The 57160-nt window shown below is 37.0% G+C and overlaps 1 protein-coding gene across 1 annotated transcript; it reads right to left on the bottom strand.

The window, feature by feature from the left end:
* Nucleotides 1-3613: 3613 nt before the first annotated feature.
* CYSLTR1 (cysteinyl leukotriene receptor 1) lies at nucleotides 3614-27470 on the bottom strand. The gene is made up of 3 exons (XM_080909728.1): nucleotides 27364-27470; nucleotides 7681-7767; nucleotides 3614-4860 (listed from the first exon to the last, which is right to left on the bottom strand). Exon 3 carries the CDS (start codon nucleotides 4832-4834, stop codon nucleotides 3815-3817), a length of 1020 nt encoding a protein of 339 aa, XP_080765854.1. The 5' UTR covers nucleotides 4835-4860; nucleotides 7681-7767; nucleotides 27364-27470; the 3' UTR covers nucleotides 3614-3814.
* Between the last annotated feature and the right edge of the window lie 29690 nt (nucleotides 27471-57160).

A 57160-nucleotide genomic window follows, 5' to 3' on the forward strand; every position in this document is an offset into this window, starting at 1 on the left:
GTGTTTACACTTGATCTTAGATAGAAGGCCAAGAAATGATTTGTATTTTCTTTTAGTTTAACTTTGGGATGAATCAAAGGGCAACATTCTATCTTTGTATTGTGCAAAGATAATCTAACCCAGGTTATTCGCATGAAGCAGAACAGAGTAAATCATATTCCAACCTTCTAGTGTGATGGTCCCTACTAAAATGTATCCCTTGAGTTTATATCACTATAACACTAATCTCACTTTTCAATGTTGTATATTTTCCATAGTTGGAATCACTAATGTTTTAGTAAAAGGAAGCTCTTGAAAGATATATTTGATTATCTTAAAAGGCCAATTAAAATTGTATTTGCATATTTACTTTCTTACAAACTGAGGAGACTATATAATCAAAAAGCCTGTTTACAGTCTAAGAAGAACATACAAATTCAATTATGTTTATTTTCAAACTTAACATATAGAACATTTGCTTAAGATGAGAAATGCATTGTGAGGATACCCAGGCAAGACTTGCTGAATGAAATAAAGAGTTAAGTGTATAACGGGAAATAGTCTGGCTACCTAATGAGATTTGAAAAGCCTGCTAGTGACCAAAGGGATATAAGTAATGACCATGAAATGTTAATGTTATAGATTATTAGTATTTTGGTATTAGGAATGGCAAATATGAAGCTCCTTCTAATTTCAGCATTCGATGTGACTTTTATAGCATTCTTTGGACTAACTCATGGGTGTGTTTAATTCCCATCATGTAATTTACACATTTAAGCATTCAAGGACAGGATCAACTAAGCAGGGTCCATAGGAGCACACAAAGACTGAAATGGCAACTAGAGAGCCTGAAGCAGCATTGGGGAGTCTGCATGGGTCTAAGCTAGGTCCTCTGCATATTACATTATGGTTGTGTAGCTTGGTCCTTTTGTGGGACTCCTGGCAGTGTGAGTGGGGTTTCTGACTCATTTGCCTGTTCTTGCTATCCCTTTTTATCTTACTGGGTTGATATGAGGGTTTGTGTCAAGTCTTATTGTTAACGTGTCATGGTAGGTTCAGTTGAGATTCCTGGGAGATCTGCTCTTTTCAGAAGAGAAGTGAAAGCAATGTGGATCTAGGGTAGAAGGGAGATGGGAGGGGGAGAACTGGGAGAGGAGAGGGAGGGGAAACTGGAGTTGGGATGTAATATATGAGAGAATAAGTAAAATCTACGAACTCATAAAGACACATATGTATAAATAAAAGATAAAATAAATCTATAAAAAGCATACACTTTAAAGTATCATCAATTCATCCAATCTCTCTCTCTGTGTCTCTCTTTTGTCTCTGTCTGTCTGACTCTATCTGTGTGTGTGTGGGTGTGTGTCTGTCTCTTTGTCTCTCTGTCTCTCATTTGTAAATTATGTATCTCTGTTTGTAGTAAGAGCATAACATAACTTTCCTATTAAAAAATAAAGACATACTGATAATGGATGGCATAATTTTGTATAGTAAATCTCTAGGATCTATTTATCATGTATACCTGAAATGTTTTACTTGAAAATGATGGCACAGATACCTAGCAAATTAAGAATATAGGTTTTGGCAACACAATGCCTAGAGTTCAATCTTGGTATTGAAGCTTGATGGAAAAATGAGGCTGTTGTGCTTTTGTATTTATGAATTGACACAGGCAAAACATTTAAAACATTTAAAAGTGTGTGTGTGTGTGTGTGTGTGTGTGTGTGTGTGTGTGTGTGTGTGTGTGTTAGTAACCTCAAGGAACTGGTACTTCTACACAGAACACTTCCCTTTAGAAGAAAATACTAATGCATATTTATAAACTAGAAAAAGTCGTAAGAAGTAAGTTGTGTGGTATAGGCTACAAAGACATAATTCAAGAAAACAATACATTCATTGTGAGTTTGCAGGTGGCTGAAGTTTTGTTGCATATCCCTATAGTACACATAGGTACATATGTGAGTGGAACAGGCAAATACAGACAAAAGCTTGGACATAGAAATAAATGAACAATATGATTATATGCACTAGAATTTAACTGTGGCAATATTTTGTTCCAATTCTTTCAAAATTAAAAATGGATACAATAAATATTAATTAGCGTATTTAACAACTCTCCTATAAATACTTTAAAATAACATTTACTGGATTTTTTAGAATACAATTTAGGCATATCTAAGCCACATTTGAATCCTGCAAATGTTCATTAAGAAAGCAAAACAAGTATCATTCTCATCTTACAGCTGAGAAAGTTAAGGTTTTAGCTTACAGGATTAGCTCAAAGGTACGTTGTTAACTTTGTTAAAAGTTAGAAGAGACCAGGTGAAAAGAGATCAGGCTAGCAGGCAGGCATCTTGGCTTCCAGTGGCGTGCCCTTCTACCACAAAGCAGAAATGTAGAAAATGAGACGACCTGATGTCTTATGACAAATAATGTTTCATATTTGTCTCAAGCAAGAGGAAACAGGAGTAATATAGGCACTGCCAATTTTTAGGCATGTTCAACAGAAATCAGTGAGTTCCAGTTAGATTTGATCTGAGTCTTCTCTTCATTACGCTTTAAAAAAATTTTCCCAAGGGGTCCAGCAGCAGTGGAAAAGAAAATGTTTACATGTGGCTGATGCTGACAGAACTCTATTCATGGTTTTTCTTTGTTCCATTTCTCCTATCGTTTAGTTCTTCTGAGGTCATGTGACTTTTGAAACTCCCAGTTAGGAACTGTGGTCTTCAGCAAAACTTTGCCAATGAATATCATATTTTAGCCATATCCAAGCTGTTTCCAATGGTTTGTTTTAAGAACAAAGCTTCTGCTATAATATAAAAATCACTGTAAGCAAATATTACTTTCAATGTGCTAATAAAAAATCAAGAAGTATAAAACAATAAATTTCATAATTAACTAACTATAAATGCATATTATAGAACAAGATAGATTACATATATTTATATACATAAATGCATATACTTATTAAAGAATTAATAACATGGATATTCAAATTTTCTTTTGGCATTTCACATACTATACTGGATTCCAACAAAACTCATGTAAAAAAGTAGATCTATTTCCTTTACTTCAGATAAAATTTGATTGCTTCTGCTTATTTATGGGAATGCCAGTTGCCTTACTCATTAAGGAAAAATTATATGGAGAATTGGGATTGAAATGCAGTGAGCAAGAACACCATTCTTGGCGGCAGGTGGTGGGGGTGTTGAGGAAAGGGCAGAAGAGAATTAGAGACAAACTGGCCTTTGATCAGATTTATCTTCCTTACTATCCAGACTGTAAATTTCATGCACCCTGTGGCGCTATTTGGCTGAATATTGGTCTGTTCTAGTACTTGAACATTCTCTTCTAGAAGACAAGGCACTACTTTACCTAGCTAGTCAGTACTACAAAGGAAACGGCTGACCGTACATTTCTGTAGGTCCTAGGTCATCTCCAGGTCTCATCTGATGGCATGCCTGCAAAGGGATATGTTAGGGTGACTGATGACTATTTGCTAATTTTAAAGCTATTTTTAAAAGCTGGACTCTAAACTCTAGTACATAGCTTTTGTGACCCTTTTTATATTCTTGATTTCATATTCATTTTTTTTATAGTTCAGAACCACAAACATCTCCACGTTCTCGTGAGTTGTTAAAAAAATCTGTGGGTTAGTTCACAGTTATAAACTGAATTTTGAACACTTAAAAAAATCAAACAATAGTATTTATAAATGATATATATATATAATTATTTGTAAACTATTAATGGGAAACTTTTAAAAAAATGTGATTTAGAAAGGCAATTGATAGGGAATTCCTTTTCATTGTTCTGCACTGGAGATGGGTTTGAATTATTCTTTACATATTTCTTCTCCTTTTTCTGGCAAGGAAGCTTTCTTCTTGGGTATGTAAGTCATACTGGACAAAGAATGCTTTCTAAATGTAGACAGCCTTCTCCTAAAGTTTCCACCTGAAAAGAAATATAGCAGAGGGTCAAAGCAACAATTTGATGCAGCTAGAGATAAGGTTATGACCACTGACTTCTGCATCCTAAGGACAGAATCACAGGATTTAGTTTTACTCTGTAAAAAGTGAAGGTGAATAGTTCGTTGAATATGATATGGCATGAAGCTGACTAAAAAAGCAGCTGTCACAACTATGATCATTCCTATAGCCTTCCTACGACTTGGTAAGTTTTTCTTCATTGTATTTTTTAGTAGGGTCAGAATGATCATTGTGTAACAGACAATTATGGTGACAAAAGGGATGATGAAACCAAAGCATAATGACACATAATGCAAGACCAAAATGTACTTTTTATCTTGATCATCCCGCGGAGGCTCAAAGCATTTAGTATTGTTTTTTTCATTTTGGGAAGATGTATATATTAAAAATGGAGAACTTGTCAAAATCACAAAAATCCAAATTCCAATACACACAAACCTGGCTTTTTTGTGTGTAACCAAATTAATGTTCTGGACTGGAAAGACAATTGCAACACACCGGAAAAAGCTCATGGCTGTCATAAAGAAGATGCTACAATAGAGGTTAACATACAAGGCATAGGTGCTGAGGCGGCACAAAAAGTCACCAAAGAACCACTTGCCATTGTGAACATAATAGACCACACGGAGAGGCAATGTACACACACAGAGTAGATCTGCTATGGCTAGATTAATCATGTATACTTGGAAGGCTGATTTCTCATGGTATGTTTTTATGAGGACATAGAGCACAAAGCTATTACCAAAGAAACCTACAACAGAGATCATAGAGTACATAGTGGAATACACTTGATTTCGGAATTCATCTATTGTGCCATGACATGTGTTATTACTGACAGATTCTGTCAGATTTTCAGCTCCATCCATGTTCTCCAGGAATGTCTGCTTGGTGCCTAGAACATATAAAAATGATCTTGTTAATTAAACTAGATCTTTGTAGTGCTTGTCAATGTTTCATTTCATAGTGTTACTATAATTTTCTGTGCAACTAAAAATTAATAGATTTTTATTATTCTTCAAAAATTTCATACTCATATACAATGTGTTTTGATCATGTCCAGCATCCACTTTGCCCTCCAAGCCTCCCCCCCAGCATAGCTCCCTCCCAACTTCATGCACCCCCCTCCATTTAAGAAATAATCCACTGAGTCCAATTAGTGCTGCTCACATGCAATCCACGGCAGCTGGAAGCAATTGCTGTCAGGTTATAAGGAGAGAGTCAGTTGAACTTTGCCCGCAGGAGGAAAGTTTGGGTCCTCAAAACATTCAAAAAATGCTTTCTTGCCTTTTGTCCTCTGTTTGCCTGGTAGTCTTTTAGTTAACCCCCAAACCTATGTAAAATGTTCCCCTCATATTGTAAATTGGACTGCTCTAAAATTTCACTTCAAATGAATTATGATTTTCCATTTACAGAAAAAAAGGTTTAAATATATAAGTTTTACATATATGACTGTGTATGTATGTATCTATCACCATCATCCTCATATTCATCATCTTTATCACATCAGCATCTAATTATCAATGTATAATAGCTTTAAGTTCAGTTAGAGACTAAAATCTGCAGAAAATACTTGCTTTACCATAAAAGAGAACTTCTAGGTAACATCTTCTGGATGGAGGTCATACCCAGAAAAAAAAAAAAAGATCAATTTTTGTTGGTAAAACCCAGTCCTGTGGGAGAGATTCTTAATTTGGGATCAAACTCTTATTTCGATCCATAGAATGCCACAGCAGGAGAAACCTAGTGGCCACATAGTTATTTAAAATAATGATGAGAGAAAAGGTTCCAAAGAGGTTAAATTTACAGTTTAAAAATCTGTACCATAATTTAAGGCTCTGAGGAAAGATGTGGCATAGTTAGTTAGAATATATTTGTTAGATGAAGAAATTGCTGGGTGTTTATTTCTATTCTTCTCTCAGCTTTGTACTCAAAGCTTTGCATTTAGGCATATACAATTAGTTCTTTTATAGCAAAATATTGTTACTTGGTCTGTCCAAGTTCTTCTGGGCAGTTAATAACCTCTGATTAGAAACAGCCAGAGATAAGGTAGCAGAGATAGTTATTTCTGCGGTGCTCTTCAGATCCATTTAGTTACTTATTAAAGTGGAAGCAATTCCATACTGAGTCTTGTATTGATTTGTTGACTTTTATTTGGCTCTTGATTTATGACAAAAAAATAAAAAAGGTGTGTGGAAGAATGCCAGCATGTTAAAGAGCTACTAGTGTGAAATAGGATGAATCTCGTCCACATAGTGGGTATATGGAAATAGACAGCTCTGGTAGTTGTTGTCAGGATTTTAACCAAGAACACTTTCAGCCACTCGACATGGTGTATCTTCCATCCATCTTTCCATTCCACCTATTTATAGTTTTTTAGCATTTAAAATTCCATTTTCCCAAGAACTTTAAATATAAGATTTTTAAAAATGGTGAGCAATAATTCTAAGGCCATAGAGAAAACACAGCCCACCATTCCTAATATCTGCATTCATTTTCTATTTGTGTCCAGGGTTTCTTTTTCTATTGTTCTATGAATTCAGGTAAAGGAAGGGAAACATTCCCAAATTAAACTATTCTTTTTGTTAATATTGTTTTAGGTATTTTCCTCAAACTGAGCCATTTTATGTTATGAGGCACTAGATGGTGCTATTGAGATTTTTGATATAGTTTTACTCACGATATTTGAGAAATAAATGTAGCATATTTTAAATCTGTGTCTATAATATGATATACAACATAATCTTACATGGTTGCCATGAAATGATTACTAATCACATCGGAAAATGATGATTTGATATCGACATATACTGTGGAATGCCTGCCACTACAAAGCTAGTTAGCATCTTCATCACAAGCCCACCTTGGAGGTTCATTTCTGCAACTGAAGCCCTGAGAAGCAAAAGCAGGAAGAAGGCCAATTTGATATTACCCCTGGGCTATACAGAGAGACCTTGGCTCAAAAATAATACATAGACAACTCAAGGCCACATCCATCACCTCTTCTTATTCAGACTAGATAGCATCTTTTTTTTTCTTTTACTATGCCTTCTCTCATTTTACGTTCAAAGAAATTTCTATCCTTGTAGAACTCCTAGAGAGTTTTCAATCTGTCTTGTACATAAGTGATGTTCAGTGTTAATTGGAGTGATAGAAAGCATTCATCATTTGAAAGTATAATTATCCATTTGAAACCACTTAGACTGACCTTCTTATTGCACTATATTTTAAAGTTTTTTTTTTTAACCGTAGAGACTAAAGATGTTGATGTAGACAGAATTGCTTCTTAAAATACTAAGGTACTAAATTATAAAGCATAATCGCAAGGCTTAAAAATACCCATTCCACTTATCCACAAATTATTTGTTTGTCCATTACATTTTACAAATAATTTGCAACTCTTAGCTTCTTGAACAAAAGCTGCCAAATAGAGCCTTTGGAAACCAATGATTTCTTAACAACCCAGTCCTTCAAACAGCTCACAGTTGGGGAAGGAAGTGGCTACTGAGGAGTAATAACTCAAATGTTTGGGGAGGTTGTGATAAGTCTAGTAAAAGCCACCTTAGCACAAAGCAAACGAATCACAAACTGATTAATGAAAGGAAGCAGTAAACACAAACGGTGGCGATTTTATTTCAGTACAAATGATGAGGAACGTTACTTCATTAAGAGAAGTGCAAATTGAAAAAAACTTGTTCTGAAATGGGAGTCATACCTCTTTTTGGCTCCACAGCAACTTTCACAAACTTTGCTTCTTACTGTGGCCACTGTTCATAGGTTGTAGTGTCAGAGTACGCTGAAGCTGGAATCATAAGATTAAAACAAAGGAGTTAGTGACCCTCAGAAGCAACCTGGAAGGGTCATGGGAATTTAGCAGCCTTAAATACAGATCCAGAGTGTGATGGGACATCAAAGCTATACTGACAGATTTAGGGCTGGCCATTGGCTTCCATGGCTCCTTGTTTTTCCTTTATTCTTTTTCACATTCCCAAGAGGAGGGAGACTTGGAATACGGACCATGAGTGGTCACAGATGTTTGCTGCAGCCATTTAGCCTTTACACCTAAAGATAAGCATAACATTATAAAACTTTTAACATGGAATCATATTTTCTCTCATAAAGATTTAACTATAAAGTTCAAAAAGGGAATGATTTGTAACTTTTCATCCAAGGATTTAGTTTGCTAGGAATAGGAATTAGAATATTAAACAAACTTTTCTGAAATGGCTTAGGGCACAGTGTTCTTTGAAAGAAGAACGGCTTAACTAAGCTTCAACTAGAACCTCATACTCATAAATAGTATTTGTTGGTTTTGGTCACTAGTTTCAAATATATACTTCAGGAGAGCAATAATTTAGAGTCTTGGATACTTAAACTTTAAGGGGTGTGTATCCTTTCAAACAGATAAAACAAATATGTCAGAAATAATTTTTTAAAAGGATTTCCTGAGGCAGTAGCAACCCGACACCTCTCAATTTTTGTTGTGTTATGGCGACCCTCATTCTTGTCTGCCAGCAAGATTCCCCAGGGGCTGTCCACTTTTTCTTTATGTGTGGTCCCAGTGCTTATAAAATAAACACCTCCTTCCAGTTTGTTTTTATAAAGTGGAAACTGGCTGAAACTTTCTAAAGGAAGTCTACTAACAAAAGGGAGAAATCCAAAAAAAAAAAAAAAAAAAAAAAAAAAAAAAAAAAAAAAACTAAAGGAAATTCAAAGATATAAAATGTGTTCACTCCATACTTAGATAACCATTTTTCAGAGCATCTCCAGGTTCTTCTCCCTCTTCCATTGTCCTTCTTTCTTCAGGTAAGTAGTGGATGCTCAGAACCTGCTCTTGTCTGTGTCAAGTGTTGATGGGTGGTCGAGAATTACTCAGAGTTTTCTCTTAAATTTTGTTATTCAAGAAGTAACATTTTTTTTCTTATTTGTTTTTCCCATGTCAAAACACATGACAAATGATATACTCAATGAATATTAAATGTATTTGTGGTCATAAAATTATGAGATCTAACTTATCTAATAGAGAAAGAAAATTAACTTCAACACTGCCTTAGATTTTTGTTCAAACGAAGTGGGCATTTCTCCCTAGACAGCTGTAAGAAAGGAAGCTTACAAATTTCTAAAATTCATATATGAGAAATATGATCTTACAAATTTAGCATTCTAAGAAGTTATTGATTTCCATGGTTGTTGTGCAATTATAATCTAGACTAACATTTACAGGCACATTGTCGGGGAAATAGTGTAATTTTTTTTTATTGTTCTTCAAGTTAGCAATTGTAGGGCAACCCCAGTTCCTTTTGAATTCTTTGTTTACATATAGCAGGCATTCAGTGCTCTGTGATTCCCTATCTTGCTTCTCTTTCTCTTTCAGTTTACTTGCAAACTATTGTTTCTGAAAGTAGGCTTCTGCCAGTATTAGATATTGTCATTTTGAAGTGTGTGCAGAAGAAGTGATGAAGTAAAAGCATAATTATGTGATTTTTATGTGTATGTATGTGTACTGGATGCCAGCAACTTTATCAGCAGCCCCCCCCCCCCCGTGTGTGTGTGTGTGTGTGTGTGTGTGTGTGTGTGTGTGTGTGTGTGTTTGTATGTATATATGTATGTGTGTTTGTGTGCATGTGTGTGTTTTCTCTATACATATGCTGTGTGATGATGCATGGGGCCAGAGGAAGATACCAGGTTTCTTCATCACTCTTCTTTATTCCCTTAAGATAGAGTCTCTTACTTAACCCGGAGATGTCCTTTTTCTACTGATTTGACCAGCCAGCAAGCATAGCCCCAATGCTGGGGTTATAGATGTTTGTGGCTATGCCTGGGTTTTTACATAGGTGAAGAGGATTTCACCAACGGTTTCTATGCTTGTATCTTACCCACAGAGCCATAATTCCTAGCCCTAGATATGGGATTCTGATTCAAATCACTTAATTCTTTTACTTGGTACAAATTCGGTTAATAAAATTTATAGAGCCCTTATTCTGTTTTTAAAATTATCTTTAATACTTTTCTTTTTTTACAGTCCAGTTGTTATCCCCCTCCTGGTCTGCCCTCCTACAGTTCCTCATCCCATTCCTCCTCCACCTTTCCCCATCTCCAAGAGAATGTCACACACCCCACCCTACCCCACCAGGCCTCCCCACTCCCTGGGGCCTCAAGTCTCTCAAGGGTTAGGTGCATCTTATTTCACTGAGGCCAGACCAGGCAGTCCTCTGCTGTATATGTGAGAGCCCTTATTCTTATAAAGAATATTTTCTTATAAGGGAAAGGGTATTTGCTTGTTAGATGTTGACTACATTAAAAGCAAGTAAGAGAATGAATTAGCAAAATAAATAAGAGAGCTCCAAAATATTATAAAAACACATGGCCCAACTTATGTACCTACAGCTTTGTGGATGTGATGTATGTATGCAAGTATGTATGTATGTATGTATGTATGTATGTATGTATGCATGTATGTATTATTTTGGACTAAGTAGTTCCCAGGCTGGTATCTTCTAAACAAAATGGTACTGATGATATTTTGTCTTGAGTAAAACAAAAGTCATGCTTGACCATCTTAATCCAATTTAATGTTTTTCTCGTTTGATGTGGGTGTTTAAAGGTACAAACAACATTGATTTTTGTTGCTTTATCATAGTCATCTGTAATCACTCAATATAATGCTCCTTGTTAATCTTGCTTGAATTTCATTAGCAAAACCAGAGCATTTTCTTAATTTTATATTTCTTGTTGGACATAGTATAGTATATGTGAACTTTACATATTGGTTGACTTGAGTGTACCTTTTTGAATCATTTTATTGTGTGTTTTCAAAATGAGAGAGAATTCTTGTATGGAGAAAGACCATGATTGGAAATTTAAAAGACTAGGTGCCAGCAGACCTGTTTCATACTTCAGGCTGTGGTAGGTGATTAATTAAGTGATTTTTGGAAAAATCACTTCCTTTCTGTCAAACCTTCACTTATTTGTAATACAATAGGGTTAGATTTTATGACTTTTAATGTCCTTTCTAATTTATCATTCAATAAATCTGTAATGATCAGGGCTATATTTTTCTCTAGAACATGGTATATAAGTGCTTTATAGCTTCAGTGATGAACACAGACATAAATTGTGTGCAATCTTGGCTATATGTAGAGTCTAAGAGGCTTGCTAAGGCCTTATAAAGGCAGCACTTGTAGGTCTAATTCTGTTTTCTACACTAAGTGATAATTATGATGATTACATGTTCCTTTACGTGGCAGGGCTCACAGAGCCTTCTCTATACTCTTACCCCTGTTAAAGTTACATTTCTTCTTCTGATAGTACATATTTTATGTGAAAATAGCTTTAATAGCTTATGCTCATATATAGGTTATGTATCTTTATCCAGTGAACTCACTGTATAAACTTGAAGATAATGCGGTAAATGTTGTTCTCCCAGTCTTACACTGGAGAATATTGAGGCAAGGAGAAATGTCTAGCTTTGGTGCTCATTAAACTTTAAAGTCATTTTCATTTGCTTTATCATTCCTGTGTCAGGTGCTTGACTCCAGGGTTCCATAACCAATCATTTAGCCACCTAGATCTTAGTGGATGCCTGAAATCTGCTTTGCAAAGGTTCGAAGAAAGAGTCTTGGATTACTGGCAAAGAGTGTCTTCTCCTTAATGTGGACAATAGTTGTTTCCGTGCCTTTGTTAATCTAAATAAATAAGTCCTTTCCTTCCCAAGTAGAAAGGTTTTTTTTTTCCCTTTTAAAATTTTGTCTTATTTAAACTAAGTGGAGTCAGTGATATAAAGATACCAAATTTCACTTAAGAAAACTGTTATTTCCTGTGTGTTTCTGGAAAATTTCTTAGTCTTCTGGGATCCAAAGTGAAAAACTAGGTCATTTGTTTTAGATAACTTTTGAGTTCAAATGCCTCGAAGCAAACAAATATCCTTTCTTCTCCCTAGTGATCAAAATTGCCCCTTCATCTCTGCTGGTTGCCAGTTGTATCTGACTACCTTTGAATAAACTTCCTGTAATAAATCAAAAGTATTTTAATGAAATTAATACCATCAAAGTAAATGTTTTTGTGTTAAAAAAAAAAAAAAAAAAACTGACCATGTAGTGTATTCATCTTGCTTGATTAAATTGTTTGTTGACAGTAGATTCTGGTATTCTATTCTCTGATTCCCTGACGTTTAACTCCGTTATTCTGATAATGTGATCGTTTGAGGTAATTCTTGTAAATGGAATGGTGCAGTATTTGTCTTTCTGTGATTAGCTTATTTCACTTAGCATAATGTTTTCAGTATACATCCATGCCATTAAAAGTTTCTTCTCTTCTAAGGATGAATTTTATGAATATACTGTCTTTTGTCAGTGGAGGCTTATAGTTATATTCTGTATTATTATTTATAAATATATTTATATTATTTACCTTTTTTGAAACTGAGAAAAGTGCCAACCCCAGTCCCCCACTACCACAAATTATGCAGTCAAGTTCCCCACATGGAGAAATCATAGGGGTCAGCACATCTGCATGGTAATGGGTGAGTCTAGCCCTCGGAAGACCACCTTCTTGATCATTTTATCTTCCTTGTCAGGTAAGTATAAAGACTAGTTCTTACAGTTAAAGCAAATGACTTCTTTTTTTTTTTTTTTTCAAGAAAATAGAAAACAAAACTTAATTTTCTAAGTAGGTAAGAAAAACCTAGGCACAAAGGCAAAACTGCAGTAGTCTTTGAATAAAAAAAGAATTTCGATCATAGTTGCATCTATACTGAACTGTGTGATCGTGGGCAAGTTGTTTAATCTTTCTGATAACCAATATCCTGCTGTTGCTTATGCAAAAATAAGGTAGGAAAACTAAAGGCAAGTGTGCGTGTGTGTGTGTGTGTGTGTGTGTGTTTCTCTCTCTGTGTGTGTGTTTCTGTGTGTGTGTGTGTGTTTATGTGCCTGTGTCTGTGTAAATGAGTCTATGTTGGGTAAAATCTAAGAAACTAGGAAGAAGATCAAGAAAGGACAAAAATGATGATGAGAAGGAATCCATGAAGGGACACATGGGATATCAAAAAAGAAAAGAGAGCCTAATATCCAAGGTGTAAAAGGAACTCAAAAAGCTAGACACCAGAGAATCAAATAACCCTATTAAAAATGGGGTACAGAGCTAAACAAAACCTTCTCAGTTGAGGAACACCGAATGGCGGAGAAACATCTGAGGAAGTGCTCCACATCCTTAGCCATCAGGGAAATGCAAATCAAAACAACCCTGAGATTCCACCTCACACCAGTCAGATTGGCCAAGATCCAAAACTCAGATGACAGCAGATGCTGGAGAGGCTGCGGAGAAAGAGGAACACTTCTCCACTGTTGGTGGGGTTGTAAACTGATACAACCACTCTGGAAATCAGTCTGGCGATACCTCAGAAAATTGGGTATAGTACTACCTGAAGACCTAGCTATTCCACTTCTGGGCATATACCCCAGAGACACTTTAATATACAACAAAGATATATGCACCACAATGTTCATAGCGGCTCTATTTATAATAGCCAGAAGCTGGAAGGAACCCAGATGTCCTTCAGAAGATGAATGGATACAAAAATTGTGGTACATTTAAACAATGGAATAGTACTCAGCCACCAAAAACAATGACTTAACCAAATTTTTAAGAAAATGGCTGCATCTAGAGAATATCATCCTGAGTGAGATAACCCAGTCACAAAAGAACAGACATAATATGCAGTCACTGATAGTGGGATGCTAACCTCAGAGCCTTGCACTCCCCCAGAAACAACTCACAGACTGTAGGAAGTCCAAGAAATAAAGAAAACAAAAAATATACATATATTTACAAAACAAGAAGACTTTGACTATTTCCATGTTGCGTTTTGTTTTACATGTACTTTAGCTCATTGTAACTATTAAGTTTTCAAGGCATACTATCAAACCTTGAAAAAAATCAAGTACTGACTAAAAAATATATTCATATAGTTTTATGTAAAAATTATGCTAAAATCTAAAAAAAAAGTACTGACAAAAATGTATAATTTTAAGCAAAAAATGTTTAAAATCTGTACATTTATCTTTGTTTTGTAAAATAAAGTTGTTTAAAAAAAAGAAAAGAGACTTGGGAGAAGATAAAAGAGGGTTCAGATTAGAGATGAGGGGGAGAGGACTCACTAAAATGTCCTGATGAGATCTGATATCTTGTATAGTAATTAAAAATAAACATTTAAAAAGATGTCAAAGGAGCCAACATGATAGCAAAACCTGAGAACATAGTTGAAGGTTCCAAGGTGAAGTCAGGTTTGGGTAGTGTTGAAAGGTGTTACTGCAATTTGATATGCCATGTTTGTCTGGCATCCATGGCAGGCCTGCCCTTTTTTGAAGAGAAACTAAGGAAGAGTGGACCGGGGTGGGAAGCACAGAACGGAGGTCGACAGAGGGTCTGGGAGGGTAGGAGAGAGGAGAACCTGCAACTATGTTGGGATATTAAAAAACAATTTTTAAAAAAGGAAAGAAAAAGTCACATTAAGTGAATTTTTTGCAAAATAATCCAGAAGAGGGGAAGGAAGGGATACAGGAGCCAGAGGGATTGAGGACACTACAAAAAACCCACAGAATCAACTAATCTGGGTCCCATATAAAGTCCCAGAGACTGAACCTCCAACTAGGGAGCATACATGGAACTGACCTAGGCCCTCTGTACATATATAACAGTGTAGCTTGGTCTTCTTGTGGGACTCCTAACAGTGAGCTCAGGGACTGTCACTGACTCTGTTCCATGCGTTTGGTACCCTTTACCTCTACTGGGTTGTCTTGGCTAGCCTCAGTAGGAGAAGATGTACCTTGTCCTACAGCAACAGCAATGTAATAAGCCAAGGAGGGTTGATAACCATGGGGAACTCTTCCCTTTTCTGAGTAGAAAGGGATGAGTAGAGGTTGGGGGTCAGAAGGGAGGTAATGAGAAAGAACTGGAAGAAGAGGAGAGAGGGGAAACTGTATAATGATGATGATAATGTTGATGATGACAAGATGCCACTGAAGAACCCAAGAGGAAAGCTGATCAAAGTTGGGCACTGTTGATCTGAAGAAACAAACTGTACCATATGTCCTCAAGTTTTGGAAAAACAGTAAGATAGATAACATGTTTCTCAGGCACACGTAACCAGTTAAGCTCTTAGTGGATAGGGTGGATTAGAAGTTAGCATTGTGTCTATGGCACATAAAGGTTATAAATTGATTTAACATGCATTTGGACTAACTTGGCCTTGCATATACAATTAAAAGCTTATAGTCTAATCATAAACAGAATAAAATTTAATGCCTATCGAAGCTTATCTAAATTACTCCAAACTGGTAGCTTAATTAATTTTACTTTTTAGCTCCAACTAAAAATTTAAAGTCTAGAGTTTGACATTGAATCTCTAAATTTAGCTTTATTCCAGAAAGATGTTTATACATAGTCTCAAGGTAAGTTTATACTAAATGCTAAAAGGATATTAACAGTAAGTTAAGCAATTTTTATACTGACAAACCAATTAGCTTGGTCTGAAATGCCTGACCTGATTTAAAAATGTTTTCTAAATGCCTATGTGCCTATCTATACATTTTGTCCAGTTTAACTGAATCTTTTTAGGAGAGTATGTCATATCCAACTTAAAGTTTTTAACAAGTAAAACCGAGGGAAACAGTACACCTTTAGTAGATGTTTCTGTCTGGCACTGACTTGGTAGCAGGAATCACAATTGAGGATGATAACTGGTTCTTTTTTTGGGGGGGTGTATTTTCCTTACTTACATTTCAAAACAGTTCTTATTGGTTCAGGAATATTATGCAGCAGTTGGGTAAGCCTCAGCTATCTGTGTTATTTATATCTTTGATAAAGGAAAAAAATGAAAATTACGAAGATGTTATCAGCTTGTGGGTGGGGTTAGAATTCTAAACAACTTTGAAAAACTTAATTGAGATGGGTAATGTTAGTAAAGTTGCTAGAAATTATATTTATGTAATTTGTTAAATACCAGTCAAGAATGTGCTGATTAGAAGAAGGAGAATTGGAAGGGGAAGGAAGAAGAACAGAAGGGAAACAGAAAGAAGAGGAGACAACAAGAAAAGAGGAGAAAAGAATAGGAGAGAGGGGGAAGGGAGAAGGGGAAAAAGGGAAGGGAGGGAGGTGGGTAGATATGGAACGCAAACTCCAACTTGTTCATCAATCAGAAATGCAAAGTTAGTTGTGATTATAATACAATATTTATTATGCTTTCTTTTACTGAAGAATCTTCAGATTGCCTATAGCAAGAGTGTAAATCTCACTCAGTGGCCAATAAAAGTGAAATACATATTAGAATATTGAAAAGAATCTCAGAGCTACTTAGTAAAAAGGAAGCTACTGGAAGGGGCTATAAAATGGTTTGATATCTAGAAAGGAGGAAAAAAGACCAGAGTGGAGAAGCCAAGAGTGGGGGTATCAGAGTAGTAGCACGTTAGGGAGATGAATGGGAAAAAGGATCATGACACTTTGTTCCAAAATTTCATAAGAATGCCTAACACATTATATGGCAATATAAATACTTGACAATTAAAAATGTTGGTTTTGAATTATGTGGAGAAAGAATCTAAACTGGAGGTCTCCATTGGGTCCCTTCCCTCAGAGATTGGTGACCCTTGCCAAAGAAGGGGAAGGAAGATGGTAGGACTCAGAGGGAATGGATATAGGGCACCAGAAAAAGAAGACCCTCCGAATCAACTAAGCAAGGCTCCAAAGGGCGCACAGAGACTTAAGAAGCAAGCAGGGAGTCTGCATGAGTCTGTCTACATCAGGTCCTTTGTGTATATGTTGTTCTTTTTTTTTTTTTTTTGTAGGACTTCTGACAGTGGGAGCATGTGTATCTCTGATTCTTTGCCTATTCTTGGGACTCCTTTCCTCCTATTGGGTTGCCTTATTCATCCTTGATATGAGGACTTTGCTTTGTCTTATCGTATCTTGCTTTGTCATATTTTGTTGTTGTCTCTTGAAGGCCTGCGTTTTTCTGAACAAGAGAGAGGCAGTGGATCTTGGGGAGAAAGGAGGTGAGAGGAGGCGAGAGGAATGGAGGAAGGTAAAACCATGGTCAGGATGTGTTTTATAAGAGAAGAGTCTATTTTCAAAGGAAATGTGTGAAATGAAATTATTTATAATCATGATTAGAGACAGAAGAGCATCCAGAGAACATCTAATGAAACCCCATTTTCTTTATGACTCAAAAAGACAGAAGCATTGTTGGAAGTAGCAGAATGAATTGGTGGCCAAGCCTGGACACCTTTAGCATAGCACACAGTTAGGTTTTAGCAGCCTCAAAATGTTTTACTAAACACTCATGCACACATTAATGCCAGGTAATATGTAAGCCACAGCAATTGAACACACTATTGCACATAAATGCCAAGGATTCAACTATGCCTTTTGCTTTTGTTGCTTCATGCTATGATAGTATCATTCACTGGCTATCAGAAATTTAAAGGATTTTTTTTTTTAAAAAGAATTCTTTCTTCTCTTTGGTTTAGCCTGTCTTAAAGCACAGTCAATTCTTATTTATTATTTATCCCTCTTAAGGGTGTCCAATGAAATCTTGATTCAATTTGGAGAAGTATTCAGCAATACAGAAAGCATTGCATTTCAGTCTTGTAGTCACTTTCCCATGATGGTTTTTAAAAATATGGACATCTTATAAACATGATCCTCTGAGTAGCTTTATTTGATTTCCTTTGCTTGGGTCACATTACCATGTGAAATATTCTTTGTTCTTATTGATACCAGATATAATTCAAATCATCTTTAAGCCAATCTCTTACATCATAGTCTCTATACAATAGTTTTCCACACCCTGTGGTGATATGCTAGCTATATTAAAAGATACTTTATTAGCCATTTATTATATCTATGTTTTCTGTTATTTCTTTGAAGTATGTACACCTTCCCCATGATTTTTCTGCCTTCTAGAAAGAGGACACAGATATACTAACAAATTAATATACTGCATCATTACAGATGCTGCAATGGAAATATATAAATACACAAGTAAACTAGGCATGGTGGTTAATTCCTAAAAGCCTAGAACTTGAAGAAGTGGGAGGATTGTGTGTTCAACTCCAACCTAGGCTACATAGTAACTGTCTAGCTAACTTGGGCTATGTAATAGAACCCTATCTTAGAAAAGCAAAACCCAAACAAATCAAAATGAAGCATAATAAAATATGTTATGAATAATTAGTATATGTTAGAAAAGTCCTTCTAAAACAGAACAGGGTTGGAGTAGGCAGTGAGGAAAATGTGTAATGAATGAGAGACAGTGGTGTGAAACAGCCTGGTACATTCAGGGGTTATGTAAATTTGATTAAGCTGCTACATAAGATGGCAGGTTATTTGTATATATATATATACACACACACAAACATATATACAAATATATATATATGTATATATATATATATATATACATATATATATATATATGTATATATATATATATATATATATATATATATATATATATATATATATTTGGATATGTGAGTGTCTGTGCTTGAGTGGCCTATGGAATTAGAATTAAAATTAAGAAACCAATTTGAGAAAGAATGCTGGAACTAGATGATAGAAAATTGCTAAAGGGATTGTATACCATTTTAGAAAAAGTTCAGTTCACCTAGGTAATGGTAAGCTTATAACAGGATACAGACTAAGAAAGGAATATTGACAAAGACAAAAGAAAATGTCTGTGTGACCCCTGAGTTATGGTTCACTATAGCTAAAAGTGAGGCCAGTAAGTTCAAATGTCTTGCAAACTCCATGGAGATGCGTACTACACCTTCACATTTCCTCTTCCAACCATTTAATTTATTGTTCTCCTTCAGTAGGTCTTTCTTGAGTGGTTAGCATAATCCTTTGCATTTTCAGCAGAAACACAACTGAGTAGCTGGTAAGATTCTATGCTACACCTTCAAAGAAAGTTGTTAACTCATGTACAATGTGCCCTTTGTTGCTTCAAAAATTTTTACCAGTTTGAGTTTGAGGGATCTTTGAACATGTGGCAAAAATGAAACCTGGGGCTAAAAAAGTTCTTGACAACTTGGTCAAGAGCACAGTTAGTTCAGCATAATGACACATACTTTTCACACTCAGGAGGCAGAGACAGGCTGGTCCATGTAGAGAGCTCTAGGTCATCCATGGGTACTGAATGATACTGTGTCTTAGCAAGCAGGCAGGCAGGCAGGCAGGCAGGCAGGCAGGCAGGCAGGCAGGCAGGCAGGCAGGCAGGCAGGCAGGCAGTATCATACACTGGATGAGAATCCATTGCCAATCAGAGCAATGCTACTACCACACTGCTGTACCCATCCCCATTGTTTCTTTTAATATCATCAGCGATCTGTCTTTCAGATGTCTTATTGAGGTTGTCAGTGTGGTCAGGATTTGAAAAAGGCCAGCATTTGTTTCTCTGTTCTTTTCTTTTTGCTTTGTTTTTGAAACAGGCTCTCATTTTTGTATTCCAGGCTAGACTTGAACTCACAATTCTCTGCCTTAGCTTTCTGAGTGTTGGAGTTCTGTTTTTATGTATTTATTTTTGCTTTTCTTCCTTTGAAGTATTTATAAACTTCCATGAGGGTGACAGAAATCTTACTAACAAACTATGTATTTAAACTTTAGTATTGCATTTCCCATAGTGTATACATGGGTCATTTGACTTTAAAAAATTTTCAACCATCTTCTCTCTCATGTTAGCCTATTCAAGAGACTTTTCTGTTTTCTCCTTTTCCTCATTATACAACTAACTTTCTAGTTATGAGTACATAAAAGCTAGTACTCATATTTGACAGCACCCACCATTGTCCTTCATCAAGTTCTGTTGAGTCTTATTTTGAAATACTTGACTCTATTTTATCACTTTGGTTTAAGATCCTATCTCTTTACTACTTGTCTCCTCGAAGACAATGAAACAGTATATCCTTTTGTACCTCCATACAATAAGAGGTAAGCCTGGGAGCTTGAGACATCATCAATTATACATCATGGTTCAGTTTAAAGTTGTCCTCTACAAATGCGTCCTCATCATTATCCATTACTGTGCAGCAATTATTCTTTTTCTGTGTGAGTACTCTTGTTTACATGACGACTTAGGCTGACGATGAACCTAGTAATGAGAGTGAATGTGCTTTATTTAGTTTGCTCCTTTTTCTCCCAAGTGGTCGATTTCAGAAGGGGTAACTATAGTTTTAAGTGCTTTTACATATTAGTCCTTAACTTCAAAAGGTGGGTTTGGATCTACTCCTTGATTTAAGGTGTAGATCAAGAATCATATTTTGGGGGTGGAATGTGGGTGCCATTGTGCAGAAATATAAATAATTGTGTAAAGTAGAAATGAAATGTGGGTACCTGTAGAGTGCAGAGGCTGCTAAAAAACAATTGAAAAATATTTAAAAGGTGCAGAGGACCATGTGCTCAAAAACTGACTAGGTCTGAGACTGATAAGAACTCAAAGATCCAATGAAATGTTTTGATAACGAGCCTGGGTGAGGCCAATGTTGTGTGTTTTTAAATCAAGAATAGAAGAGATCAGATGATTAAATCAGTAGTTGGATGTAGTTTTGTAATTGTTTTGGGTTCAATGCTTCCTCAAGACTTCCTTTACCTTTCTAGTAAATGATGGTCTGTGCCTGTGCTATTGGAGAGCTGCCATCAGTGTTGGGTAGTTAGGCTAGGGACAAAACAGAAGGGGAAGTTGGGGAGGCTGGAACTTGGAATTTAGTCTCCTCCAACAGATACTTCCTCCATCTCTGCTGGGCAGTGGCCAGATGAGATGATATATTTGGTGAAGGTACATCCCTGTAGAGTTCCGGTTTGTTTGAGCAAGGCCCAAGTGCCCTCTTCTTTATGTAGCTTAGTCCTGGGACATGAAAAATACTTTAGTGTTGTTAATCTTGTAAGGCTACAGAGGCAGTAATTCTGTTATATTAATTTTTGATAGAGCAGCAACATGCTAATATTTGTTGGATGGATATATAAACTAATAGGAAGATCAACAAATACGAATGTTTTATATACTGAATGAATTTAAGTATTACATTGTGATACTGACTTCATCTGACTAATCCCTCACTTCTCTCCCTTTTTACTTACATTATGCCTATTATCTGTACCATAATATAGCCATCAATATTTTAATATCATACAGTTTCAACATGTAGGAATCTTATAATTCTAGTGAATTTATCTTAGGAAGGAGAAAAAAGCCAGTTATTGTTTTCCTAAGCACTATGATCCCAAAGCATCAGCCCAGTGTTTTCATTTACAAAAGCATGAAGTAAAAATGCTTATTGAGTGATATTCCATTGATTGTTTGAAATAAGATAACCCATCTTTCATAACTAATTATCTATATAAAGTCAAGCTGTACCTACAATTTTATGGCTCTTACCAGTGGTGGTAATAAAAGATCTTTAGTCAAGTGTATGATATGGCTATCCTAACATTCCTATAAGTAGTTTCTCTCTCTCTCTCTCTCTCTCTCTCTCTCTCTCTCTCTCTCTCTCTCTCTCTCTCTCTCTCTCTCTGTGTGTGTGTGTGTGTGTGTGTGTGATGTCTGTCTCTGTCTCTGTCTCTCTCTCTCTCTTAATATTTTCAAGGACATGGTTAGCAGCATTTTCACTGCTATGAAAAGCTCCAGGAGTGCTGAGACTACATTGGTGGTATCTCTCAGGTGTTGCTTTAGTGAGAGTTTCTTTCTGTTAAGAAGTTGAGCAGCTCTGCTGTTGGGTAGTTGGAAAACACACACAGGACAATATGAAGCTCCAAAGAACTTTAGACAGTGGCATTTCAGAACTGAAGATACTGAATGTCTCACTACACTTAGCAGTCATATCAAAGTTATATGTAAGATCTAACCAGAAGGGAAATACTTGTCACATCAAGGCTACAGAGATCTTGTTGAGCGCATAAGTGTGGGTATGTGGTGGTGGCGGCAATGGTGGTGGTGGTAGTAAATGTTGTTGTTGGTGGTGGGTACTTCTTACTCCTATATTGGATGATAGAAATGTATTAGAGAAAATCTGCATGCTTTTGAACATTTCGTAAGGACTAATTAGATGGCTCAATGTTTTCCAGACATAAATAATTTTGTGCTAATTTATAGCAATTTGGAATCTCATGAAACACTATGGTTACTGCTTACAGCTAGTTCTTAGTCATGCTCTTAACCTCTTAGTATTTGGATCCCTGAATCTTGGTGGCAAACTGTTATTAAGGGGATAACTTATATATGTTAAATAAGAATTCAAGTTAGGATTAAGCATAAATGTTAACCAGCTTGAAATGAAGAGCCACAGCTTCTAATAACACATGAAACCTGGAGACTTCCTAGGAACATTGGAGCAAGTGCATTGGATGTGTCAGAACTGTTTGAGCGCTGTCATTGTTATCTCAGCTCCACTGAGCCTGTTTTAGTTCATGACAGTATAAGCATAATCTTATGCAAAACCAAAGACTACTGATCTGACAGATGAGGAAGCTTATGCAATCAAATGTTTTAAAATTAAAAAAAAATGTGATGCCAAATACCTTTTATTGAAAGGGAATTGATGAAAGATAAAAACAAAACAAAACAAATAAGAAAGCTAACAAACTAACAACCCCCTCCCCTCCAAATCAAAGAGACAAAAACTCTTGAGGGTGCCCAGAAACTCCTTAAGTCTCTATCTCAAATAATTTTCCTTTTCTGCCATTTTTTTTTAAAGTGGGACCTCAATTGCTTGCAATGTATTCATTCTACAAGTTCTAAAATTAAAATAAAAAAACATGAACGTTTGTTCATCAAAAGAGAAGCCAACCCTATGTTTAATTGTCTAAGGATCTCTACTTATCCTTCTTTTATGTCCCTTCCCCATTTATTCCTACAAGATCCCCTCTCTGGTGAATCTTTTATAAAATTTTAAATATTTTACCCCCCAATTAAACCTACTCACTTCTTGAACTTACAGGAAAGACTGGTGGGGCACCAAGAAGGGAGAAACCATGATGTGACAGCACAGGGTGCAATAGAGAGAGTGAGCAGAGTACAAAACTTTGATGCTGTGCAAGTTATGTTTAAACAAACACTCTATTAACCTATGAAGAATCCTGAAAGGCAAAGGGAATTGCAGTTTGATGGTGTTTTAAGGCTGTGACTGTAACACAGTTTAATGTACGTTTGATGTCTGTATTTATTTAACTGAATAAAAAGGTTTCCTCTATCGGCCTTTGTAGGCACGAAGATATGCCACTCCTTGCAATGAATCTGTCAGACTTTAATAGTAGTTGTATTTGCGCACTGAGGACCAGCCAGTTGGCACTCTGCCTTGTTACCCAGTCTCTTTTGTAGGGCTGAGTAGTATGAATATATCTCTCAGGTGGTTGCTCATGCTAGGAAGGTTTTTGTTTTTTTTTTCTCAGAACTCCTTAAATCGTAGTACATAGATGTTTACATGGCCAGAAACCCAGATGACATTGAGGTAAGGGGTAAAAGTAGCTATAAGGTGTTTGTATTTTAGAAAGGGATATATAATATATTTACATAAATATATGTTATGTATGTATGAAATGTATACTTTATGTAGTTATTTATAAGAAAGGTATGTACATTATGACTAGCTATGTTATTATATAATGGCTTTAGGTTACAGTAGTAGAGTACTTGTATTATATTCTGAACTTAATGTAAAAATATTATTTTGATAACTAGCTTTTGATTGTAAGAATCAGCAGGCTTAATGGAGTTAAGCTAATAAAGTCAAGTAAATAGATCTTAAACGTTATTTTACTCTTCTCAGAATTCACTTTGAAATATGTTAGTGGCAAACCTGGGGATAGACCATATTAACAGGCCTTTATTCTAGATCTGTGGTATAAAAAGTGGGAAGTAGCTAGGCCTACACTCTCTCACAAACATTCAGTTGTATGATGTTTTCTTGTTTCTGAATTGAATGCACTTTGAATAAAACCCTTTGGATGATTTGAGCTGGGAAATTGTTATTTTAATAAATTTAGAAAAATACCTTTATCATCTTACTGCATTTGATACACAAAGATACAAAAAGTATTGATATTCAGTAACTTGTTAGAAAGAACACAGCTAGTTAAATGCCAAAGCCAAAGATAGGATGAGATCCTAGTTCTCTGGCCTAAATTTCTTCTTATTGAGATCTGTCATGGGACAGTTCAGAGTAATTGCTGAAAGGGTGTGAAGAACTTATGAATTCAAGTTGGATAACATCTTGAGGCAGAAGTTCCCAATGTTCGATTATGTTAGTCATTATGTTATGCTCATTTATGTGTTCATAGTGTATATGAGATGCCATTCTAGTTACTGCTGGGTGGGTTGGGGGACCTAGAAAAATCACCTATTTGAAAGAAGTGGGAGGGAGAGTATATTTTAGGGATTGTAGGGAGAAAAGGGAAATATGTAGTTGTATTTTAATTTTAAATAAATAGATAAATGGATAGATAGATAGAGATAGATAGAGGCAGACAAGCAGACAAGCAGACAGACAGACCAATGGACAGATAACCTGGTGCCTTTCTTAAAGACTGTTGGCTTTGGGGAAGAATAGTAACTATTTTTTGTGGGTCACATTTCTATGGAGTCTCTTCTTCTTTTTGCCTGAAGATGTAGGCACTGACAATTTTCAGCCCTTAATTTGTTCACTGAAAATATATTTTGGGTTTCTGTTTGTTTCTTGAGACAGGGGTTTCTCTGTGTTGCCCTGGCTATCCTGGAATTCACCTTGTAGATCACGCTGACTTCAAACTCAGAGGTCTTCCTGCCTCTGCCTCCTGAGTACTGGTATTAAAGACATGAGCCATCACTACCAGAATTTTGTGTTTTTAGTACTATTTGTTATCATATTCCATAAATTTAATTTTGGTCTCCATTTCTTATCTGTCATTAATTTCTAATCACCATCAGATATCTCTTCTTTTATTCTTTCAATCACTTCGAACTCAAGAGCTCATCATGTCTTGCATTCCCACTTTTATCCCAGGTTACTTGTTACTACCAACAGCATCAGTACCACTGCCTGTGTTCTACAGGATGACTATCTTGGAGTAACTTCTCAGTTCTTCTAACAATGTCTGTAATCTAGTAACTTCCCATCTTCCATTTGGTCTTTCTCTCACAGTCTCTTGAGTTCTTCATTCCATTTTCATTACCACCAACCTAACTTTGAACTTTTATTCAAATTTTCCTTTATGTTATTTTTCAACCCAATCTGTTCAGATTAGGCTCCTTTGTTCAGATATAAAGCACACCTCCTGATGCTATTTCTGGTACTAGAATGGAACACAAATATTTCAGGTTTCTGAGCATTTCCCACAGGCAAATTTGCTCAACATAGTCCCAAATTTTGCCTCCTTTCTGAAGTCATCTCCACTACCTCTGGCATTAATTAATGATTAAAAAATGACACTAGTTTAATTACCTTGTCTTGTTCCATTTTTTTTTATGTTTTATACTTCCAGCAGCACTGTAATTTCCTCTAAGTATAGGGACTATATGTCTTACCCACTTTGGAGGTAAGACTTTGTTTGTACTAAGCTTAAACAATACTCCAGTTGCTAGATTCTAATAACTTTGAGATATTTTAATGAGAAACAGTAAAATAGACAAAAGTAATAGCTAGTAATGTCGCTCAGTAGTAGAGTGGTTGCTGATCATGTGCAGAAGCCTGTGTTCAGTCCCGTCATCTCCAAAATAAAAGTGGTTTTACACACACACACACACACACACACACACGTGTATGTATATATATATATATATATATATATATATATATATATGGAGAGAGAGAGAGAGAGAGAGAGAGAGAGAGAGAGAGAGAGAGAGCTATACCAGTTGAGAAAGTATTTCATGATATCAAGGCCCCCAAATTTGTCATGTCCTTTGAGTTCTTTCTCTTTACTATTCCTCATTATCAGCCCATGGTGCACCAAAGGTCAATTTATAATTCCCCGGGCCATAGAAGAATCATTCTTCTTATTTAGAGTTTATAAATGCATGAGAAGTTTGATTCAAGTTAGGAGGGAGCAGGTAATAGGAAGTGAAAAGGGCTAACAGTAAATCAGGAAGATTCTAACAAGGCTGGCTCAACCTTGACCCAATCTGTGACATTTTCTGTTTTGTTTGATTGGATCATGGTCTGGATTATTATTTTTTGTAGGACTCAAATGACCAGCATAATTAGGATTTTCAGAGAACGAGGAGCAGTATTATTAAAATAGACTTAAACATAATATTTTTGATTAGATACAGGTAGATTTTAGTCACAATTGGGGCATTAATTGGAAAATAATGGCAGGAAATAATTTTTCAGTGACTCAAACATGATGCCATAGATATGATAAATTTAAAATTGAGTAGACACAAATTTCATCTAAGATATACTATGGTCATAGTACTTTAGGAAACTTTATAAAATGTTTACTATCATTCTTAAAGCACTATACAAACAGATCCAAGTTAGCTGCCCCCTAAATATATGGAAGCTTGACCTCCTTGATTTCAAAATAATTGCAGGGATTTAAAGCCACTGGATTTAAAGAGGTAGCACCTACCAGTCTATTTGCATACCATTGAAAATAGCAAAGAAGGAAAAAAAAAAAAAAAAACTTTCTTGTCCCAGACAGTTGATTAAATTGTAACATTCCTTAGTCTAATATTAACCTAGTGAGTTTAATACTAAGTTACAAAGTAGGTCATAGGTATTTCTACTAGTTATCTGTAGTTGATAGGGCTTTCTTTTTGGAGTCTTTAGTCAATTTCTAGCAGCATGGTGTGTTGCAAGGAAATTCCTTAACTTATTTGAGTCACTTTTCTCTTTTACCTAAGAGAGGTGCCTGGGGAGGTTAGAATGAGAACTATGAAGAGAATGAGGGAGTGGGGGAGTGGGACATCCTGTCTCAATTATAGGATGCCAGAGACTTTACAAGTGTGAAATTGTGAGCAGGAAGTAAAGTGAATGAGTAAGAAGAAAAAAGAACCGTGAAAGTGCCTTGTGAATACTCTGGGTCAGTCCACATTCTCCCCTTCAAAGGCTTTTACCACCGCATCACAGAAGCTCCACGGTAGCCTAAGATTCGGGAGCTTAAGGTCTCTTTTGCACTGGCTGAGTTGTAAAGGTGCCTGAGGAATGCCACCTCAACAGTTTGCCATTTTGAGCCTGCAGCAGAGGCAGCGAGCTACAATTGCTGACAGGCTGATTAGATGATCTGGCCAAGAACCAAAGCCGAAAGAATTCAGATGTTCAGATTAGCAGTTTAATTCAAAGCAGATAAGGCAGGGCACTTATCCCCAATCTCTGAGGTGTTTGGTAAAATCTGCCATCAGTTCAACTTTACTCCGCTCACCCCATTTTCTTACCTGCTGATTGCAAGCTTCAGAGTTTAAGGTCCTCTCGAATTTACTCCCTGAAGCAAGATCCAAATCTTCAGAAAATCCAACCTGCTAGTCCCCTGGTGAGCTAACCCTGGATGGTGAGCTGCAGAAGAAATCTGGACCCTCTGGATGATCCACTCCATTCACAGGGCTCCTGCTCTTTAGGAAAGTTTCTTTTTCAGAGCAGAGAGGTCAGCGCATGGTACATTTGCTAACCAGTATACAAGGAATCTTCTTCCTCTTTCTTAGTAAGTCTCAAGCAGCTTCAACCCCACCAGAGTTTAGCTTCCCTGGTTCAAAGTGGGGGAAGGGAAAGAACAGAGAGGGAAGAAGAATAGAAACTTAGAAACTGGAGACTTGCAGGTTATGTGCACAGATGAGTGTTTATCTCTGACTACTGCAATAGAATCCTCAGGAAGTCATGCAGCCGCTCTGAGGTGGGAAGTAAGGAGGAGTGTCTGCTGTTCAGCTCACTTCTCTCTGATTTTTATGACTGGAGGGTGGTTAGGCTATTTGTAGGCGGGGAAAGATAATCCTACCAGTATATGCTAATATATCTGGCATTATGTGAAACTTGATCTTAAGATATATTTCCTCTTTCCCTCTCTCTTTCCATATCCCCTCCCTCCCCCGCTGTGTGTGTGTTCTTGGCATAACATTTGTGATTCTATAAACATTTTAAAAACCCTTTTCTTTTTGATGCCTTGTATCCTAATGTGTGCTCATAAGAACCCGAGATGCGATTTGATGCTGAAAATGAATTGATTAGACTATGAAGTAAACTGGGTAAATAAACTACATTGATTTTTACTATGAAAGTCCTGTGGTGGGATGGATATATAATATATATTATGTATCCTTCTTATTAATAACTAATTGGAAGGACTTGTGAATGTCCTTAAAACAGTTCAACAGTGATTTCTGGCCTGCATGGGCTATAAGAAAGAAATTACTCAAATTTTGTATCTTTAGGCAGCAGAATGACTTTACAGACACTCTTCATCCTCTTCCACAGAACTCTTGGATTCAGAAGTAATGATGATGCTTGGGAGAAAAGGTCATCCAAGAACATTTAAAGGGGAAGAAAACATTTGGATTCAAGATCAGGCTTTAATCCTATTTTTGGGAACTTTACTGCTATTTTAGCCAGTATTTATTCAATGGAATTGGGATCCCCTGAGATCTACAAGGAAGTTTATAAGCAATGCAGAGTATAAATTTTTATTTCCCCTCCAGTATGTGCTGTTTCCAAGGAGTTGGAATTATGGCAGAAGGGGTATTTATATTTAGACACTGAAGAAAGTGCTTTAACATTACACTACTGTAGGCATGACATCGAGGGGTTGCCCTTGTAACTTCTTTACTTCTTTAGCTGTGTGTCTGATCCTGAGTGATGAGAGGAAAAAGTTCCTCAGCCCTGACAGGGCTTCACTTTCTATTGGTTGATCCAATCTTACTGGTTTTTTTTTTTCCAAAATTGGCTGCATTCCATTTCTCCTTTCCTCCACTTGCCATCCTTTCTTCTTCATCCACTTTCACTGTGGCTGTCTCCTCACAGTTTGAGAAGGTGTTGAATTGGGTAGACACCGCTCTGCTGTTACCTCCCCACTTCCCCCTCATTTTCCTAGATCCCTTTTAGTTCTGACATTCTAAAAAGTGTGGTAGAGAAGATCAAGTAAGGAGGGTGCTGGAAAATGGGGACATTTATTTTAATTGAAATGGACTTGACATTCCTGTTTTATTATTGTTTTCTCCAGGTGTTAGCTCATTGCTTTGTTTAGTTTGTTTAATAAATAATACTGGTCAGATTTCTCATATTACAGCTAAGAAAATAGAGCAGAGGAGAAGAAGCTCTCACAAGATGTATTTTGGCTTATATCTAAACTGCCTTTCATAGGTTCACTTTCTGTCATTTTCTTTTTCTTTACTTCTTTTAGTGTTTTCATGCAGTGTATTCTGGCAATAGTTTCTTAATCTCCTCCAAAATCATCCCCTACTCTTGCTTCTTTCTCTCTTTGTTAAGAAAACAGTCAGGCAAATTTAAAAAAAAATACAAAATCCAGGATCAAACAAACAAAATGACAAATGACAAAAAAGAAACAAAGAACATGAGAAATGACACACACACATGTGAAGAAAATAAAAAAAAAACAAAAACTTTACATACTTTTCTTCAACATCTTGCTATTTAGCTTTTCAATTTGCTTATTCTGTGACATAAAAAAATATTCCCCAACACACCACACACACACACACACACACACACACACACACACACACACTAAAAACTATACAAGCAAGCGGTCAATAAGATAAAAAACAAAACAAACATAAAACCAAAATAAAAATGCCCAAACAAAGCAATAATAATCAACAAAATATCTTTGGATTGATTTGTGTTAACCATCTAGTGCTGGCCATGGAGCCTGCTCTTAAGTGTTGTTTGTATATTCAGTTAAACTCCATTGGGGAAAAATCCCATTTTTTCTTTTCTATGAGTCCTTGTTCATTGTGCCCACTTCCCCATCTCAGTGCTGGGACCCTGCCTGGCTTGGACTCTTTTGGAGTTCATATGTGTGACAGCCCTGTTGCATCTGGAGGACACTGTTTTCTCTGAGGGGAGGGACTTGACAGACGTGTCTCGTTTAGAACTAAGTGTTCCAAGGTCTCTCAGTGGTTGAGTATAAGATCACAGTTTGAATACTCGTTCATCAGCTTATGGCATTTTAGGGCTGTGGAGCCTTTACGAGCTGAGGCCAACCTGTTGGAAATAGGTCACTAGAGGCAGGTGTTGAAATTTGTGCCTGGTTCAGCTTTCCTGGACTTTCGAGGGTGCTGGTACTTGTCTGCCATGGTGTAAACAGTCTCTCTCATATGCTCTCCCACCACAAACAACTCAGACGAATTCACTATCACCCTTCCCCTATCCTGAAATTATACGATTCTATGATACTGTGAGCCGAAATAAATCTTTCTCCCTTAAGTTCTTTCTGTCAGATATTTTGGTCACAAAGATCCAAAGGCAACAAGAATGTTCATTCACCAAAGTCAAGAAGTGTGGTTTTCCTCTTAGCACTGAAATTGCTTTGCAAAGCAATACACATGGTGCTTTGGGAAAATGGGGAAAGAGTGTTACTATACTTGTAGCAAAACACATATACATGGGGTTGGAGAGGCATGATTCATGTATGGTTTTTGTTTACAAAAAATGGGGGGAAAATCAGTTTGGCTTTTGAAACATGGTCTTCAGCAAATGATTTCCTTTATTCTGTCCAGTACTTAGCCTATAAGTATAAAATATTGCTGAGTTGCAATTTCTAGTGAGTTCAGGACAGTATGACTGCAGTAGAGTGAGACTGAAAGTCTTGAAGAACAGAATAGTGGAGACCTCTCAGGACAGATGATGCTGAGCATCTAAGCTAGTTCTCCGTACAATTAAAAAACAATATTCCATTCAGTGTTATAGCTTCTAGCTCTGTGCAGTTATTTCAACTTGAATATAAATAAACAAAGCATAAAATATATCCTTTATGTACTCTAGATACTCTTCAGGGGCTCAGTGGCATAGGCACATGTGACTATGACTACTTTATTTTAAAATAATGATCTAGAACAAGTCTCATAACTAATACTTTGCTTGTGGTAGAGGATGTCACTATTATGACCATGATGGCTAGAATGAAATTTCCAACCCTAAGAGGTATAGCATGGTTGAGCTTTCATTTAGTGTTAAAACATTGTATAAATAACTAGAAATTTTCCATGAAGAATCCAGATTTCTCTCATTTTCAATCAAGTGTAAACAATTTTCTTTGGACCTTCTATGTGTTCATTTCTCTCAGTGTGTGTTTGTGAGAACTACTCAAAGTAGAGTTTTTGTCATCCCATGTGTGGGCCTTGAAGAATATGGTGTGAAACAAAAAAGGGGATTTGGTTAGTATGGGTGAGGGAGATCTTTTGTATAGGATTTTTTTTCTCCTTTCCAATAGACCTAAATATATATATATATAGTACTACATAGGACAAGCAATGCAAAATAAAAGCTCTATTAATTATGATTATCTCTTTGGTTTTACCTTCCCTTACACAATGCATGTCCTGTGTTCAGCTGATGATTAGTGGAAATGAAGACTAGAACTGGTTTGGTGGGTTATTTGGTAGCTAAGTATGTTGAGAGTGAGGTCAGGAATCTCACAGCATGATGAGTTCAATGTCACCCTTGGCTACATAGCAAGTTTGAAGCCAGCTTGGATCTTTCTCTCTCTCAGAAGAAAAGCCCAGAAAGTATGCTAAAGATAAAATCATGTTCATCTCTTCCCACAAAATGCCTTCCTTCACTCCAAATGCTCCCTGACTTGTTATAAGGTTTTAGAATGAGATGAGTTGGGATCATGTAGAACATTATCTTGGCAGTAGGTGGGACTGGGGAACTACTTTATATCTGGAACCATGTTTGCCACAATAGTGGCATTTGTCAAGTATATATGTATACTCTCTGTCTTCTCTGACTCTGTCATTCTCTCTGTCTCTGCTTTGAAACTGTAGCTTAAGCAATACTGAAGCACTATTTGTAAAACTGGTGTATGAAGGTAAAAAAAAAGGCACTCATATGAATCAAAGCTGGAATTGTAAGATCAAAGTTTATTGTAGCTCTATCCCTTTTTGACCTTGGCATAATAAATACATGTTATGGTTGTCACTTTTTCCAATTATAATGAGTAAAACTAAGAGGGAGGTGATGATACTTCATCACTAGGATGAGAATCAAAGTGGAATAATGTAAGTTAAAGGCCTTGAGATCTACTACAAAAATAATCTTTTGATTATTTCCTAGTAGCAGGGGAAATCCCCAAGGGATGTGCTCATAAATTATCATTGGCCTCTTTCCTTTATCTCATCAGCAACCAGTAAATTCTTTAGAAAATGTGCAAAATTTGTTTAACTATTTGATTTGTGGCTTAGTCCTTAATCTAGTTTCCCCTCTTTTGTCAAGAAGCCCTGGCTTAACCCCAATAGAAAAGTTAGGGGAAGGACTGAAGGAGCAGAAGGGGCCTTATCTGGCATCAATGGGAGTGGAGAACCTTTATCCTATGAAGACTTGATGCCCCAGTGTAGAGGAATGCTAGGGTGGTGAGGCAGGAGGTTGGGTGGGGGAGCACCCTCACAGAAGCAGGGTAAGGGGGGTGGCATAGGGGGTTTGTAGTGAGGAAACTGGGAAAGAGGATAACATTTGAAATGTAAATAAATAAAATATTGAATTAAAAAAAAAGAAGCCCTGGTTTTCAAAAAATACCAACAAAAAGGCACAGGATGTAGTCCACTATAAAAGGCACTGGATTCAATTAGTTTGCTTACAATAAAGAGCTTATAATATATTTGTAAAGGTATGTATCTACATTTTAGGGTGTGGCTGTAGCTCCTGGCGGAGTGCTTATTTAGCATAAACAGGTTTCTTTCTACTGTCTCTAGCATCAAAGTGGAAACAGAGCTAGATAGACCTGGGCAAAATTTTTGAATTTAATTGAGTTTTCAAAGATATTTTTTTAGAAATATTACCCCAGAGTATAGAGCAGGAGATAATCGGAAGAGAAGCTATACTCCAAGGGGTTGAGTACCTTAGTAGATAGTTAACACCTTCAACTCTGGAGGTAGATCTGGCCTAAATAATGTTCTTTTTTCATTGATGAGTTATGCTTTAGATAACTGATTAAATTTCTTGGCTTCTCAAATCTCTGGTTTACAAAATGAAACTACTATCTTATGTTATGAGGCCTAAATATAATATTTCCTGTCAAAATATTACATTTCCAATAAATAAAATGTTTGGTTCACATTATAGTTCTTGTTCTTTCAGGATTGTTTATATTCTAAAATTTTCAACCTGTAATTAGAGAGTATCCCAAAGGATGACTTCTAGTTTCAAGTCTTAAAATTTTCTCCACATTCTGGACTTGGTAGTTTCTCAATATTCATCAATTTGAATTCAAAATAGGATCTCGACTTTTTAAAATATTTTTACAGTCACTTGAATTTTGGGGGTATATTTTTATGTACAGTTGACCAGCAACAGTTTTATTTATCATTATCTCTTAATAAGTATGTGTATCTCTATTCTGTCCAGAGGCATCTTACTCTGGGCTGGAAGAAGCCTGGATTGCATAAATGAGGTTTTGACCTTAATTAAAGGAAAGAAACTCATAAGTGAAGATGTTCATTATGGATTTTAGAAAACAGAAAAGATGATGTATGTCTTGCAGGGCTCAGCTGGATCTCTAGATGTTTAATTGATTTGCTGATAAAATCTGGACACGGTTTGTTTAGTTTCATTATTTTTGACTTGGCACATGCCAGTGTGCATCGATCTCAAATGTATTTAGATTACAGGGTGGTATTTCCTATGCATACAGAAAATCTGGGTAAAAACAAATGGGCAACTAACAGATGACTGATTTTTAGTTGAACATGCTCCTCATGAGACCAGGAAAAAAAATGTTGAATACCCACTAAGAAGTGAAAGTTTATTTTTTAAATCTCTTAAAAGGAAGTTTGAACTATTACCTTTCTCTTTCTCAATGTTAAGCAAATATGGTTTGTGCAAAGTGTTTTGAAGCTGGGAGCACATAATTCTGAGATTATTATTTGCTGTCATATTACTGTTGGGTATGGTGGTTTTATTTTTTTATTTTTTTAAAACAAATTTATTTTACAAAACAAAGATAAATGTACAGATTTTAAACATTTTTTGCTTAAAATTATACATTTTTTGTCAGTACTTTTTTTCAGATTTTAACATAATTTTTACATAAAATTATATGAATATATTTTTTAGTCAGTACTTGATTTTTTTCAAGGTTTGATAGTATGCCTTGAAAACTTAATAGTTACAGTGAGCTAAAGTACATGTAAAATAAAATGTAACATGGAAATAGTTAAAGTTTTCTTGTTTTGTAAATATTTTTTTGTTTTGTTTTGTTTTCTTTATTTCTTGGACTTCATACAGTCTGTGAGTTGTTTCTGGTGGAGTGCAAGCCTCTGGGGTTAGCATCCCACTATCAGTGACTGCATATTATGTCTGTTCTTTTGTGACTGGGTTATTTCACTCAGGATGATATTCTCTAGATGCAGCCATTTTCTTAAGAATTTGGTTAAGTCATTATTTCTGGTGGCTGAGTAGTATTCCATTGTTTAAATGTACCACAATTTTTGTATCTATTCATCTTCTGAAGGACATCTGGGTTCCTTGCAGCTTCTGGCTATTATAAATAGAGCCGCTATGAACATTGTGGTGCATATATCTTTGTTGTGTATTAAAGTGTCTCTGGGGTATATGCCCAGAAGTGGAATAGCTAGGTCTTCAGGTAGTACTATACCCAATTTTCTGAGGTATCGCCAGACAGATTTCCAGAGTGGTTGTATTAGCTTGCAACCCCACCAACAGTGGAGAAGTGTTCCTCTTTCTCTGCAGCCTTGCCAGCATCTGCTGTCATCTGATTTTTTGGATCTTGGCCAATCTGACTGGTGTGAGGTGTAATCTCAGGGTTGTTTTGATTTGCATTTCCCTGATGGCTAAGGCTGTCAAGCATTCCTCAGATGTTTCTCGGCCATTCGGTGTTCCTCAACTGAAAATGTTTTGTGTAACTCTGTACCCCATTTTTTAATAGGGTTATTTGATTCTCTGGTGTCTAGCTTTTTTAGTTCCTTGTACACCTTGGATATTAGGCCTCTATCTGATGTGGGGTTGGTAAAGATCTTTTCCCATTCTGTTGGTTGTCGTTTTGTTTTCTTGACGATGTCCTTATCCTTACAGAAACTTTGCAATCTCATTAAGTCCCATTTGTTAATCTTTGACCTTAGAGCTTGAGCCATTGGTGTTTTGTTCAGGAAATTTTCTCCTGTGCCTATGTGTTTTAAGATTTTCCCTACTTTCTCATCTAATAGTTTCAGTGTATCTGGTTTAATGTGGAGATCTTTGATCCACTTACACTTGAGCTTTGTACAAGGAGATAAGAAAGGGTCTATTTTCATTCTTTTGCATGCTGAGTGCCAGTTGGACCAACACCATTTGTTGAATAGGCTGTCCTTTTTCCATTGAATGTTTACTGCTCCTTTGTCAAAAATCAGGTGACCATATACATGAGGGCTCATTTCTGGATCTTCTATTCTATTCCATTGATCCACATGCCTATTTCTGTACCAGTACCATGCAGTTTTCAGCACAATTGCCTTGTAATATAGCTTGAGGTCAGGGATAGTGATTCCCACAGATGTTTTTTTGTTGTTGAGGATGAATTTCGCTTTTCTAGGTCTTTTGTTATTCCATATGAAATTGCACATTGATCTTTCCAATTCCATGAAGAACTGGGTTGGAATTTTGATGGGGATTGCATTGAATCTGTAGATTGCTTTTGGTAGGATGGCCATTTTTAAAATGTTGATTTTTCCAATCCATGAGCATGGAAGATCTTTCCATTTTCTGAGATCCTCCTCAATTTCTTTCTTTAGAGGTTTGAAGTTCTTGTCATAGTGGCTATCCTAATATCGAATAAAGTAAATTTCCAACCAAAAGTTATCAAAAAAGATAAGGAAGGACACTTTTTACTCATTACCGGGAAATCTGTCAGGAGGAACTCTCAATCCTTAACATATATGCTCCAAATAAAAAATCACCCACATTCATAAAAGAAACCCTACTAAAGCTCAAAAAATACATTTCACCCCACACAATAATAGTGGGAGACTTTAATACCCCACTCTCACCAATGGACAGATCAGTGAAACAGAAACTGAACAAGGACACTGCAAAACTTGCAGACACTTTGAACCAACTAGAATTAATAGATATATACAGAACATACTATCCCAAAGTAAAAGAATACACCTTCTTCTCACCACCCCATGGCACCTTCTCGAAAATTGACCACATAATTGGACACAGAACGAGCCTCCATCGATATAAGAAGATTGAAATACTCCCATGCATCCTCTCAGATCACCATGGTCTACGGCTGGTCTTCAACAACAACAAAGACAACAAAAAGCCCACATACACATGGAAACTAAACAACGCTCTCTTAAAGGATAGCAGGGTCAAAGAAAAAATAAAGAAAGAAATTAAGGATTTTCTAGAATTTAACGAAAACAAAAACACAACATACCCAAACCTATGGGATGCAATGAAAGCAGTATTGAGAGGAAAACTCATAGCCCTAAGTGCTTCCAAAAAGAAACTGGAGAGAGCTCACATCAGCAACCTGACAGCACAGCTAAAAGCCCTAGAACAAAAGGAAGCAGATATACCCAAAAAGAGTAGACGGCAAGAAATAATCAAAATTAGGGCAGAAATAGACCAAATAGAAACAAAAAGAACCATTGAAAAAATCAACAAAACAAAGAGTTGGTTCTTTGAGAAAATCAACAAGATTGTTAAACCCCTAGCCAGACTAACTAGAGGGCAAAGAGAGAGTATCCAAATTAACAAAATCAGAAATGAAAGTGGAGACATAACAACTTAAACTGAGGAAATTCAAGAAATCATCAGATCCTACTACAAAAACTTATATTCCACAAAATTTAAAAATCTGGAGGAAATGGATGAATTCCTAGACAGACACAAGATCCCAAAGTTAAACCAGGACCAAGTAAACCATCTAAATAACCCTATAACACCTAAAGAAATAGAAGAAGTCATCAAAAGCCTCCCAACCAAAAAAAGCCCAGGTCCAGATGGGTTCAGTGCAGAATTTTATCAGACATTTATTGGGGATATAACACCAATACTCACCAAACTATTCTAAAAGATAGAATCAGATGGAATATTACCCAACTCATTTTTTGAGGCTACAATAACCCTTGTACCTAAACCACACAAAGACCCTACAAGGAAAGAGAACTTCAGACCAATCTCACTTATGAACATTGATGCAAAAATACTCAACAAAATCCTTGCAAACCGAATCCAAGAACACATCAAAACGATCATTCATCATGACCAAGTAGGCTTCATCCCTGGGATGCTGAGATGGTTTAACATAAGGTAATCCATCAATGTAATCCACCATATAAACAAACTCAAAGACCAAAATCACATGGTCATCTCACTAGATGCTGAGAAAGCATTCGACAAAATCCAACACCCCTTCATGTTAAAAGTCCTGGAAAGAACAGGAATCCAAGGTCCATACTTAAACATAATAAAAGTAATATACAGCAAACCAACAGCCAACATCAAACTTAATGGCGAGAAACTTGAAGCAATCCCACTAAAATCAGGGACTCGACAAGGCTGCCCACTCTCCCCCTACCTATTCAACGTAGTACTGGAAGTCCTGGCTGGAGCAATTAGACAGCAAAAGGAGATTAAGGGGATACAAATCGGAAAGGAAGAGCTAAAAACATCACTCTTTGCCGATGACATGATAGTGTACTTGGGTGACCCCAAAAATTCCACCAGAGAACCCCTACAGCATATAAACAAGTTCAGCAAAGTGGCTCAATACAAAATTAACTCAAACAAATCAGTAGCCTTCCTATACTAAAAGGACAAACATGTGGAGAAAGAAATTAGGGAAAAGGTACCCTTCACAATCATCACAAAAACTATGAAATACCTTGGTGTGACTCTAACTAAGCAAGTGAAGGGTATGGTGGTTTTGAGCTTTCTTTCTTGAACCAATGTGTTACAGGTTTTTCTCTCCTCTGAAATAGTTCTAACCTGCTTACACTTCTAAATGAAACACATTCTTGTTTCTCATAGCTATTCAATCTCTTCTAGTCTATCTTGAGTCAGATATTTTAGACAAGCAAACAAACACATGAACTTAGAGCAATGTGCAGTCAAAATGGACACTATAGGAGCTTTCCATTTTGTTTCCTAGATTCAAACACCACCTCATTTGACTCCTTTTGGGTTTTTAACTGTCAGTTCTTCCCTTCCTTCCTGTTTTACACAGGAAGTGTGATAGCATTCTACATAACTAAGTAGCCCACATTTTGTGACTGCTGCCTCTTTTCTGACCTTGGACAAAGCTGCAGAGAGACTTGTTGCACTTAGCGACCCAGGGGAGCCAATGTTAATGAAACATTGCAGGGATGGTCCTGAGGAAATTTAGGGAATAAAAATAGCCTTTTGACTTCTCTTCCATGTAGAGTATCTTTTCTTTCTTTTACTCATTTTGGTTTCCAACTGTGCAGTGCTTCTTTTCCTTTCAATTTTGGTTTCTTTCAGCAATTATTATTTGTTAGGAAGTTACTTTTTGTTCTTGATTTAAAAAAACTTTCCTCAGTAATCGCTACAAGAATACATTGTACCATTTAAGTGCAATTTCCACTTTTGATTTCGGCACATCAGAAATAAATGCAATCATTAACTTCAATTTGTGCAATTTATTTTTTAGAACATTAATGCTGTATTTTTTATTTATTTTCCAAATGCTGCTCCTTTCCCCTTTTCCTTTTTCTCCCTTACTGAGTTCCTTCTCCCTTCCCCCTCCCCTCTTTCTTTGAGAACATAAGACCCCTCTGGATATTCCCCCATGCTGGTACAGCAAGTCTCTGTCAGATTAGGTACATCCTCTCCCACTAAGGCCAGACAGGGCAACCATGAAAATTGAGCTGCTGATCTGCTACATATGTGCCTGGGGGCCTCATTCCAGCCTGTGTATGTTCTTTGGTTGGTGGCTCATATTCTGAGAGCTTTTAGGAGTCCAGCTTAGCTGATTCTGTTGGTTTTCCTATGGAGTTCCTATTTATTTTTGGGTTTTAGATCCTTCTTCTGACTCTTCCATAGGTATCTTCACCCTCTGTCTAATGTTTGGCTGTGGGTATCTGCTTCTGTTTCTGTCCTGAATGCTGTATCTTATCTCTGTGATGTTGCTTATTTAAATGTTTATTAATGTTCTTCCATTGTTCAGCTGATTGATTTTGTAGATATTGTAGAGATGTCACTTTGAAAGTCTATTGAAGGTAATATTACAAGGATTTATACTCATTCATTCATGTAAAATAGTCTTGTCTTTCATGTTAACTTTCACAGAAACATTAAGATGATATTTATAACTACTGGTCACTATGTAGCTTTAAATCTCTGAGATCCAAGAAAAAGAAGGGGGGGGAAGAGAATGAGGAGGAGGAGAAACAAGAAAAAGAAGAAGAAGAAGAAGAAGAAGAAGAAGAAGAAGAAGAAGAAGAAGAAGAAGAAGAAGAAGAAGAAGAAGAAGAAGAAGAAGAAGACAGAAGAAAGACAGAAGAAAGACAGAAGACAGAAGACTACTATGATGAAGAAGACTTTTAACTTTGGAATGTTGGAGATTTTAAAAAATAACTCTTCAAGAATATTATACATTTTCTTTTGAACATGTTCACCTCCATAACTCCTCCAAGACTAATGGCCCAAGATTGACTTATTTTCTGAGGCTAACTCTAGATTATAGTTAAATTAGATGTTGTGTCAAATTCATTAAGTAATAATTTTCAATATAATTTAATTTGTACCATTTAATATTAAATATTGCTAATTTAAACATTGGTTAAAACAAATAAATCATGACAATGTAATTTTTTAAAGATTTATTTATTTATTTATTGTATATGAGTACACTATAGCTGTCTTCAGACACACCAGAAGAGGGCATCAGATTCCATTACAGATGATTGTGAGCCCCCATGTGGTTGCTGGGAATTGAACTCAGGACCTTCTGGAAGAACAGTCAGTGTTCTTAACTGCTGAGCCATCTCTCCAGCCCCCGACAATGGACAATGTACTTTTAAAACACTGTTTTCATTGTATGGTTTCAATTGTTGTATTTCTATTTTGTTCTATATACCACATTATTTATTTTTCTATGCTTCATTTTCAAATGGTGAGCTTTCTACCCCTCCACAAACTTGTTTTATTATAGCCATAGTATAGCACTGCCCTCTTCATTTTGGCTGCCGTAGCCATCTTCTAGTAACTCACAAAGGGAAAGAGGAGAGGCACTCGCTGTAAGCTCTCTAGGCCTTTTAAGAAATATGGAGTTGTTCCTTTGGCCACATACATGTGAATCTACATGAAGGATGACATTGTAGACATCAAGGGAATGGGCACTGTTGAGAAAGGAATGCCTAGCTATCTTCTGATCTCTTTGGCCTCGTGGATAGAATCGAAATGATTAAAGGAAAGTCAACCTTTGGAAAGAATCATAATTAGATTCACACACTGTGCCGCCACGGTGGCTCTAAGGCCTATCACCTTCGGAAGTCGACTTGTGGAGCATGTGTCTACCCTGCCAAGCACAAGAGAAAGTATAACTCCAGTATAACTGGAGTGCCAAGGCTAAGAGATGAAACACTACCGGAACCAGTCAAATGAGGCACCTTAAAGATTGTTTACCACAGATTCAGACATGGATTTCATGAAGGAACAACATCTAAACCCAAGAGGACAACTGTTGCAGCATCCACTTCATCTTGATGATTTCAATCGTCATAAATGTTCTGGTTAAAAAAAAAAAAAGCAATGCCCCATAAGTGTTACAATTGGCAAAACCGGAAGTGCCTACAATGTTACCCAGCATGCTATGGGCATCATTGTAAACAAGTTAAGGGCAAAATTTTTGCCAAGATCAGTGTGCAGACTGAGCATATCAACCACTCGAAGAGCAGAAACAGCTTCCTGAAGCTGGTGAAGGAGAACAATCAGAAGAAAAAGGAAGCCAAAGAGGACACCTGGGTTCAGCTGAAGCACCAGCCACCCAGAGAAATGCACTTTGTGAGGACTAACGGAAAGGAACCTGAACTGCTGGAATCCATTCCATACAAATTCATGGCCTGATGTACAAAAAAGAAATAAATGACCTGGACTGCAAAGCGTTTATCTTATGTTAAAGTGTGCTGTCTTCTCTCTTAAAAAAAATGTTAAACAAATTTTCATTTTCTTTTTTGTTCAAATTTTTACTAATTGTCTTTTTAAATGATATGGCTTGATAAGCAGAAAATATATTCTTGATTAGAAAATAAACAAGAAAAAACCCATAATAACCACAATGTATACACAAATGACACGTAACATATAATAATAATTATTATTATTACAATGATAATAACAACACAATAGTAATAAAGCCCTGACAAAGCATTATGAGATGAAGAACCAAAAATGCTATTGGATTTGTTTTGTGTTGGCCATTTACTGCTGGGTATGGGGTCCACCCTTGAGAATGGTTTGTATACCAGCGTGACTTTGTTAGAGAAAACTACATTTTTTTTCTTTTTGAGCAGTTATCAATTGGAGTTAGCTTCTTGGTTAGGGATGTGAGCTGGTGTCCACTTCCCCTCTTAGTGCTGGCACCACATTTGTCTCAGACCTATGCTGGCCCTCTGCATACTGCTATAGTCTCTGTGAGGACATCAGTCCTGTTGTGTTTAGAAGGTTGTGTTTCCCCGGTGTTTTCATTCTCCTTTGTCTCTTAGATTCTTTCTGTCTCCTCTTCAACAAGGTTCTCAGCTATTAGAAACAATGACTTTACAAAATTCCTAGGCAAATGGTTAGAACTAGAGAATATCACCCTGAGTGAGGTAACCCAGTCACAAAAGAACACAGATGATATGTAGTCACTGATAATTGTATACTAGCCCTAGAAAGTTTGAATACCCCAGAAACAATTCAAAGACTTTATGAAGCCCAAAAAGGAGGGCCAAAATGTGAAAGCCTCAGTCTTTCTTAGAAGGGAGAGCAAAACACTCATGGGAGGAGATACAGGATCAAGTGGAAGAGCAGGAATTGAAGAGGGGATAGTTCAGGGGCTGCCTCCCTTGGGGATCCACCCCATGTGCAGCCACAGTGCCCAAGCACTATAGCTGATGCTGGAAGGTGCTTGCTGGCAGGAACCAGATATCGGTGCCTCCTCAGGGGCTCTACCAGTGTTTGCAGCTAACCATCAGACTGAGCACAGGGAACCCCAGTGTGGGGGGATAAAGAAGTTGAAGGAGGTTGCAGCCTCATGGGAGGAACAATATTGTTGACGAACCAAATTCTCCACAGCTCCCATGGACTAGAACACCAACCATTGAGCAGGCATTGAGAGGCCCATGGCTCCAGTTGCATATGCAGTGGAGAAAAGCAGTGTCTGGCATCAATTTGAAATGAGGCCTTTGATTCAAGGAGGGCACATTTTCCCAATGTAGGGGAAGCCAAGGCACTGAGGTGGAGAGAGTTATTGGGAGCTAGTGCACCTTTGTAAATACAAGTAGAGAGGAGGGGGAATGCGAGTAGAGTGGGCAAAGGGAATAACATTTCAAATGTAAATACAGAGAGTATCTAATAAAAATTAAAAAAAAATATAAAAGCTCAAAGACCTTAGGGATCGGGGAAATGCAAGTCAAAACAACCCTGAGATTCCATCTTACACCAATCAGAAAGGCTAAAAAAAAAAAAAAAAAAAAAAAAAATCAGATGACAGCAGATGCTGGTAAGGATGTGGGAGAGGGGAGTGGGAAGTGAAAAGGAGAACAGGATCAGGTATGGGGGGCAGAGATAGAAAAGAGGCCTTAAGGGTAAGCGGATTGATTGGAAGTATTAACCTCAGGGTTGATTGGAAGTATTAATCTCAGGGAGTGGGAGGTGTGGAACCCTCTAGAAATTGCCAGAGATCTGGAAGTGAGAGACTCTTAGAACTCAAGTGTAGGGAGAGGGAACTGGTAGAGCCCACCTCCAGCAGAAAGGCAGGGCATTGAGTAAGGAATGGGGTTGCTAGTCAACAGTTAAAACTCTGATCCATAATTGTTCCTGTCTGAATGAAATGCAGGGATAAAATGGAGAAGAGCCTGAGGAAAAGGAGGTCCAGTGACAGCTTTGATGTGAAGGTGTTTTTATTTATCATATTATATTTTATTTTGTCATGTTTTGTTGTATTACTTGTAAACATGTTCTCTTCTAATGAGAGACAGAGGGTGTAGATCTAAATAGGAGATGGGGTGTGGGGAGGAGTAGAGGGAGGGGAAACTGTAATCAGAATATATTACATGAAAAAAGGATCTATTGTCAATAAAAGAAAACCGTAGTAGTTTGTTATTCCTGTAACATTTGTGTCACTACTTTACAGTTTGGTGAATTTGCTACGCGCAATCCAATCGAAAAGAATGAAAAGAATGTATACTCTATGAAGTATTTATAAATGTAATTGGATGTTATCAGTATAGAAATATAATTATACATTTGTATCTATTAAATATAATTTGTAAATGTAATTGTTCACTAAATATGTGTTTTGGAGTTTGATCTTTATTGATTGCTTTGCAGTGCAGGTAGTTATTATTAATGCAGTATATTAAAATCAACTATATAATTATATTTGTATAACTTTTCTTTCTCAGTTATTCTAGAATTTCATTGTATAAGTAAAAATGGAATCTACAAGGCAAAAATTTCATTTTTTTTGAAATGGGTATATTTATCTTACCACATCAAATATTTCAATTCTATCAGCTCACTGAGCTATGTAACCTTTCCATAACAACTAGAAAGGAAGCTGTTTTTCTAATTTAATAAAAACTAAAACTTAGTTTTTAAAAACATGAGTTGAATCCACTGTGTCTATATTATGACTATATTTTTTATTAAATCTACTATTCACTCTGTTTCATTTTAGAGATGGTATTTCATACAGCAACTCAAGGACTATTATCAGATTACTTACATTTACCAATACTAATGGTTCAGTTTTTAATTTTCAATTATGTTTTGAAATAAAATTTAAACCCATTAACTATATATTTCTCTGTTTCTGTATCTTTGGTTGCATACTTGTATATACTGTAGAGAGAAAGAAGTATGGATTGAAGTTGAGTTTTCTGTCCACTCATGCTGTGATTTATATGTCATGCCTAGTAATCTGTGGAGACTTTCACACAACTCCAGATTGGGTAGCAATTCAGCTTTTCCTCGGACTCTTCATCTATTGAACAAAGACATACCTTTTAATGAGCCACTTTTTAAAGTTTTTTGTTTGAAGGGTCCCCTTTTTATCCCTTACACTCTGAAGCTAAATATTTTCTTGTGTCTCTTACAACTTGCTCCTGTTGTTGTCAATGGTTTCCTCCTTACTGCTGCCTTTTTGGTTGTTCTCATAACTCCTTTTGATTAAGTTCCAAGTGCTTGATTAGCTGTGATTAGCTTCCAGTCCATGTTTATGTGCTTCAGGAATGTGTGGAGAGACATCAAGGAAGAACCCTTTGGAGCTGTTACCATTCACCACGTCAGTCTTGGGTTGCTGTTATTTTAACTTCTTTAGTTCTTTTCTTTGTATTTTTCAATTATATTTTTAATGGAAATTGTGATGAATTTATTATTATACTTGGATTATCCTTTTATAGTCATTAGCAATGTATTTTATCTATGTTTATGTGTTTTCTTATTTATTTTTGACTCTGTGTGTATTTATTTACATGTATGTGTATGAATGTGTGTGCCTCTGTGCATGTGTATATCAGAAGACAACTTGTGGTAGTCTATTACATTCTTTGATTATGTATGTTCTAATAATTGGACTCAGATCATCAGGTTTGGTGACAGGCACTTCTGGAGCCATTTTATAACCAACAGTTAAGAATTTGACTTTTGTCTTTGATACATACACAGTATGTTAAAGAAGTTTATGTGGTTCTTTGATCCCTTGTTGCAATTCTCTAACTCATGTCTTCTTTCTGGATTCCCCTAACTAATGTGGAGCATGGCTGAGGTTTTATAAGTTTATCAAGTTTTATAATTTCTTCCTGAAACTACTTCACTGTTCCTATTTGAGTTCTGAGTTGAGTGCTTTGTTCTGCTCAGAGACTCCACTTCATTGTCACCATCTCTCAGTCTTCCAAGCAATGAGGACTCAGAGCCTATGCCAACAGGAAACTATATACCGAAAGGGAGGATGACTCTGTCCCTTTGTTCTACCTCTTCAGTAAGAACCTCAAAAGTAGGACTTGGCTTGGCCCAGTCACCACCCTAAGGGACAGCTGGTGCACCAGAAGTACAGAACTGTTTTCTTTAACAGTGTTGTAGGCCCAACAAAGTAATTGGGTTTCCAGTTTCCCCAAATATTAGTGATCTATTGAGCTAGCCAGCAGTCCCATAAAAGGAATAGAAATGACTGGCCTACTTTCCTGGGAAAGTGTGGAGAGTTTACCACCACTTGCTAATGTTGTTGACTGATGAGGTAAGTGCAGCAGAACCTATTTTAGGGAGTCTGAAATCAAACATGATTTATTTTGCTCATATCATTCCCTTGCACTCATTTCTGTGGACTACTCTCCTCCCCACGTCATCTCTTTGGATTCTCTGTCAGTCTTGTAATTGTTTAGTTGTTACCATTTTTCTGGTTTTGGTGATTGACTCACTGCTTCTTTGGAAAGGAGCCTGTTTGTTGATTTTTAATTTGGTTTGTCTGACTCCTGTGAATAATATATTGTCATTTGGCCAATGTTTCCCTGTTTGTTTTAGCCTGGACTTCTTGTGGTAATGGAGGATTCTAGTTCTGAGCTGAACCTATCCATCCCTGCCTTTTCACTATCACTTGGCGACTTCTGGTTTTTCTGTCTCCTTAGTTTGTCTCTTCCAACATAATGTACAGTTAGACTCTTTTCATACAGTGCCCTTTTCTATTGGCATTTTTCATTTAATAATGTGCACTCAATTGTAGTCTTCTTAGCACAAAATAATACTTGGATTCCTTTGCAAGTAATATTTATTTGTGTGTGCATGTGTGTGTGTGGGAGTATGTGCATGTATATATATGCTGATGTGCATGTCTATCCATGTGAATAATAAAGGTTGGTTTTGGCTGTCTTTGTTTATTACTTTTCACTTTATTTTTTGAGACAAAGTCTCTCTGTGAACTGGAGAACACTCATTAGTTAGACAGGCTGGCCAGCAAACATCTCAGATTCCCCCTGTCACCATCTTCCAGTACTGAGATTACAGATATGTGCTTCCTATCTTGGCTTGTTATCTGGGTGTAAAGGCCCTGAACTTGGATCCTTATGCTTGCAACCAAAAGACTTTCTCCACTGAGCCATGTCTGTAGACCTTAAATTTCTTTTTCTGTAATAGAACTAGGCACATCTAAATGTGTAACAAAACCTTACAATCATAAATAAACCTAAGAAAATCAAGATCATATATAAAAATTTTATAAGATCACTGATATGTATCTTTTTTATTTTAATTTCTTTATTTCAAATGTTATCCCCTTTCCTGGTTTTCCTCTGCAAACTCCCTATGACATTCCCCCTTAACCTTCTATGAGGGTGCTCCCCCACCCACCCATCCCCACCTCACTACCCTAGCATTCCTTTACACTGGGTCATCAAGTCTTCGCATGACCAAGGGCCTCCACTCCCATTGATGCCAGAAAAGGCCCCTTCAGCTCCTTTAGTCCTTTTTCTAACTCCTCCATTGGAGTTCATGGGGTCAGTTGATGGTTGGCTTCAAGCATCTGCATCTGTATTGGTCAGTATCTGGCAAAGCCTCTCAGGAGACAGCTGTATCAGGCTTCTGGCAGCAAACACATCTTGGTATCAGCAATAATTTCTGGGTTTGGTGACTGTATGTGGGATGGATCCCCAGGTGAGGCAGTCTCTGGATGGCCTTTTCTTCAGTCTCTGTTCCAAAACACTTTGTCTCTGTATTTCCTCCTGTGAATATTTTGTTCCCCCTTTTAAGAAGGACTGAAGCATCCAATCTTTGGTCTTCCTTCTTCTTGAACTTCATGTGGTCTGCGGATTGTATCTTGGGTATTCCATGCTTTTGGGCTAATATCCGCTTTTCAGTGAGTGCAAACCATAAGTGTTTTGAGACTGGGTTACCTTACTCAGGATGATATTTTCTATTCTATTCATTTGCCTAAGAATATCATGAAGTCATTGTTTTTAGTAGCTGAGTAGTACTCCATTGTGTAAATGTACCACATTTTCTGTTATCCATTCCTCTGTTGAGCGATAACTGGGTTTTTTCTAGCTTCTGGCTATTATAAATAAGGCTGCCTAAACATTTAAAAAATCCCAATATCTTACTGAACTCATGAAGCTCATCCTAGAAAATTCATCAAATAGGAAGAACAAGTTTAAGAGCAGCTTTCCTGGAAAAAAAAAAAAAAAAACGTTGCTTTTTGTAGATTTGTGTACTGAATGCTCTTGCTGGCAACATATTATGTACTGGAACTGCTGAAATGTCGCTGTAGCTTTAAGTGACAGAGAAACTTGTGTTTTGTCCCAGAGGCATATGGCCAAATTTCATTTGAGAGATGTTTTATCAATATTTCCTTCATTGTGTGTGAAGATTGGGAAATGTGGAGGCTGGATAAAGTTTCTTCAAAACTATTTAAACCTCTGTAGTGTGTTATAAATGCTACCTGGGAAAGGGTGGGACATGATTCTGAGACATTTCAGCAGAGCTTTCAATGTTGAATATGCCTTCAGGTGTGTCTGAGGTTAAAAATATCCTATAATAGCTACTAAGTGTTTGACACTTAGTCCTAAGGTACTTCAGTGTTTGACAAATAGAGATTCTTTCAGCTCACACTATGATCGTACAATGTTCTTTCATACATGTTGGGGATAACAAACAATCAAATCTAGTAAATGTTTGCTATTCTTTAACAATTAAAGTATAAAAAAACAACTCAAGTGGTTCTGGCAAGCTCATTTTTCTTGTAAATGCTGTTGAGAGGAAGCTGGATTGCTGCCATTGACCCTTTAACCTTAATCAAGGTTATGTAAATCCATGAGGGCTTACAAAATAACATTATAGGTCTCTTGGCTTTCTGTGCTACTTTATTTTGACTACAATTGCTTGTTTATCTCCATTGCTGATTAACTGTGGGTGGTTTCTGAAAACTGAGTTATCCTCAAAGACCCTTAAGCTTTTTCCATCCCCTCTATCTCTATGGTTACAGAATCAGTCTTTATTCCTTATTATTCTAGTCTCTATTGGTGTGTTTTATACCTCTTTGTTTTTCTTTGGGATACCATTCAAACACCTTTCCCAAGTCTCACTGTTAAAGTTTGATATAAATACTAACATATTCATCTCAACCATCTATTGATATCATTTCTGCAGTAAACACATGACACTTAGGGAGTAAAAAAATTCCCACAGATAATATCTCAACAATATGCTGCCTACCTCACACCCACCTGACTGCCACTATCATTATTCCACATGTCATCTCTGGTCTGTGTCTGACATTACATTAGTTGTTGATAGATCTTCAAAAGAAGAAGGACATAAATTCAGTATACTGAAGCATGTATTAATTAATGCATGTATTAATAGAAAACCATACATTTCTTGATATTTCATAGCAGTCCATGTATTTTCACTCAAATTCTGAATATTTTCTATATCATTTCTTAAGTATTTCTTATGAAGACCTATCTAAATTCTGTTGCAGGCTTATAATATAGCAAGAGTAGACTAATACAGACTCAATTTTTGTATTAGGGGTTATGGGAAGGTGGCTTGTTTTGAGACAAAGTCTCTTGATTTAGCCTATGTTGGGTTATAAATTGCTATATAGTTTATACTAGTCTCAAACCCACACCGTGTCTTCTGCTTTATCCTCCTGATTCCCTGCATTATAGGCATATGTCACCATTCAGCAGGGAAGCTGGTCTTGTTGAGAAATGAGTTGCAGATGGAAGTCATCTTAATGTTTGAAGGACTACTTTTGAATTAACTAAACAACTGAACATGAGTATTGGAAATTCCATTTAGAAGCCACACTGCACTATGTCTCTACTGCCTTAGAGCCATCTGAGTAGACAATTATAGCGGTGTAGTTAATGCTGTGATATTGCACTGTGGCTGCACAGACATGTGAAACCTAACCTAGTTCACACTGATAATGATCAGGGCCAGTTTTCAGTTACTTTATTTATCGTAGAAACTTGTGAGATTATGCTTTTAATGATTAGAAATTGTAAATTGTTCACTTCCCTTAGTTTAAGAAGTATGTAAGACTATAAAACACATTTTAGGAAAAGATTCCATTCAAAATGGTCAAAAGAAAGATTATTTTTGTTTTCAGGGAGCCATGAGTCACCATACCTAATAAAAAGTATGTATGTAAAAAATTACAACAGACTTCACTTTTAGTGACGTGATAGTAAGCTGCTTGATTTGGATAGTGCTGAGTGTCTACTTTAGTTCCTTCCCTTTTGTTCAGGTACTTTTTTTTTTTTTATTTCGAAGAAGAATGCGGTTACATTTTTTAATTTTTTTAAAGTTCCTGGAACTCAGACCAAGATTTAGGTCATTGTAGATTGTGGGGATGTTTTGTGTGTGTGTGTGTGTGTGTGTGTGTGTGTGTGTGTGTGTGTGTGTGTGCTCGAGCACACACACATTGGTCAATTGAGGTAATGGATAATGACTTGGCTAAATTCTTGGTGCATCTTGTGGATTTTTCAAAAAGGTTTATTTATTTTATTTATGTGACTACACTGTAGCTGTCTTTAGACACACCAGAACAGGACATTAGATCTCATTACAGATAGTTGTGAGCCACCATGAGGTTGCTGGGAATTGAACTCAGCACATCTGGAAGAGCAGCCACTGCTTTTAACCACTGAGCCATCTCTCCAGCCAACTTGTGGGTTTTGAAACTCAAAGTATATAAGAATAAAATTAGATCATGGGGGTGAAAGTACTTATCGTAGTTAACTTTCTGTTGCTGTGATAAACACTGTGATCAAAAGCAACACGAAGAGGAAGGGACTTATTTCAGCTTACAACTTACAGTCATCTTGAGCAGAAGTCAGGGCAAGAAGAACTCAAGGCATGAACCTGGGGGCAGGAATGGAAGTAGAGACCATGGAGGACTATTTCATACTGGCTTGCTCTCCATGGCTTCTTCATCTTGCTGACTTATACTACACAGGCTCATCTGTTCAAGTGTAGCACCACGTACAGTATTTCAAACCTTCTCACTAATAAAGAAAATGTCTAACAGACTTGTCTAGAGACCAGTCTGATGGAAAAATTTTAACTGAGGTTTCCTTTTTCAGACAACTCTACTTGTGTAAAACCATCAAAGCGAACAAACAAACAACCTAACCAGCCCAGGACTTTACAGAGTTTAATGTAAAATGTTAATTATTATTATTGCTATTTTAGTAGAAATACTTAGCAGGGATTTTGAAATGAATTTCATATAAGCTGAGATCACATAATTAGCAATAAATTATACACACAGAGAAAATAATTAGAACTGTTTAAATAGGCCAAGTGAAAACTAAACAGAAAATAAAAGGTTGAAAATAAGTTTGTGGTTAAAGTGTACAGGTAGTATATTCTAACAACTAGAATTAACTGAGAGGAAAAAGAACTGCCAGAGATCTTAGAGGAAGCCACTTTGTGTAATATATAAATGAAAACAGGAAGCCTCTAAAGAGAGGCTGGTGAACATCATGTGCCAAGAATTCAAAATGACAGAAAAATGTGAAGAGTCTGTGGAAGTGATCATCAGCAGGATTAAAAGGAAGGGGAACAGCTGCAGTTGAAGTTGTTGCCAGATGCTGCAGGAAGATGGATCACTGAGAGAAACAGGAAGGGGATTCTTTTTCTTGGAAGTCTTTGAGGGAAAGTGCACTTTGTTTATAGTGAGTGTGCTTGACTAAAAGGAGTCCATTAAGCTGGTTATGTTGTAAAGTGATTATCAGGACAAACCAGACATTCTTTTGGATATTTTCTGAAGCTTGAGAGATATGACATAAAAGAGGACTGTTTTACTTTTCTGTGACTATAGTTTGAAATGCTGTCTCCAATACTCTTGCAATGAGGTGGGAAAAGTACATCGATAATTGGGATTTGAACAATGAAAGTAATGTTTATTTTCTTTTTTTCTGGCTATTTGCAAATTTTTTTTCTTGATATTTTGGCCCTCCATTACTTTTCACTTTTTTTTTTTCTGAATCCCTTTTCCTCTTCCCACCTAGTTTCAAAGTGGCAACCTCGAGAAAATGACACTTGCCTCCTTCATCGACAATTACTAGTTATTAGCTCCTCGGGAAGAGATGGAACCTCTTGAATATCTTCTCTATCCATGACAGAAAGTTTCCATAGTTGCTATGTTCTCATGACTGCAAAGGTGATATCATGTCGGGATGGCAGCGTGTTGTCACACTCCTCCCCATCTTTTGGCTCTTAATTCCTCTGCCTTCTCTTCTGTGATATTTCCTGGGCCTTTGTTGGGAGTGATAATATAGATATCCTCTGAAGTGTGTCTATATTAACTGTTACCCTCTGCAAAAAGCAGCTTTTCTGCTCTACTCCGTGTTCATGTATATAAACACAAACATTTAGAAGGTAGTTCATTTAGTGCACAATGTTAGTGTATTGCTCCCTTTGCTCCATGGCCTCCATGGGTATCAAATTTTGACTGGATTTGTAGTACCTTCCATGGAGCAGGTCTCTAATCTAATCACAAAAGTGGTTGAAAACAAGTTTTGGGCTGGAGAGATGGATCAGCAGTTAAGAATACATTCTCATGGAAGACCTCAGTCCAATGCCCAGCTTCCACATGGTGAGTAATAACTATCCATAATTCGAAATCTGGGGATCTAACACCCTATTTTGTCCTCTCTGGGCACCAAACATGAATGTGTTCCACACATGCACATGAGAGAAAACCATTCACACACATAAAATAAATAAATCTTTTAAAAAAAGAAAATATTAGGCACAGGAGTTAGATCAATTTATTAAGACAATCAACTGGCAGCCCACCCAGAAAGGCTTTGCTGGTGGACCTGACACCAAAGAGTTCTTCCACCTGGACCAGCAGGTAACCAGGGGTACAGACCTAGTGAGGTTGTGCAGTGAGTACCCAGAGCACAGGGAGGGCTTGGCGGTGGTGCTCGTGGCAAAGGTACGTTTCAGGCCCACAATAAGGGAGTAACCAGATCTGCTGGGAAAGGCTGTGGCCCCTGAACAGACACCCGGGCACTCTGTCATTTGGACCAGCAGATAACCTGGACACAGGCTTGAAGAGGCTGCAGCATGAGCACCCAGAACATAGACAGTGCTTGGCAGTGGTGCTTGTGGCAAAAGTTCCTTTCCATCCCACAGTAAGGGAGTATCCAGATCCCCCACCTGGAAAGACTTTGCTGACAGAGCCAAGGAGCTCTTCCATCTAGACTAGCAGGTAACCTGGTGTATAGACCTAGTGAGATTGTGCACTGAGTACCCAGAGCACAAAGAGTGCTTGGAGGTGGTGCCCAGGACTGTGTCAGAGAGAATCCTGATCTGTCTGGGGAAGGCAGTTCTGGAATATCAGCTCCACAGGCCCCTTTACACATGGACCAGAGGTGAACCTGACACAAAATCCAAAGGAGGGCACACCTTGAGTTCTCAGTGAGCAGAGAGTGCTGTACTCACTGGAAAAGGGTTCATTTTGGCCTGGAGAAAGAGCCAGAACCCCACCACTAGTATTCAGGACCAGTGGGCAAAGAACTGAGCTCCCAGAGCAGCCTCACAAGAGTTCCCACACCTGAGCCAACAAAGATGACTGAGTACCTGCCACCAGAACTCTCTGCTCTCCCACAAAAAGCTGAACACTTAGAAGCAGTTTTCTTCCTGAGCCCACGGGCCATCAGATCCACAGGAGAGACAGGTGCCAGTCACTGACAACAAGACCACATATAACCACAGACAACAAGATGGCAAGAGGAAAACGAAAGAACTTAAGCAATGGAAACCAAGACAACCAGGCAATATCAGAACTCAGCTCTCCCACCACAGCAACCACTGGATTGACAAACATTCCAGAGAAAAGACTCAGAAATAAAATCACACCTCAAGATGATGATGGAGATCTTCAAAAAGAGTGTGAATAACTCCCTTAAACAAATAGGGGAGGACAAACATAAACAAATAGAAACTTTTAAAGAGGAAACACGAAAATCACACAAAGAACTCAAAGAACTACAAGAAAACACAACAAGAGAGATGAAGAAAATGAAAATGGAAATAGAAACAATAAAGAAAACACAAAAAGATACAACCCTGGAGATGGAAAACCTAAAAAAGAAATCAGGAGTCACAGATAAAAATATCTTCAACAGACTACAAGATATGGAAGAGAGAATCTCGGGGGTCAAAGACAACATTGAAAACATAGACAAAACATTTAGAGAAGATGCAAAAACCAAAAAAGCTCCTAAACCAACATGTCCAGGAGATCCAGGACACAATGAGAAAACCAAATCTAAGAATAATAGGAATAGAAGAGGAAAAATATCAACTAAGAGGTACAGTAAATATCTTCAATAAAATTATAGAAGAAACTTCCCTACCCTTAAGAATGAGATGACCATGAGCATAAAAGAAGCCTACAGAACTCCAAGTAGAGTAAACCAGAAAAGAAATTTTTCCCGACACATAATAGTCAAAGCGCCAAGTGTTCAAAACAAAGAAAGAATACTAAAAGTAGTACGGGAAAATGGTCATTAACATATAAAGGCAGACCAATCATACATAATTACATCTGACTTCTCAACAGAGACTATGAAAGCTAGAAGATCATGGACAGACATCATACAGATTCTAAGAGAACACAAATGTCAACCCAGGCTACTATACCCAGCAAAACTCTCAATCACCATAGATGGAGAGATCAAGATATTCCAGGACAAAACTAAATTTACACAATATCAGAACAGGACTCCAGCCCTACAAAGAATAATGAATGGAAAACCCAACACAAGGAGGGAAACTACATCCTAGAAAAAGAAAGAATATAACTAAGCAAGAAAACTAAAAGAAGAAAGACACAGACATAATTCTACCTCTAAAAGCAAAAATAGCAGAGAACAGTAACCACTATTCCTTAATATCTGTTAACATAAATGGACTCAATTCCCCAATAAAGAGATATAGACTATTAGACTGGATACGTAAACAGGATCCAGCATTTTGCTGCCATCAGGAAACTCATCTCAGAGACAAAGACAGACACCATCTCCGAGAAAAAGCTTCCAAGCAAATGGCCCTGACCAGTCCAGCGGGTCAGGTTATTCAGGGTCCCAAAGAGGCCTTCGTCCTGAAAGTCATGGGGGTGAGAGAGAAAGGAAGTCAAGCACATAAAGAATGACACAGAATCAGTCTGGATGGTGTCAAGGCTTCATTGAGGATAGAATGCTTACAGCTTATATAGGCTTAAGCAGGGGGAAGGCAGGATGCAGTGGAATTTTACAAAATCTTCAGAACATGGAAGAGGGTGATGCTGTGGTCTATCGCCAAAGGTCTTGTGCTTTTTCTGGAACATCCTGTTTTGTCACCTGGAAGTTATTCTTGGCAGGGCCCATTGTGGTGCTTCCCGGAAGGCTCAGGCGAAAGGTCAGGTTCCCACAGGCGGGGGTGAAGCTGCTCACAGGCTGCTGTGTCAAGATGGCTGTAGTTTGGCTATTTTCTTAGCCATGGCTCCCCACAGGGCCCGAAGAAACAAGCTGGAGTAGCCATTCTAATATTGAATAAAGTAGATTTTCAACCAAAAGTTATCAAAAAAGATAAGGAAGGAAACTTTTTACTCATTACAGGGAAAATTTATCAGGATGAATTCTCAATCCTTAACCTATACGCGCCAAATACAAGAACACCCATATTCATAAAAGAAACCCTAGTAAAGCTCAAAACATACATTGCACCATACACAATAATAGTGGGAGACTTCAACACCACACTCTCATCAATGGACAGATCGTGGAAGCAGAAACTGAACAAGGACGCAGTGAAACTAGCAGAGATTATGAACCAATTAGAATTAATAGACATCTACAGAACATTTCACCCTAAAACAAAAGATTACACCTTCTTCTCAGCACCTCATGGCACCTTCTCCAAAATTGACGATATAGTCAGTCACAAAACAAGTCTCAATAGATATAAGAAGATTGAAATACTCCCATGCATTCTATCAGATCACCATGAACTAAGGCTGGTCTTTAATAACAACAAAAACAACAAAAAGCCCATATACACATGGAAGCTGAACAATGCTCTACTCAACAATAGCATGGTCAAAGAAGAAATAAAGAAAAAAATCAAGGATTTTCTAGAATTTAATGAAAATGAAAACACAACATACTCAAACCTATGGGATGCAATGAAAGCAGTACTAAGAGGAAAACTCATAGCTTTGAGCGCCTCCAAAAAGAAACTGGAGAGAACATACACTAGCATCTTGACAGCACAGTTGAAAGCTCTAGAACAAAAGGAGGCAGATACACCCAAGAGGAGTAGACCGCAAGAAATAAACATAGGGCATAAATAGACCAAATAGAAACAAAAGAACCATTCAAAGAATCAACAAAACCAAGAGCTGATTCTTTGAGAAAATTAACAGGTTTGATAAAACCTTAGCCAGACTAACTAGAGGGCAAAGAGAGAAAGAAACAAAATCAGAAAGGAAAGTGGAGACATAACAACTGAAACTGAGGAAATTCAAGAAATCATCAGAGCCTACTATAAAAGCCTATACTCAGCAAAACTGGAAAATCTGGAGGAAATGGATGAATTCCTAGACAGATACCAGATACCAAAGTTAAAGGAGGACCAGGTAAACCATATAAATAATTCCATAACACCTAAAGAAATAGAAGCAGTCATCAAAAACCTCCCAACCAAAAAAAGCCCAGGATGTGATAGGTTCAGTGCAGAATTCTATTAGACATTTATTGACGACCTAATACCAATACTCTCCAAACTATTCCACAAAATAGAGTCAGATGGAAGACTACCCATCTCATTTCCTGAACAGAAAACCAATGCCTTGTGCTCTACGACCAAGGATCAAAAAATGGGACTTAATGATATTGCAAAGTTTCTGTAAAGTTACAGACACTGTCAAGAAAACAAAATGGCAGCCAACAGATTGGGAAAAGATCTTTACCAACCCCACATCTGATAGAAGTCTAATATCCAATATATACAAGAACTCAGGAAATTAGACACCAGAGAATCAAACAATCTTATTAAAAAATGGGGTACAGAACTAAGCAAAAAATTTTCAGTTGAGGAATATTGAATGGCTGAGAAGCATCTAATGAAGTGCTCAACATCCTTAGTCACCAGGAAAGCAAATAAAAACAACTCTGAGATTCTACCTCACACCAGTGAGAATGGCTAAGATCAAAACTCAGATGACATCAGATGCTGATGACAATGTGGAGAAAGAGGAACACTATTCCACTGTTGGTGGGGTTGTAAGCTGGTATAACCACTCTGGAAATCAGTCTGGTGGTCCCTCAGAAAATTGGACATAGTCCTACCTGAAGACCCAGTTATTACACTTCTGGACATATACCCCAGAGATGCTCCAACATACAATAAGGACACATGCATCACAATTTTCATAGCTGCCCTATTTATAATAGCCGGAAGCTGGAAAGATCCCAGATGTCCTTCAGTAGATGAATGGATACAAAAATTTTTGTATATTTACACAATGGAGTACTACTCAACTATTAGGAACCAATGACTTTATGAAATTCCTAAGAAAATGGATATATATAGAGAATATCATCCTGAGTGAGGTAACCCAGTCACAAAAGAACAGATGCAATATGGCATCACTGATAATTTGATACTAGCCCCAGAAAGCTTTGAATACTCCAGGAACAACTCACAGGACATATGAAGCTCAAGAGAAACAAAGGCCAAAAGTGAAAGCCTTAATCCTTCTTAGGAAAAAATTAAGTGTATAGCACCCTCTCAGAGTGTGGTACACCTTGACCTTAAATCATTAATAATCCAAGAGCTAAG

The sequence above is a fragment of the Micromys minutus genome, assembly GCF_963924665.1.
Source record: "Micromys minutus genome assembly, chromosome: X".
NCBI lineage: Eukaryota > Metazoa > Chordata > Mammalia > Rodentia > Muridae > Micromys > Micromys minutus.

Excerpts from the sequence above, each read along its gene's own strand:
- CYSLTR1 (XM_080909728.1), bottom strand. The coding sequence starts at position 4,834 with ATGGATGGAGCTGAAAATCTGACAGAATCTGTCAGTAATAACACATGT.